The 62,833-nt window shown below is 37.4% G+C and overlaps 1 protein-coding gene and 2 long non-coding RNA genes across 3 annotated transcripts; 1 reads left to right on the forward strand and 2 right to left on the reverse strand.

Moving 5' to 3' along the window:
- Positions 1-6,212: 6,212 nt before the first annotated feature.
- LOC136266915 (uncharacterized) lies at positions 6,213-29,821 on the reverse strand. The gene is made up of 3 exons (XM_066061962.1): positions 29,697-29,821; positions 7,004-11,040; positions 6,213-6,946 (listed from the first exon to the last, which is right to left on the reverse strand). The coding sequence occupies exons 1-3, from the start codon at positions 29,721-29,723 to the stop codon at positions 6,877-6,879; spliced, it is 4,134 nt and encodes a 1,377-aa protein (XP_065918034.1). The 5' UTR covers positions 29,724-29,821; the 3' UTR covers positions 6,213-6,876.
- An 88-nt stretch (positions 29,822-29,909) lies between these two features.
- LOC136267010 (uncharacterized) lies at positions 29,910-35,202 on the forward strand. The gene is made up of 3 exons (XR_010706453.1): positions 29,910-30,023; positions 34,089-34,138; positions 34,194-35,202. It is a non-coding gene; the product is annotated as an uncharacterized lncRNA (long non-coding RNA).
- LOC136267009 (uncharacterized) lies at positions 34,295-37,535 on the reverse strand. Its single transcript, XR_010706452.1, has 3 exons — positions 37,405-37,535; positions 36,627-36,742; positions 34,295-34,398 (listed from the first exon to the last, which is right to left on the reverse strand). It is a non-coding gene; the product is annotated as an uncharacterized lncRNA (long non-coding RNA).
- Positions 37,536-62,833: the final 25,298 nt, after the last annotated feature.

Below are 62,833 nucleotides of genomic sequence, written 5' to 3' on the forward strand. Positions count from 1 at the left end.
TTGGCTAGGATAGGTCTTGGTTTCATTGGGTTGCCTCTGTACCAACCCAATCTGAAGCAATCTCTGATAGATGTCCTGCTAACGTCAGGGTCAATTTTGTTGAAAAGTGCAGTAGTTTCATCCAGATCTTTTTTAATACGCTGTAATCTAGGAAGATTTGTAGTGCATTCAGGTAGCCCATATACTATAACATTGTTTTTCCTGATCATTAAACTTCCTTCGTCATCGTCTCTACAACTCTTCAATATCAATTAAGTCCATTGCTTACAAGTGTATTGTCCGGCCTGTCCTGGAATATGCCTGTCCAGTGTGGCATCTTTACTCCAATACCAATGTCAATCTTTTGGAATCCATTCAACATAGGGCTGCCCGTTGGGCTTTCAATAGTAGGTGGAATCCATTATCATATTGCTGGAGTAAATCTTCTGATGACTGTATGCAAGAGTTACACTGGCCTACCATCAAGCAGCACCACAAGTATTTCTCCATTTGCCATGTACATGATAGTCTGCACCACAGAAGCTCTTTACCTTTTCAGTTACCCGAAACCTCAACTAGATCTCATCCTCTATCGATCCGGCCAATTGTATCTACTATTAATTCATATCACTTCTCTTTTTTTGTAAACAGCCCTTTTCTTTGGAACACCATACCGCATTCCATCCTACAGATTAAGAAGTCAAATCTATTCCGTGTTGCCCTTCGCCGATTTCTATTCAAATAACTTTCTCTTTTTGTCCTGTTGTGTGTTGCTCTGTTTTTAGCTATCTGTCTCGTCTTAGTTATTGTATTTGTGTGCATTTAATGTTACTGTATGTATGTTTAATTGTGGGGAGTACGTTTGCAGGTTTGTCCTTCTGTACGACCCTGTCATTTTGACAAAATTGATAATACATGTAATACTAATACTAATACTGATAATGGAAACATTGAAGCACACTAAACAGCATCACTGATACTGCTGCCCATTTTTATTAAAAATCGTGGAAAATTAAAATACGTGTCACGGAAACAGCAAGGGGAATCACCCTATAATTACCCTACGATTTTGATGTAGACTTGGGTAGGATTGATCACCCAGAGTTGGAGGAGAAATTATAGAAGTTGATTTTTTTATTGCCAACCCTACATTTGACTGCTGCTTCTGGCAACACTTCAATTTGTGGTAATCATCACGTGAGCATTGATTTATTCCCACAATTGATTTCAGTCTGAGCTTGCATGTATAAAACAAACAGAGGGTGGTACCGCTACCTCATGCACATCAAGGCCATACTTGCTTTGACGAAAGTGGCTTGCTCTTTTAGAAGTGCAACCACTTTCGCGGGATACATTTCAATGTACACCGGTGTACATTTAGATGTCTCCCTGTGTTGAGGTATAGGTATACATGGCAAATGTATCCTCTGGAATCCCTTTGATCTGAGGTGTGAAAGTGTTATAGTATAGCAGCGTAGCCCCCAAAATTGGAAATATTGTGCACTTTTTCATAAAACCATGAAACTTTCCACATAAATAGTACTCCTCATGACATGCATTTTTAGATATAGTGCCATCGCTGAATTGACCTTTGGTGACCTTTACGGCCATTTTTGTACAGAAAATAGATCATTTTTGTCTTTAACTCCCTGAGGCAGTAATTGACTTGTTAAAAATGGTACCAAACAAAAGATCTTGCTGATAGAAACAACTTGGTTTTTATTAGAAGTCAATAGGTGATTTCATCACAAAGTTATGATCATTTTTACTAGCTGCAAAATCTGATAAATTTACCTGCCCTTGAGGTGTGAATTACCTGTGGGCAGATAATTATGCATAAATTTATCAAATTTTGCAGCTAATAATACTCATAACTTAAGAATGAATTCACCTATTGACTTCAAATAAAAACCAAATTGTTTTTATCAACAAGATCTTTATTTTGGTACCATGTTTTAACAAGTTAATTACTGCCTCAGGGAGTTAAAGACAAAAATGATCAAATTTTCTGTACAAAAATGGCCATAAAGGTCACCAAAGGTCAAATCAGCGATGGCACTATATCTAAAAATACATGTATTGAGGACTACTGTTTATGTGGAAAGTTCCGTGGTTTTATGAAAAAGTGCACGATTTTTTGGTTGTGCTGCTATACTATTACATAAACTCAATTACATGCCAATAAAAATATCTGATGGAACAATGTTGGATGCTTTGATGAGGAGACATGAAATTTACTTCGACCAACTTGTAATTATGCATTAACTTTAATATGTATGTAGTTAAATTTTCTACTGTATCAGTGTATACCAGCACATAAAATGCTTTTGGTTGTACTGCTGCATATAATTGGGCAATTGTATTAGCATATTGCATACTGGGTGATGCCTTTCACTTAAGAATACAGTTCCATGTATATATAAAGTTACAATGGCAACTGAGATGCATACACTAGATGGCTAGCTTCATACTGTTCAAATACAAGCCAATCTGCAATAAAGAAATTTTTATAACTCATTGGTCCTTAGCCATCTTTTATATAGCTACAATATAATAGAGTGTAAAAAGGATGGCCAAGGATAAGCCAATGATAAATTTCTTAGTTAATGTTTGGCTTTATTTGTACAGACCATAACTAATCATCTAGTGTATGCATCTCAGTTGCCATTGTAACTTAAATATGATAATTGGAACTATTCTGTAATCTGTAAGTGAAAGGCAAATATGTGACCAGGCCTGCAAAAATAGGGCATGCGGGCACAAACTACACCTTTTCACATAACAGTTCATATCTCAGTACCGGAACAGAATATTTGCATTCTGTAACTTGCATCATAAAGCCAACTAAATGCCTACTAATAAGTGAAAATTGTATTTCCATAGCATAATCATAGAAAAAGTTATGAGTGATTAACCTTTGAAAAAGTAGGCAAAAATCATGTGCCCACATGCCCTATTTTCGCAGGTCCAGTCACATATAAGTCATCATAATAGCTGCAACAAATTCCTTTCTTTTGATATCACACCTTTTGAGAACAGCTTTGATGAGCAGTGCTGTTTTCATACAGGTATCATAAAGGTTCAGATCCATCAAGAGCATTGCTGTGCTTTCAGGGCATGTGCATCTCTATCAGCATGCAGGGGGTTACATCTTTCTAAACAAGAATTCTGGGATGCCCTGCATTTGAGTTATCACTGAAAGCTTGAGGACTCACTAAGCCACGCATTTTGTCTGTGGAGCTACATTTTCTGCAGACCACGCATGAGATGATATACAAGCACATGCATGATGGTCTCACTTTCACCACCACACTGAATGATTTTTGAAACATCACTGCTGAGCATCTTTCTAAGGTGCGTCATGATGTGGTGATTGAGCCTCCTTAGCTAGGTACTGGAGAAATATTGAGCCAGGGTCTACCAACTGACAAGATGAAGCTAGGACTTACATTCATGCTAGGGGATTCTGGGAGCAGCGAAAAGGTACCTTTTGGAGTTACTGCCAATCCAGTAACCCATCACTGCATCAACACCATGAACTACAAAAGAAGTGAGAATATGGAAAATTCATTTCTACCAACTTGTGTTTTTAACTACAGAGCTGGAATTGGAAAAGAGGCACTAGTTTTCTATGAGACATCTGGCTGACCTTCTGTACTGCAGATGTGCCGTACTCTGGCCTGGATGATGTACATGGTGTTTTCTCACTACACTGTGCATTCATGATTACTATAGCAGGTCCATCTCACAAATGCTTAGGGTTTAGAGTAGGTGGTGATAATATTATGAGACAGCAGGCACTATGCAAAAGTCTTGTGAGACCTAGCTACGTATACTATCTGGGCACCACAATGTAAGAATGACATACAACTCATTGAAGCTACTCATTGAAGCTACTCATTGAAGCTATCCAGCATAACTTACCCACCCCCAACCTAAACAAAATCTCAAGAGGCCATCGTATAAATTCATTCAACCAGCCACCAGGGATGATTGTTATAAGTATTGAAGTTTCATCATATGAAGTCAAGTACCTAGTTTGGTTTGCTCTTTATACATTTACTGTCATTAATATTCTCCTGAAAACAAGTAAATATTTCACTAAAGCATGAAAAACAAATTTGCTGCAGCTGCCACGGAGGTGGCAGCTGGTTGCTACCGCTGCTGCTGTTCTTGCTGTTGCTGCTAGCTGCTACTTGCTGCTCCTGCTGCTTAGGCTGTTTGCTGCTCCCGCTGCTTAGTGCTGTTTGCGTTGGTGCTTGCTACTGCTGCTTCTGCTTGCTGCTGCTGACCATAAGTACAATGTAGGATTTCAAGTAAGCATTTGCTCACACTGTGATGTTGCTAATCCAAGCATAATTATACATAACTGTCTGGTGCTGAAATATCTTCACAACTGTTTCACACTGCCAACTGATTGTTCCTTACTAAAAACACTCAAAATTCAATCTACAGGTATAGCTATACCGAAATTCGCTTTTATTTTCATGCAAAAATTTTTCGTGATAAGAAATTTCATGTAAAAATATTTTTGTATGATTTAAGTGAATGACTGCTCTATTAGAGTAGTTCGATCTTGTATAAAAACTTTCATGCAAGAAATTTTCGTGCAAATTTTGCATACGAAAATTATTTTACAACGAAACAAAAGCAAATTATGGTATATATAGCTACACATTTGGGACTTAGCTTATTAATGCTTTATTGCAAATGACCTTATAATGTGCTTACCTGTATAGATTACAACATGCTTTTAGTACATTTTACATCTAAAATGCTGCATGTACATATGTAATGACCAAGGTAAGTGATTTTATCCAGACTAGTAAGAATTGCATGGGCACAAAGTATACAGTACTTCATTGCTATTATATAACAAGTCATATATCATTCTCATTAATTATCACTGCACACAATAGATGTCTGCTTGGAATAGATTTCTGCAATCTGGGATTTGCATTACAAAGCCAATAAAAGGTTGACTAGGGATGAAAAATTTTGCCTAATGGCTATATGATATAATTTCATGAATGTCATAGTTAAGTCAGAGAAAAATAATGCCAAGATTTTGAGCCCACGTGCATTCTCTGTTGTTACAACTATATGCCATTGGATGATTGATTCACTACTTCAAAATAAAACCTTCAGATTACACTTTTCACCCAGAATGACACAGTTATAATTACTACCCACTCACTATCAATCACTACTACAGCCAAGCTGATGCAGGAATGTACTTTATACAAGTTGCATGTATTTAATGACCGTTTTGTTATTAGATTTTGCTACATATACTTTAATCTTGTTTAACCACTAGAAAATTAATGGATTTGTCAAGACTTTCATTTGATTGTCTGTAGAAACCAATCAATGATTTTCATACTCAGACGTACTTTTTGATATTTAATCAATAAGATAAATCAGTGTTGATCTTTTCAGTATTAAAAAATGATCAGTTGTTTATAACAATGCTTGGGTATGAGTGAAATTCTGATGTGAATACATTAGTACAATGTCAATTTATTTTGACTTATAAAATTATTGTGCAATCACAAAATTAATTCGGAGAAGAACCACTACATCAAAGCAACCATAACACAGAATGTGATCGATGAAAATTAATGAAACTTGGTATATGATTTTGTCTCATGGTAGAGTGTCCGTGTCATGTTTGAAGAAATTTGGAGGGAATGTGTTAAATTTTCAATATTTAAGTATGGCTAAAAATACTAGAATTTCCTGAGTCAATATCCTAAATTGCTCAATGCTGACAGAGGTCCAGCAGGTGATTTTGAATAGTTCATAATTATGTAGAACATGTTTTAGCATAAAACAAACTATAGATCATATTGCAAGGTTCACCCAAAAAAGCCCTATCTTCTGCCGGACTAAGGTAAGCCAGAAAGTCTCTTCATGCTTATTTAATGAATTTCAGTCAAAATTGTTACCAGATTCAATCTCAGAAGGCTAAACGTATAAATATTCCTCTGTGCGTGTCAGAGGGAAAAGGGGGCTTGCCCCTAGACCACCTAGATAGAGCATACTCTGTACTGTAGTAATTGTAGCAACAATATATAATTACCACCCCCAGATTTTGTAATCCTAGATATTCCCCTGAATGAAGTATATGCACTTTAATATTGAATAACAAATATACCATATTTAAACTACAAATCGAATGTGCTACAAAAAGGTAATATATACACATTTCTCTATTCCACTGAAGCCGTACATCAAAGTAAACAACTGGGAGTATATAGTAGTTTAACCCCAGTACATGGTAGTTAAACCCCAGTACATGGTAGTTAAACCCCAGTACATGGTAGTTAAACCCCAGTACGTGGTAGTTAAACCCCAGTGCATGGTAGTTAAACCCCAGTACGTGGTAGTTAAACCCCAGTACGTGGTAGTTAAACCCCAGTACGTGGTAGTTAAACCCCAGTGCATGGTAGTTAAACCCCAGTACATATATGGAAATTAATTGAAGCCATACACACCATAAAATCTACAAGTCTAGCAAAATTTGAAGCCATACACACTATAAAACTACATGTTCAGCAAAATTTGAAGCCATACCATTACAAAAACTACATATTCAGCAAACAATTAAGCCATACACAACTGACATGCTTAACACATTGTTTATGAACTTGACTACAAAGTGTGGGATAGAAGCTAGTTAAACCCCACCTGCACTCGTAGGATATCTAGTTATCAACACCTAGGCTTTGCCTCGGGTTGATAACAATGATATCCTACTCGTGGATGGTTTAACTATAACTTCTATGTCACTAGTAACTACATATACATGAATATACTATGTAAATAAATGCTTATTCAACGTATGCCAACAGTACATATAGGGCAACACATAAAATGGTGCAATGTTTGTGGTTATCAGCCTATTCCTAACTCTAGCAGAGACTCTTGGAAACTTACCGGACTTGACTCACGCTTTAATGCACCTCTACACAATGTGATACTTAAGATAATTTAATATACACAATAGAATACAGTTTCTTACATGATGGTTGTGGGTGTGCTGTCCCTTAACGTCTGGTCCACTGTAATTTCATATTCATTGCTAGGTATTTCAATGACATCATGACCTCCTTCTGTATATCTTACTTTCTGAATAGTGGACAAACAAAGTGAAATTAACTGTTTAATAAATGGTGTGATCAGGATTGAGAGCATGAATAATGGCAACACCAACAAAGTTAAAGCTACGACAGTCACAACATTGGTAGTGAATCCATTAGCAGCTTCAATGGGTTGTAATGCTGTGACCAAAATCATTACTAGTAGTATTAATCCATCAATTGTGTTCAAAGTTTTGCTGGTGTAAGGTCTAATTGTGAAATGTACTAGTACAATTATTACTAGTACTACAAGTTGTATATATGCCTTAGTAAAAGTATTGGTAACATTTATGTTCACTATGATGAGCAGCACCAGTCGACAGATCATGTAATAAGATGCAAAACAACGATATTTATCTTTATAGCAACCTTGAAACTGGTCAAGCAATGGCTTAAATCTTGTGAAATTTATTTTATGGTTCAGAAATGGTTCCAGCAGGAGCAGTAAGGGAAGTCCTATTGCAACTACTAGTCCACATGCGATGGCTACTAAACCATACACTAAATGACGTCCATTAAAGTACCCAAGATGAGGAGATAGATAGGTAAAGACTTTGTTTACACCTGTAAATGTTAATGGTCTCATTAGTAGCAATGAAGTTGAAGCTATTGAAGTATACGATAGCAGTAACAGAAAACAAATAACATGGATGATTCCTCTACTAACAAATAGTGAGAGTTGCTTAGAAAATCTTGTTGATATGCTGATGAGTAATAAAATCACCAGAACAGCTAATGGGTGTATGTAATGGATGAACTGCTGGTCAATTCCACTTAATCCTTTCACAAAACAGAGCTCTCCCAAAAATTGAGGAGTCAGTCTGGCAAGGCTAGATATAATCGTCACCATCCTATACAGAGTATCAGATGTATGTAAAACTTGCCCCAATAAAATGTCTGCCACACTGTGATAAAATGTTATACTGTAAAAGTTCCAGATTCCAACTTTAAAGTACATTATTGCAAACACCACTACCACAGTAACTATCCAGTATAGAATTGTCATTGTAACAACAAGAGTTGTTTGTCCCACAGCACATTTGTTATTGTTAACACAAATGACGGAATCAAATGACAAACTATAACCATCTACACACTCTCCACAAGCTATTCCCAACCTGTGTTCCCCACATTGATCATCTGGTGATGACGGTAGAGGACAAAATGTAGTAGTACCCTCACAATTCCTCAAATTGCAGTAGTTGACTGGACAAATACCAACGGTAGTTTGTTTGTCAACAACACCAAACCAATAACCACTTCTGATTTTAGCACTACTACCAGAACATTGAATGGTATCACCTCTATCATAGCAAATACACTTTTCAAGATGATTATCATACTGAAATCCAGAATGACAAGGTGATAACTCTATTCTCAAGTTTACTATAATTGGTGTCCATGCATACGCAGTGTCATACAAGGAGTGAAACTGTATTGTAATTGTTGGGGGATTTGTATCTACTATTGGTTCCTTGCCAGTTACTTGAAGGTTGCTGATTCCCTGTGATGACATACAGCTCAACGAGTATATAATATCTCCTTCTATATTATAGATATTATCTCCACTAATTGGCACCACTGAGAATGACACTGCTCCAGCTGGTTTTCCATTGTCATCAACTACACAAGCTGGGACAGCAATATCTTGACCAAGCATTATGCTATTAATAGAGTATGTAGGATATTCTAATATTTTCTTTATAGGAACTATGCCACTACCTTCCAATGTACTATTGTTTACTAAATCAACACCACTTTCTTCCATTTCACTATCATCCGTTACCAGGTATGTAAGAGGGTCTAGTCTTAATTCTACTGGTGAAGTGACTATTTGTTCACCTAACACATGTTTAGTAATATTCAACTCAGATTGAAACACTCCATCACAAGATGACGATACACTGAAGAATACTGAACTTCCTCCTATTACAGCTACATTATCATTGAACTGGATATTTGTACTGTTCATCACTTCTAAAATGTTGTTAACATTTCTGTAGCAGTTATTACTTGGCAATACATTACAGTACATTACTCCTCCATATCTTATTGCTTGATTGTTATTGAAGATGACATCAGATTGTGTAGCAAATGTTAGTTTTGAATTCAGATCAAGATATAGTGCTCCACCATGTTCTGCAGTATTTTTTTCAAACAAGGTAACTCCTTCATCAAATATTAAATTTGAATTCACAAGGTAGAGTGCTGTACCGACATTGTTCGTAAACACACAATCTTTAATTGCCACATTAGTAGTGTACCGTGAATAATTAGAGCTACCATAGTACACAACACTATTGACGTCACTGATGTTATTAAATTTACTATTTTTAATTGTGTAAGAACCTACTATAGGACAGTAAACATTTGATGGATGTGATATATACACACCTGCTCCATGTCCACCTCCTCTGTTGTGTTCAAATATTGTATTGATGAGATGTAATTTGTGCTCGGGTGTGGTGAAAACCTGTATACCACGACTGTGCCTTCTAGAAACATGAACCGCTGATTCACAGGAAATAGATATGGGGTAGGGTGGCTTAGTCATATCAATTGTGGAGCTAGAGCAATAAAATGCACTTCCCTTTGTTAGGATTTGATTGAACTTATATTTCACATTTGAAACAGTAACACTTAGATGATAGTAGTCAGACACCACAACTAGACCATGTCCAGACTGTAACACATTATGCAAAAATTGTAGTTGTTGAAATTTTATTTTAATATAACGATTGACTGAAAGAAATGGACCACCAACATTGCTTGTAAATATCAACTTACTGAAAGAGACAACTGAGAGTTTATCATCAGTACGTATGCGTCTTATCAATTTAGAGTACATGACTGAAACTAGAGCAGACTTTCCATTGTTGTATTGAAACTTTGACCTTTGTAGTTGTATACTCTCAACATTAAAGAACATTATATTTGAAGCAGTGTTGTTATGAAACAAACATGATGATAAATGAAGGTTATAATTATTACTAATTGATACTATACTTCCATCAATGAATGTGTTTGAGTCAAATGTCACATTTGTAAAGATAACATTTGCAAATGAGAAATTCCATGAAGTATGCATAGATATAGACACTAGGTCTCTTCTGTAGTAGAACTCTGGCCCTAGATAATTAGAGCCATTGGCAAAGATTGAGTTAGCAATCCGTAAGCTAAAGTTTGTAGAATTTATAGCTTTCACTTCAAATAGTTGCCCACCAAATCTATTTGGAGCTGTATTCGCAAATATACTATCATTGACACTGACTGTTGACTTAACTTGCTTGGAATATTCAATGAACAGACCTCCAAAGGAAAATTCACCTTGATTGACCCCACCTGAAAAATGAACTTCGTTAATATCAACATTTCCAGATACTTCATACATCTTAATATAAGTTTCTATAAATGCACTCCTCTGGATTGTTATATTAGTGCCAAAATGAAACTGCAAACGAGACCAAGGTATTAAATTATTTCTTCCAAATACTCCTTGCAAATTATAATCTCCACATCTTCTCCAGATGACATTTCTAATCACAATATTGCTACAGTTATTAAGTTTTAAAGTGCCAGTAGAGGTACAGGTAATTTCAGGATTGTTATGACCAATTATTGTGATGTCATGAATGTCTCTCAGTTCAATATTTGATGATAGAGAAATGTTAGGAATTGTTATGTTCACGATGGTGTTACTATGCATTTGACTCAACACATCTTCAAAACATTCACAATGAGGTAAAGACTGTACATGACATACACAAAGACTTGACTGATCTGTGCTATTAAAACTGTTCCACTCATTTGTATCATTGATGACTGTTATCATTTTGGGTGATAAATTAAATGAGTTTCCATTAATGTAATGAATGTGCAAACACATACATATCCACACAACACAAAGGTGGAGCATGTTCTAAAAAAACAAAATGTATTTATATTGATATAATTATGTTGTCATTTTTAATATTTCAATTACACTGTAGTCATGTACATAGTTATGCACACTATACGCATCAACTTAGTGAGCATTACAGTAGATTACAGTACATTGTGATGACTACTCTATTAGAGTATCTCAATCTTTTTATAAAGTTCGAGTAGCTGAAAAGTGATCTGGCCAATTTAGCCAATCTGATAATTATCCCTTTAAAGGTCATCTCTGTTGGTGGTATACTCTGACTGTGTTTGGCAGGACGTATATATAAAAAGCAGTACCATACTCTAGAGCGTTCAGTAGTATAGCCACTGTCTAATTACATTGCCTTGTCTACACTGTGTTTTTGTCATGTATATACTTTTCAAAGGTTCCAGTAAATCATCTTCATGGCACTACATTGAGCCAATTGATCATGCACGTCCAGCAATATCAATCAAAACTGCTTTCAAATTCAGAATTACTGTATCATGGCATGTAAAATAACCTTAAAATTCCATTACAGAGCACCTATTTTTCCAAAAAAATTCTGAAGGAGCATGCCCCCCAGACACCCTGAATTGTGTAACTCAGTTAATGTACACTATAACTATACCCTTACTGACAATGACACATGTTGTATTCAAATCAACTAATCCCATAAATGTATATGTTTACCATTATATGCATGTTAGGCTTGAGCGATTAATCAATTATCACAATAACTGAAATACTTGCAACACAATAATTGTTGATTCTAAAAAATTTAAAGCACCATGATGTATCACACTTTAATTAAAGTGCCTTGCAATCGCATGTATAACTTTCATGACAATATGACACTTTATTCAACACAACATGGTCATGCTTGCCAAGTCTATCATAAGATATGAATCGTTCAATTTGTTAAGCCACCAACAGAATGTGAGATTATTTTGACTTTCTAGGAATCAGATACAGTAAGAAGAAGTGAATTGCAAGCCTTACTGTTTACATTGGAAAAACTACTAATTATGTGGCAGCATCTTAAGGAGTCCCACCTGGTCATATCAGGGAAGCTTAATTTTCTGATGAGAGTTTGCCAAGGTCTGATGCTTCTGAAACTCCTGGAGCTGAGGAGGCTGAGTGTTTTGCATCTCATCAGTTTATTAGTAAGTACAGCTAAGGATTCCTGTAGTGTTCAAGTGTCAACTATACCTCTTACCCATACAGCATAGTTATTTTTAAAAACCACCATTGATTTGGTGTGCTATTTTATTGCAAAATATAAAAATGCATAATTTCATAGCGATGAATGAACATGGTTTTTGTAAACTGTTCTGGGTGCTAGAACCAAGGTATGAGTCCTCATATACAGGTAGGAAGACACCGGCCAGCCATCACATTTGCAAATTGTTTGAATGGGAGAAAGAACGTGTATTGGACTAGCTGGTAAACACTGAAAATTGATTCGTCACTTCAGATTTTGGACATCCTACCAAAATTTATTGCATGGAACAGTTACGTTAATCATGCTGGAGATGTGCTATCCCACATGAGAGTGAATATTGCTGAAGACATTTGGAATGTAATACTTGATCAATGGAATCTCCTGCCTGACCAAGTATATTTGCAGCAACTACTGATATTGCGTCTAATATGCTTCTTACAATGGAATTGGTAGAATGGGTTAGAATATATCACATTTTTCACCTATAGCCTACAGTTGCACTTAAGTTACCAGCAGTTTCCAATGCTTTAACAAGCTATATGTTAAAGGCTAGTGAGCTTTTATCACTTCACAAAATCTATGTGTTGTTAAGACAAAATCTTAAATTGTGAAGAGTGGTGTTTAGAATGAGACATTCCAACTTGGTGGAACTCAGCATACCATATGGTAATATCATTGCGAGAGCCATTAGGAGCCGCTTTGTGTGCTGTTAGAAGGAGATCTAAATAATGCCTATCGACAGTGAATTTGTTGTCCTTGAGCAGCAGTGTTGGGAGTACTGCATTACTTATGTAACGCGTTACGTAATATTATTACTTTTGTGGTATCTAAGTAATATAACGAAATACGCTATAAAAACAGGTAATATAACTCAAGTTACTTTACTTACAGATGTAACTCGTTATCTAAGGAATATAGTTACTGTAACGAATCTAATATTACGTTATATTATTACTACAAGTAACGAAGTTACTAATCTCGTTAGTAATCCACTGAGCAACGCCTAGCCACAACGAAGTAATGAAGCCTACTGAATGAAGCTTATTCACCAGCTTCTTACTTATAACTAAGATTTGCACATTCCAACAATGCAATCACGTCACGTGATAAGGTGGTAGTTTCACACGTGACAGCTTAAGGCTGTGGACACAAAATAATATAATATTTATTATCAAGAGTTAATAATAAGAGAGGAGAGTGTCTAACGCTGTATTGGCCTGTAATAGATGATTGCGCAGAAGTTAAACGGCTTCCTTTCCGTGTAACGTACAGGCTTCTAGTATTTGTTCGTTTCCTTACCGCAATTAGTTTAGCCGCACCGTGATGAATCCTCGAGAATATTCGAAGACTGAACTAAAGACTGAGCTGTATGTACAGGGAACAGTGCTCCTTCAATTGAAGAATGCTCAAAGGTAGGGTAACATGGCGACGCAGTGAAAATTCGAAGCGATACTCCGCCTTTGGTTCAGTGCTTATTGGTTTCTCAGACGCTCTCCCCCAGAGTTATCTTCGAGGTTAACAGCCACACTTCTTTACGCAACAGAGCGATGCTCTTCGTGGTGAACTTGAACATCGAATTGAACGCACGCTCTTGGTCTGGGATAGCCTTTGTGGTTAAATGCGAAAATATACTAGCCAGTCTGTCGTTACGCGGAAAAGAAGCCGTTTAACTTCTGCGCAATCATCTGTTACAGGACTATACGGCGTTAGACACTCTCCTCTCTATATTATTAACTCTTGGTATTATTATTATAGTTACTCTATTTTATGGGTAATATGTAACTGTAATTAAATAGTTCAGTTGCAAGTAATATGTAATATGTAACTAGTTACTTTAAAAAGTAACTTGCCCAACACTGTTGAGCAGCTTATAGAAACTATGAAGCCAGTAACTAAAGCCATAGGAGGTGAAAAGTATTAGGCCATTTTAAATTGTAAGATGATCATTTCATTAGCACTGATCAAGATTCAAGGCTGGTGAAGGCAATGAACACTGCTATGATTAAGTACAAACATGACCTTGGAGTTATTGTTAACACCTTATCTAGTATAGACTCATCAATCACTTCTGCCTCAACCAAAGATCTCTACAGATTAGGGAAATTTAATGAGAATAATAACCGTCCTCGTCCAATTTTGGTCAAATTTCTCAGAAACCTGGTGCTTTCTAGCAAGCGTTCTATAATGTCCTCTGAGATTTCAATAAAACCAGACATGACACTTGATGAACGCAAGACAGAAATGATACTTCTGAAGGAAAGACATAATTAATCAATTAAGGTGTTGAGCGAAAGTATATCAAACTGTGCGGCAACAGTCTCTATGTCAATGTTCTGTACCGCATGCGTATATTGTACCATACGTGTACGGTACATACCTTATGCGTATACCCGTATGGTATATACGTACGCGTATGGTACATACTGTACGCGTACAGTATGGCAATCCATACCGTATAGGTATAATATAAAATTGGCAGTGGATGATGAACCGAAAGTCGGGTCAGAACGAAAGTCGGTTCAATAAGCCAGGCTTGCTATTGAACCGACAGTAAAACTTAGACAAAAAGGGGTCATCAAACGAAAAAAACAACACAAAACATGGCATGATCTGAGATGATAGCTATCTGGATCGGATCAGGTCAAGTGCTGGCGACACGAAATAATTAGTTTGACAATCTGGAAGTCTATTAATGTGTATAGTGCTGTGTTGCTGTTACAGCCCCACGCCTACTTCTTAGTTTGGCTCCGTCAATCCTTTTTAGGCACCTGAAAAAGGGTCTGGTTTGTCTAGCATTAAGGACTAGTGCATGATTACATGGCAAACTACATGGCACTGTACAAAACTCACAATTTTGTCATGCTTCTTCTAAACCATCAAATTTAAACAACCAGCTCCCTATGGATACCATCACCGACCCAAAGTCTTACTTAGCTTCTTCTCAGAAGTCAGCATCGCCCTCAAGTACATCACTTCAATCAAACAATAATCCAGATCTCAGTAAACCTCAAACTAGTTCTCTCAAATACTGTCTATATAAATACTAAATGACAAAACAGTTTTAAGAATAGACTCCTATAAATTTTCCTCTTTCCTTCTACTGTAAAGTTATGGAACTCCCTTAATCAATTTTTGTAATATGATTAATACCCGTACATTATAGTCTTTTGATTTCTGTACAGACAACTAGAGGTGTTATAAAGTGGTCCATCCATTATCCAAACTCATTGGGTGTGTCTGGATAAACGAAGCCCATACATTTATAATTATACTGAGCTCACATATATTTATAATTATACTGAGCTCAGTTAAAATACTCTAATAGAACATACGCTATAGGCAAAATACTCTAATAGAACAGTCACTTCCAAAGTTTGGATAACAAAACATTTGGATAATCGATGGCTGAATATGGAGGGATGACTGTATAGACGGTGTGTACAAGTATTTTAAAAATATTATAGTGAAGTACAGTAGCTAACATGTAAAATCAAGTTTTCATACAAAAAATGAGCACGCTGACACTTTTAGGGAGCAAACATGCTCTCTTTTACTCTCAAGACCTCCAGCAATACTAAATGCTCTCTCACTAGGTATAGATGTGGCTAGCACATAGATACTTTGGCAGGAAAAGTTGACCTTTTCTGCTTCCACCACAAAAGTGGGCTAATCTCACATGCCTTTTAATATCATCTTCTTATCTATTTTTGCTTTTTCAGCAGAATCAGGATTAGAAAATCTGCTGTATACATTTCTGATCAAGTATAATTTTTTAGCTGAGTTACTTCCTTCTGGTCTCTCATCTTCTTGCTTTTCTAAGCCAAATGGTTATCAAGCACTTCTTTTCCAGTTGCTTAGCCTTAAGGTAATTTGAACCAAACATTGAATTGTTGAGAGAAATATTATTGCAGCAAGTTTTGTGATCAGTGTACTGTTGATGAATGTTATGATAAGTTCTAGACAGCTGTCTCGATGTAACCTGATGCGCAAAGTAGATTGAGCCAATAAGAGGTGCATACCAGGAGGTTTGGCTCAAAAACGGAAATTTTATGCCAGCTGCAGGTGATTAGTCCAATTAGCTATAATAAAAGCAATTTTGCATCTGCAATTATTTCAACTTGTTATATTTCATTGGTTAAAGGCTTTACTGTTGCTGTTTTTTTTTCATTTTTGTAGGTTTTGAGACATTTCTGCTTAAAGGAGTCATCACAGACTGTCTATGATGCATATAGTGTATTCATGACAGGTGTACTGGAATATTAGAACTTTAGTACGCATACAGAATTTCTTTAACAACATCATTTTAAAGCTCTGTATTAATTTTAAGGAGTGATTTATAGTTAAAGCCTTGCTGTGCATTACTAGTCAGACCTAGCCAGACCGAGTCCATGCCAAATCAAAGCAATAATCTTACTTAGAATCACGCACATATTTTAACCTCCAATTTTGCCATCATTTTGACTATTGATAGTATACACTATAAGTGCTCACTATGACTTGTTGGAATTGCTCGAGAATAAGCTAAAAGAATCTAGCTAAGAATCCGGGATAATCCAAACATGTCACGAGATATGAATGAATCTATTAGAAACATTAAAATGCCATTGCAGATGGTTGTGTTCCTTTATTGTGAAAATGACGAGTAAAATTTTGCTTCATTTGGTACCATCCTGTTCACCAAGGGTTGTTCTTTCTCATGGTACTTGTGAATCTGAAATTTGCCTTTTGAGTGAAAAGATATGTGAGCACAAAGTGTCAGTACAATAGAAACTATGCAACTTATAGTGAACAAATCAGTGCAGCTGGGTTAAATCTCCACAAACTTCTTGATATGAAGTGGTATTCATGTGTGCCTATAATTTTATTCATGGATACAGTTTATTTACGTTTATTATAGGAAGCACTTATAGCAGCGTTAAACCATCATTATTAAGTCGAGTTTTGATGTTACGCATCTCAATCTAAAATAGGTTGAGCCATTTGTGGTAAGTGATATTCATGAATGACTGTAATTTTATTCATGGCTATAACTTACTCATAATAGTTATTGTGACCGGATCTGCAAAAAGGGGTCTTATAGCTTTCCATATTTCCAAGTTTGAGCTCACCATGTGTTTAACGTATTGTCTTAAAATTACAGTGCTATGTTAGGAGTGTAAAGTGTCCAAATTTCAAAAGTGTACTTTAAATTTCATAAAGTACACTCTCAGCTGGCCAATAGTGCTTCATTGACCACAAAGAGTGCTTTATTACACTGCAAAGAGTGCTTTATTGAACAAACGTACCACTCTGCATGGGCAGTTCAAAGGCACCGCCAGTGCCATAATTTGTATATTGCACTGCTGCAGACCACAGTGAGTGCATTATAACTTATAATGCACTGATTGCGGTTTTGTAGACCACAGCGAGTGCATTATACGTTATAATGCACCGACTGCAGTGCAATATACAGATATTGCACTGGCTGCAGTTTTGTGCAGCATAGCACAAGTGCCGGTGGCGAAGACCACTACGACACCTCGCCTAATAGGTGGAAAGACACTTCACAGATCACTCGAATTCTTTTATAGCCTGACATGTAAAGGTCGATTGTGGGCCATAACGTCACCAATACGTATAATGTTTACAAGCAGCCAATGGCGATCGAAAAAGCCAATGTGGGTGGCCACAACTCTAGTCCACACACATATATATATATAAACGTACTTATACACCTTACTAGTCTGGTGCCATCTTAGCCCAGATTAAACTGTAGTCCACTTCGACAATGACTCAATAAAACAAATATATTCTAAATAATACTAACCTTTACGTTCGATTGTGGTAACCAGTTTTGTCATGCCACCAGATTCGAGTTTAGCCAGTGTGAATAATAAGAATTAGACTAGCATCGTTTAGTAGTTAGGTTTTGTTTACTTAAACTGTCTATTTAGCTGCTTTTTTTCACTTGAGAGAATCACTATGGCGATTAGTCTGGTGCTTAGTCTATATGGCATGCTGAGCACTACATGATGAGAGTCGAACAGCGAATGCAGGTTAGTGATATTACCCATAGCGTACTAGCTTTCAATATCTCAGGTGGCTGCAGTACTGCAGAGGGAACGTCATCGCAACGTCTGGCTTGGTTACCCACAATCGATGTTAGAAACCTGGCCTTTATAAGTGTTACAGCTGCCTTGTGAGACACTCCCCACCTATTAGGTGAGTGGTACATAACAGTTATACAATGTGCACTCGTGCTCTACCTGTATAAACGCACTTGCCTTTGGGCCTAACGGCCCTCAGGCTCGTGCGTTTATATCAGGCAGAGCACTCGTGGCCGTTGCATAACTATACAATAAAGCACTCTTTGCGGTGCAATAAAGTAGTGCTTTATTACACTGCAAAGAGTGCTTTGTGGTGCAATAAAGTACTCTCTGTGGGCAATAAAGCACAGTTGTCCACGTGCTCTAGTGCAGGCTAATAGCCTGCGGGGCTCATGCCAGTACGACTAATCACCCAAGCTGGTGAAGGCTGATAGCATCGCTGCACTGAGTGATCAATCACCCCAGCCAATACGAGTTTTACCACTGGATTGCTTTTATAGACATACCTAAATGCTTCAATGATGGATGGGAGAAGGTAACATTACTGTTACATTTGTTCATGTAAATGGACAAGTCCTGGAGATATCACGGAAATATTTCACCATGTGACTCACAATAGAATCGATTGTGGGTTGCGAGCAAAACCTGCCAAAATACGCGATGAACGTCTACCATGCCAAACTATGGTGAAATACATATGAGTTACTTTGTTAAACCAGTTTGTGTGCGTTCAGGCTGCTAATAGTTCGTGCAACGAGTGTTAATTACGAGTCCTAGTGTATAGTGAAGCTACATGACTAGAAAGTTCCATAAATCATTTAAAGCATAGCCGTGAGTGCTATATGAAAAATAAAGCATCTTAGTTGTGCACCTCGTGCTTTATTTTTCATATAGTACTAGCGGTTATGCTTTAACATATATGTAAAGTTATAGATTACCAAGTACATGCAATTGGAGAGGCTATAAGGCTCCTTTTCACAGATCCGGTCATATTATAGTGAATACCTGGCAGTATAACAATGTTAAACCATCATTATCAAGTTGCATTTTGATGTCTTGTGTCTCTCTACTCACTGTAATAACTCACAATTGAACTTTTCATATTCTCTTGTCGTTGTGCATAATTATGTTTAAACCCTTAGCACAGCAATTCTTTGTCATTCGTATGTTATTTCCAGTGCCCACAATCGAAACACACATATCCCAATATAAATACACTCGTGAAGCATGCCAACAGTTTCCCTTATGTGTAGGTGATTAACCCACGTGGCACATATTAGTTATACCACGGGCACTCGTGCTTTGTCTGATATATACACACTCGGGCCTGCGGCCCTCATGCTAGTGTGTATATAAATCAGACAAAGCGCATACGTATCTATACATAAGAGTATAAAAGATATAGTGGGTTGAAGTTCCCAAGCACTTTTGGTTCACAGCTAGCTATTTCATCTCATAAGATCAAACATAGATAAAAAATTGTTAATCAAAATCAAGACACACAATAGTGTGTCATGCTGCCAAGTACAGCTAATATGGGCATGCAACACACAGGTGTGTATTTTACGGGAACCAAAAAAATGTTATTTTCATGCATCTATATTTGAGCAGAAATTACCAATGTTTGCCATTGAAACTCCCTCGGGTAGGGCACCTCCTACTTCAAATTTGAGATGAGTATAATCACTGAGATGTGTGCTTTTAAGGTTTGTCTTATGTTCATTATTTTTCTCATCTTCTTATTTTGTGCACTTAGATGTAACTTACATGTACTTTTGTCAATGTACTTCAAATCTGGAGGGAAATAAGAGCAAATTAACACACATTTAGAGTCCAATGTTTGTATAGACTGGATAAAGAAAAGAGGAGTCATGAGCAATTTTGAAAAATCGCAAAAGTGATTAAGCCTACATGGCAAACCACTTGAAGGAATTACTTCACAATCAGTCTGTACATGGAGAGCTACCAGACAAACTGCTGAAGGAAATAAGCTGAAAACTCGACTCTAAGTAGATCAGTCACTGTAGAAGAGCCTTTCAGTGATTTAGAAAAAAAAATTGCTTGTATCACATCATAGCATTAACAATTTAGACAGTTAAAACTGCACCAGATGGACCAAATGTTTGGCAGTAGTGGCAGTAGTAGCAGTCATTGTTTCTGTGATTTCATATGATGTAGCATTCCAGCAACTCACCAGGAGCCCCACCTAGCTCGATTTAAATGATCACTTGCAGATCCACATCATCTAACATTCTGTGGGCAGTCTGCAAAACTCTGCACAATGAAATGGTAACCATCATGGATGCAGCATTCCCACATTGAACATAAATAAAAAAAATTCTGAATTTCAAAAATATGTACAGTCCTATTGTCTCCAGTCTGCTCCATGACCCAGGAACCTATCTGTTACACCAACGAACGTGTACAAGATCACTCAGGTTCTCAATACAGAGGGGGTAAAAGGAGGTGATTAAAAAAAACAAAAAACGTTTTGACCTTTGCAGATTCTACAGAGTTTGACAGCTGGCTGGTGCCACTTGAAGTAGACACATTAGATGGGGCAAGGATGTCTATACAGGTAAGTCCCAGAGTAGCGGTAAGCAACTCTGTGACATAATAAAGCTGAACTCTCTATTGCATGGGTGACTTAATGTATCTGAACTGCATGTCTACTGCATGACTTGTAGTACAGCTCCCCGAACTCTCGACATAACAACTATTTGTAGCTGAACTCTTTATAGAGTGACTTGCTTGTAGCTGAACATTGACTTTAAACATAGCTGAGAACTCTACTAGAATGACTGCACTATTAGAGTATTTTGATTGCACACGGTTTACACATAGTTGGTTTTTGCATTGCACTGTAACTGAATGGTTTTTAATCCAGTTTTTCTTCTTTGAAGGTGGTCGTGGTGTTCTCATATATTGTTACCAAACATATGTGTGTTTGTGGTAGTAAAGTTGTACTCACTCTTTGTACATGTCTTGTAGATGTAGTGGCTGCTGTATTCCATGGCACTCTGGAAGTAGCGGGAGCACATAAGAAACGTTTAGCTAATATTGCTAAATTAGGAAATTCAGTTTTGTGCTGACTCCATTGTTTATATGGATCTCCTGTTTGTAGTCAATCACTGGGTCACTGAGATATTTTTCAAGCTCTGAGGTGGCACTAGAATCTGGTGTATCTTCACTGGAATCTGCAATTATTTCAGTAAACACATCTAGAAGAACAGGGTTTTTTAAAGGACAAAGTCTTTTAGGGGCTGTAGAGTCTGGCAGGGGTTGCATGTCAACTGTTACAGAGGTAATTTTTCTTTAGTTACTGCTTTAATTGTGACCCAGTCTGGGAAAACCAGGCTTATCACCTATTTAAAAGTATCGAGAAATGCCGGCTTTAAGTATTTAGTGTGTTGTAGTTCGCCAATGATTGAAGCTATGTGTAGCAAATTTTCACACGTTTTACACCAATTCCTTACCTTCCAGAGCATCCACTGTGCAAGTAGCCAACAACTAAGTTTCCCGCAATTTTAGATAGTTTTTAAACCGTATCAGGCTAGCTGCAAATTGGGTGGGAGGCGGGGGCCCTGGAAGGCAGGAAAGATGGTGTTCAAAATTGAAAAGGAAGGCCAAGAGATGAATTAGGCCATGTTTTGGGCCATTGAGATCTCAAAACTGGCTAAAATGAAAGGAAATTCACAGCAGATGTACTTATTCAACACCACAGAGCTGTACAGCCACATACAGTCATTCCCAGGCTGACCAGAGCTCCATTAAGGCCCCACACCACACGTATGGATCGCCACTGGGCTTGGGAAAAGCAGCCAGCAAAACCAGACCACTCAAGTCTAGCTGATTTTGATTGTGGAATTAGATAGTTTATTCATGTAGCTTTGTGTCCTGGGTGAATCTGCTAACATGAGCGACAAGACCAGTTTTCTCAGACTGGGTCACAATTATATTTCTACCAAACAATTTGTCTTTGAATCGAGGGTCCAACATTGTTGCTAGAGCTAGCTGTTCCTTTTCCTCAATTCCAGCAAAATGGGACTTAAGGTAGTGTAAAATTTGTCCTTTCATAGTGCATACTCCACTATCATCTTCGTTCTTTTCCAAGGTTCTTGTCAAAACATGGATGTAAGGAACAACAATTGAAATACCGGCTAATTTTGCAGCGATGGAACGAGTCACTTCCTCAATAGGACTTAGTATATCCACACACTTTTTAACTAAACCCAATTGATGTGCTGAAAGGTGTTGAATGCTGCCATTCTCTGCAGAATATGAGGCTAAAGCCAATTTTTGCTCTAACACGGATTGATACATGTATAATGTTGAATTCCACCGAGTGGCTACTTCCTGCTTTAATTTGTACTACCAAGACTCTGTTGAATTCTAGTAAGGTTGTGTGAAGCAATTGATGAACAATGGAAGTGGCCAACAATGCTCTTGCAAACTGTAGTTATATCAGCAATAGCCCGCTGTGATAACAAGCCATCTTTTACAACAAGTTGGAAACACAGCCGAAGTGGGGTAAGGATGCATCCTGCATCGCCTTAACCATATTACTTGCATTATTGCTGAGGACTAAGTGTACACGATCATGAGAAATATACCACTTATCCAGCATTGTGCTAATACAGCTGGCAATGTACTCACCAGTATGAGCCATCTCAAGGGATTGAGTGTGTAGAACTGCAGATTGCTTCTCGAATGAATTGTTCATCCAGTGGGCTGTCAGACTTAACAGCGATATGTCATTCACAGAACAACTCCATATGTCTGTAGTGAAGCTAATACTCCCTTCTTCGCTATTAATGAGCTTGCCAATTTCATCCTTCATTCCACGAAATATCTTGGGAATAATGGTGTCAGTGTAATACTTACAACTGGGGAAAGTATATCGTGGTTCTAGCGCATCGAGGACGCGTCTGAAACCTACGTCTTCTACAACAGATAAAGGGTGGCAATCAATAGCTACCATTTCGCCAACCTTCCTTGTAATCCTCTGTGCCTTTGGGTCATTGATGTCCCACAGCTTAGTGCGTACCTCTGCCGCTTCTAGTGAAAGTTGCTGTAATGAGCATTTTCGCGTTTCTTTGGGAGCTAGAGCAACTTTACTTGACTTCTTTTCCAATTATTCTGTATGTAGCTCCACGTGTTTTGATGAAAGGTGATGAACCAGGTTAGTCGGGGTATATCCTTTCATTGAAGAACCGCCCCTCAGGACCTTTGTACTGCAGTCATTACAGACGGTGAACTTAGTGTCGGTGAAATATTCCCAGATAACAGATCTTTTCTTCGCCATGTTGCATGCAACTTGAAAACTAATTAAGATCACATGTTCATATCGGTATCGGTTATTAATATTACATACGATCCGATACCGATACCGATAGACTATAAACTCACTGATATATGGTATAACCGATAGCCAATCTGATTATTGGTGCAACACTATAATGTACATGTAATTGACTCAACAGAATGACTTGTAACATAGCTGATCTCTCTACACTGAACTTTATGTAGCACAATTTGTTTGGCATGAGCTAAACATCAGTGACTTGTAATCATAGAACATTTTTATGCAGTAGATGTTTAAAATAAATCACCCAATCTGCTTAGCTAAAACCAAGCATGTGTATAAAGTATGTGATCGAAATACTCTACTTGTATATAGTACAATCACCCCAAATGGAGCATTCAGTTTACACAACCACAGTTGGTTTAGAAATAAATCCTACTGACGCCATACATCTAAGTAAAAACTAGGAGTATATGGTAGCTGAATGCTAGGAATGAAAGTTAAACCACAGTGGTGAGAATCTTAAAGGTGAAGAACAGCAAGATTTATACATGAAGCTATAATAATTTTTTAAAACTACAAGCACAGCAAAAAGTGAAACCATACACAACTTACTTGTTTATCTAGCTTTATTGTCATTTTTAATGCTCTAAATATGCTCCAAAGTTATATAGCCATTGGAAACACAGGATATGACATCTGTATGTGGGGGTGTAGCTTCCTAAAAATCCTGGGCAATGATGTTGACGCCAATCAATTATAATAATCATAGGATTACCATGTCATTATTAAATGTACTGACACAAACACCATTGGAGCCATTTCTTGGCCACCACTTTTGATTTCACAACTTTTTTCACCCTGCAGCTGGCCTTTACCCTTTTTCTATTAACCTTTTGTGATAGCAAATAAATTTTTGACATGAGATTTACATGAGATGTTGCTTCTACCTACAGGGCTTCATCATTGTATATTACTTCATCTACTTTGGATGTTTTTTCCTTGCTGTGTTAATTTGTAGTTCAACAGTCTCTTGTTACTTTGCAGTGGCAGTGTCAAATAACTTTGCAATTAGTTCTACTGTACCATGTATAATCTACATACATTATTATCATCTAGTTTATACTTTAGCAATGCAAGCTTGTTGTCTGTTAATAGTAGAGCTTCTGCAATATAAGCCAGAGAAGTACATAACTACATACAATGATGTCATATGTCCTGATTGCATTAGTCAATGATGTATGCATAGGTTAGACAGTATGAAATAAAATTCATTGTGTACTTAGACTAATTGTAATGTATATGTCTGGTTCTATATGGCATGAATTACAAGCCAGACAACACAATGGTAGTATACAATAACGCCTCGTAGTTTTAGCATATTTAATCATTTCTCTGTTGTCTATAGCAACTGTTTATACTGAACATAAAGTTCTATTCCACTAGAAACTTGTGAGTATAGGCCTATGTAGAAGGAAATCAAACTCTTTGCAACAAAGCTCACAAAATAATTTTAATTGCTTTTTCAATACAGATTGTGATAGCAATTATATAATTGGCACACGGCATGCATATAGTAAACTATAAGACTTCTTGTTTCAAAAAAATATTCTTTGGTGGTAAATTATTAACCCTTAAACGCGCATAAGCCTATATATAGGCTTTTATGCATGGTTGTAAACAAAGCGCTGTAACTTTTGAAGCGTTTACCATATAGCTTTGTAACTTGTGCCATTCTACTCGTGATATAATAAGCATTAAAATGATACCTAGGGGTTTACCCTACGACCAAAGCATAAGACCAAAAATCACCGTGAACATAATTTTCAACAACTAACCACAAAAAATATATTACATACCATTAGAAAATTATCCATAACTCCTTGACAGTTTGTCCGATTTGCTTCAAACAAGTACTATTCGAATGGCCATTCAATGGTGTATCAGGCCATATATAGCTCACATGACTAAACCCACAATCAAAACTACGATAGAAGCGAAGAATGTGGCGTTGCGATAAAGTGAGACATCAATCTTCTTCACTTTATAACAAGTAAGCCATTGTTGTTACAGTGGTTATTTAGCCTTCCCCAAATGGACCAATGAATAAACTTTCTACTGATATATGGATTTAGGCTAATAGATTTAGGAAAGGCTGTCTTACCTCACCATATAAGTTTGTTCTGTGTAAACACGCATTCCATAAATGTTCTGTGCGCATTCAGGACTAATTCCTTAAAAGTTTCATGCATGTTTAAGGGTTAAATAGCTATTATTTAATTACAAGCACTGTACGTGCCGGACTGGATTTGCAAAGAGGTACCTTTCCACAAATTTTACAACATACCTGCAAACAAAATGGTATAACACTTGACTCCTTACACTGATTAACTTGCTCTTAGTATCAAAATGCAGCCAGATGCTGTAGCTACACTCATGGAAAATTCAGGCAATTATATGCAATGATCAAAAAGTTATGAAACTTCAAAGTTCAAAAACTGGGTCAAATTTTGTGTGTGGAAAAGGTATGTGCAGCATTACAAATAATCTAATCATCACAGAAAATACGGATGATTCCTGTTTAAAAATGTAGAGAAGCCATCACACACTATACCATGAATTGACACTTTGGGTTGTCGAGAAATGGGACACAAAGGAGGACAAAGTAAGTCCATGATGGGTGTATTTTACACACTATGGTATGCCAAAAGGCACCTGTCGGGTTGATGTGACATCGAACAGTGGAAAATCAGGTCCATAGCCTTAGCCATTACTGAGTTACACTTGTCTGAAGGCATTAGTAAGTAGGTCAGTCTGTCACTAACTCAGTCAGTTAATCAGAAGAAAATTCCATTAAATAATAATTTCATAGTAACTTATTGGAAGCATTTTGGATTGTACTGAAGACACTTTTGGGCTCAGTTAACCTAACCAATACTGCCAGGGTGCCATGAAAGTAGGTGATCTTTGCAAAAATGCTATGTTGAAATATTAGCTAAATTTTATGTTATGTGAGTGGTCCATGCTGACTCTTTTGACCTCTTTTGTGATAAACAGTAAATCAACTTGCTGTTTGACCTTATAGTTGTAAACTTCTGTTTGCACATATTTATGTACATATTCTTTGCCTCTGGTTCTTTTGTTCTATAATGGTTCAGTAAAAACTCCACCAGTATTTAAATATGTTACAAGTCCACCTGAGTCCCTAGCCAGAAAAAGCTATGTAATAACAGACTATGAAAAATAGTCACTGATCCATAATCTACTTCATTTCCATGCAAAACAATTATGTGATAAAATTTTGTGTAAAAATATTTTAACTATTTCTTTTACGTGACTGTTCTACAAACTCAATCTCTCACAGCATGCACCGGTAGCTAAAGGATTATCAGCCAAATTCTTGATTGTGTCTTAGTTAATTACAGTATTAAAGGCAGTAACATGTTTAGACTCTGGTAGCTATAGACTGCAAGTATATATTTTAGACAAAACTTTCTGCATAATTTTATGAGATTAACACAAAAGCAAAAAGCAAATTACATTATCTATTAAACTTGATAACAGTAATGGAAATTTCTATTCACACACACGCATGCACGCACTCACACACCCACACATAAGCAAAGTTGACACCAAATTACCAAATTAAATATGGAAGACATTCAAGAGAGGCAATGACAAACAGTGCATAACCAAAGTTGACACTAAATTAAATGTGGAAGACATTCAAGTATACAGTTTGGGGTGTGCCACCACTTAGCTACACTTGAGTGATGCTATATACATCAAAATAGTACAAAGTCACAATCCAAGCGTATACATACATGTTACAGTCTGCATAGTACTTAATTTACAGTAAATGCAATACTACTCTGTTTGCAGTATCATCCAAAGGTGGTATTTTAGCAACCGAATTCATTATTTCACTACATACAGTAAATCGTACTGTACATATACAAATCGTATCATACTGTACAATCTACAGTACAGGCTGTACTATAGATTGTACAGTATGACATTGTACACATCATACTGTTGGTATTTCACATACAAACTATAAGGTCAGTCAAAGTTAATTCACTGTTTATTAATGTGGTCAAAAGAATTTTTTTTCTGATTTTGAAATTGAAACTTGTTTTCCATTTAATCTCTATATGTAACTAACAAAATATCACTTGATATGAATAAGACTTGGTAAAACCTTGCAGGCAGGTAATACATTTTACCAGACAAAATATGCAATAAAGAACAATATGGGAGCAATACCAGACCATAACACTGATTATAAATCTCAATGGTCTTCAAACTGCATGAAGCTAGCTATGAGAGAGCATCTTTTTCTTGGTGGTATGACCAGTGTTTATTCTAGGGCTGTTAGGGGGGGGGACTTTCCCCCCCCTAAAATCTCAAACTCACCCCCTAAATTTGTGAGTGACTACTGCACTATACTTAGGTTTAGCTTGTTTTAAAATGACAAACTAAACCTATCAATAATGCTCTGAGATTCAATATGAGAGTTGTTAATACGTAAAATTTTCCCAGGTTAAAAATTGCAAATGCAAACCTTAAAGTACTCTCAGTATTATAGTGATGGCTATTCGATATCTGAAAGCCCAAGTATAAAATAAGTATGCTTAACTCTTAAAATTGTCCTTAAATTCCATCTCAAAAAGTGTAGATAATTTTGTAAAATTTCTACTTTCAAAATGGCATGCACAGCCATCCCAGCTACCCCCCAGATATAATATCAAAAAGCCTGATGTTAAAGAAAACTTCTTGTTTTACCATAACCATGATAATGCCCTAGTATTTAATTTCAAACACCTTAAATTTTAAATTAATTCTTGGAAGACATCTACATCATTATGTCATCACTGCCATGCACTCATGCATCAAGCTTTACACTGGCTTCACAAAAATCTAAATCAACACTCATGAGCCTTAAATGCAACTATTTCAACTGTTCTTGTGTGAACTTGGACAACTATATAACTGACTTTCACCTGGTCACCGCCTGAATTCCTGATCCCCCCCCCCCCCCCCCCCCCCAAAGGATAAATCCTAGAATATAAACACTGGGTATGACAAACTTGATTTGCAACTTCTGGAGTTGGCATCATGGGAAACAGTGCATGGAAATAGAGTTGATGGCCATGCACAACCAGTCAAATAGTTTCTACTTGTGCAGTGTTGAATTTGCTGCATTTTAGTATCAAAGCAGCTAGCACTACAGTTCTATAGCCTTCATCATCATCATCCTCCCTTTAAGAAGCTATTAATTTAGTTTGCAGCCTTTGCCATAATAATACATCACTCTGTCCAGCTCTTCACAATCATTGCCATTCTCACACATCTCGTCTGAGGCCTCATGCACTTACCTCATATACCTACTTTACAAACCTAGCTGTTTACGCATGCTGCATGGCTAACTGTAATCTTGAATCTTCAGAATGGAAAAGGCTCTCTGAAATACCTTGTATGGTGTTTATGATAGGAACTCTCTATAAGGTATACACCATTGTCTAAATCAGTAGCTTAGATACTTGCAATAAGCATCTTCAAGTATTTAAAAACCATCAGTGAGTACCTTGGCTGCGCCTCAGTAAGTGTAGATGCAAATCCTTGAAGGAACCTATAATGGGTGTCTAAATGCATCTTTGGCGGGTTATCTGAAATAGCGCGCGCCCCTACGATTCGTCTGGTGATAAAATTACAAAGAGCTATACATAACTATGGCTTTTTCTATTGGTAAAACTCCAAACTTTTGCTTTTGAAATCACCTTCATAGTGTTCAAAACCACGTAGTGACTTTTTTTGGTCTTTAACTTGCAGCTAGGCTGTAGTTGAGTAACCATTAGGGAAAGCACATTAGCATACCGTAAATTATCCCGTAATCTATATCACAGTATTATAAACGATATGAAGTAGCTACACCTTGGTAGTTACAGCATGGTACGCCGTGTCTGGCAAGACAAGAAAATCCGCGGCATGTGCCGCGTAGCTACGCCGTGTCTCAAGGTGTAGCTACAAATCACAGGTACAGTCAAATACTTACCGAGATGGGTACACTGCCTCTTATCATTCAGTGGCTGCCGATTTTCAGAGTGGTATTGTCAGACTCGGGTCATCTGACCAGACAATACAGATACTATCAAGTTACACAATTACATGTAGATGATGCAATCGCGTACTTTTGGAAAAGGGTTCACATCGTTTGATGCCCCCTACGTAAAATTACGTAACAACACTGCGCTATAGGCGCTTTTATAAAATAATTATTAAGCACACTGACAGCTTTATCAAACCTCGATTCTGGGGAGAGATGACAGCAGTCAGTGGCCTGTGATGACGTGCTACTAAGGGGTCTGCCAGGATAACAGAGGTGAGTTGTGTTATGCATCAGTATGTATCACATCACCACCAAGATCACCACTGTTTGCCTGGTTATAATGTTTTATGCTACAATGCTATGAACAGAATTCTTAACGTAGACATGGTGATTATTTCCTTCAGTCCAGATATATTTCAACTTGCCTTGGTCAATTATAGTAGAGGGGCAGAGGCTTAGATTGTCCCATGCAGTTGCAGTGGTGTTGGTAGTTGAACTCGAGGGGTCACCAACTCACGAAAAGGGGGTACGGATTTCAAAATCTTGAACAAATTTCTCAAGATATTGAACGAGAGCTGCAAAATCTGATTTTAAATTACAGGTTGGTGTAGAGTGATAAGTTCTGAAATCACCAAAAAAATAGTGGGAGAAAGAAACAGAAGTTCAGCAGGCATGTAAGAGCAAAGCCTCACGAAATTGAGAGGAATTGCGAAACCATATAAAACCAGGAGTAAAGCCTAGGCATAACTATTAAATGAAACCCTACAAAACCAGGAGCAACTCGCAGCTGAAGCCCTATAAACCAGGAAACAAGGCCAATCGTTCAGGGGAAATCCCGTGCGAAACCCCTCAAAACCAGGAGCAACTGTCAAAGGTCTATCTGGTGTGAAATCCCACAAAACCAGGAGCATCTGTATGCTTAAGTTGCTTTTGTAGTTGGTGTGTTGCTAAGTTTATGAAGTTTTAAGTTTGTGTTGCTAAGTTTGTAGTTTGCTAAGTAAATCCGAAGCGGAGCGGAACATCGGATTTCATTCTCACTTTTGTGCAGGAGCAGTTTGCATGGATTCCCCTGGTTTTGTTTGGCTTCTTTCCCACAACTCCTGGTTTTGTTTGGCTTCCACAACTCGCTTAATATAAATCCGAAACGGAGCGGAACATCGGATTTTATTCTTACTTTTGAACAGTTTGCATGGATTCTCTCCTGGTTTGTTGGCTTCTTTCCCACAATTCCTGGTTTTGTTTGGCTTCCACAACTCGCTTAATACAAATCCGAAACTGAGCGGAACATCGGATTTCATTCTTAATTTGATTCTCCTTGTTTTGTATGGCTTCTTTCCCACAGCTCCTGGTTTTGTTTGGCTTCCACAACTCGCTTAATACAAATCCGAGGCGGAGCGGAACATCGGATTTCATTCTTACGTTTGTGCAGGAGCAGTCTGCATGGATTCTCCAGGTTTTGTATGGCTTCTTTCCCACAGCTCCTGGTTTTGTTTGGCTTCCACAACTCGCTTAATACAAATTCGAAACGGAGCGGAACATCGAATTTTATCGATATACTTTTGAACAGTTTGCATGGATTCTCTCCTGGTTTGTGTAGCTTCTTTCCCACAACTCCTGGTTTTGTTTGGCTTCCACAACTCGCTTAATATGAATCCGAAACGGAGCGGAACATCGGATTTCATTCTCTGCTGGTTTTGTCGGCTTCTTTCCCACCACTCCTGGTTTTGTGCGGCTTCCACAACTTGATTATAGAAATCCGAAGCGGAGCGGAACATCGGATTTCATTCTTATTTTTGTGCAGGAGCAGTTGAGTGTAAGCTACGGTACCAGAACGAGTATAGAATAAGAATCACGATAACAACATAAAATTTCGTATTTCAGGCAGGATTTTACTGAAGGTGTACGAGATTTCGATGCAGTTGGTGACCCCTCGGTTGAACTAGACCTACAGAATCCCCCTTCCCCTTAGAATTGCCTGTGAGCATAACTACGTAGCTGATGGATAATACTGTAGTACAATTTCTGAAACAATATTAACTGTAAGTTTACAACAGGAAAATTTTGACAAAAGTAAAATTTGACAAATCGGTTAAATTTTAATTTGTCCAATAAGCACCTCAAAAGTCAGTGTTTAGATATGTTATTTTTTACTTTTCGTCAAATTTTAATTCGTCAAAGCTGATTAATAACATTGTGAAGTCTTCAAATTTTTCTTTCGTCAGTGCTTCCTGTTGTATCTGTAAAATTTTATTAAATATCTGTGTACCTAATCATTTATGCAGCACTGTCTGCCTTGCGTTTGTGACAGTTAGCTATAGTGTGTGGGTCGTGCCATTCTACAGGTGTACGTATGTTATATATTACTCCACCATTACTGAAGCTCAAATCAGCCACTGAAATCAATTTATTGTTATGCACAGTGCTGTATAGGTTGAGTAGCTGTATTGCATGATTAAACACCTTAAATTATTTTTAATATTTCATTCAATTAGTTAATACAGAAATATGGGCTTTGAATTACATTTGCAATCTTTGCTGATAGTACAGTCTCGTGCAAGGTTCTGTACCCTGCCCCATGTTGTGTGTGCAGATAACCTTTGTTATTTTATACAATAAGGTACGAGCAGCTGTTACTTCATAACATAAACACAATGGACTGCTTATGTTGGAACTGGTGGGATACAGGGAATTGGAGGATTCACCCATTCACCATAGGGACCTGCAATATATTAGTACAGACCGTCCCAATATTCAGTGAGATTAAGTAAACCCAAGAGGGTTATCATTTCTGCCATTTGTTATCCAGCGTGTGCAAGTTCAACTCTTGCTTGTGATTAGATATTGAATCACTCCAGTCTAACAGTTAAATTTCAAGTACATTGACTGCAAAATGGTGTTAAACTGCACACAATCAGTAGAGTCTGAGTTAATTAAAAGACAAACCAAGTGAATCGCCTCAGTTGGTAGGCATCAAATCATCCTCCATAATCAGTAGCAAACAAATCAAGGTACAGCAACATGCATGTGTGTACCTTCAAAATACCAGCTATACTGTTACAGTATGTGGTAAATTGAAATTGTTTACAAGAACTTTGTCCTGTACGCTGTCATTGTAAGGCATACCCACAGAATGTGGACCATGTCAACGTGTCCAAGTGTGTAGTAATTTATTTAGCTGGTCTGCACTATATTGAACAGCGACAATTCAGCACGTGCACTATTCTCTTTCCCTATATCAGGACCCTTTCCCCCTTCACTAAAGGCTTGAAATATGCTATTACTATGTAAAGTTGCTCCTGTACAACTGTAACTACTCTATTTATTAGACTGAAATGTTGTTTATAAAATCCACTGCTTTCATATCATGTACAGCACAGCATGTTTTGCACTGCTAGGGACATTAAGTACGTATAGGCTTCAGATGAAGTGATTCAATTCATGTGTGGTAACCCAGGGGTTTAAATCAAAGGTAAAGTGCAGTTGTGATTCTCTGTACAGTGAATATGTATGGGGTTTGTTGGATCAACTACGGAAAGGTTGTGAATAACACTTAATGGTGAAATCGTACTTAGAACAAGTAATGTCCCCTCTGTTGGAGAAGCGACAAGTTCCTGGTGATAACAATCTGACTGAGCGTACAAATGATAATTATGAAATTTCATAGACTCCACATTGTGCCCATATAACTGCTTTAGACTCTATTTCACAATACACTCAGATTACTTACCTCATCCACGGCTGTTTCTGCTGTAGGCTTGGCAAAAGTGGCTGGTTTTCTTGTGATAATACTAGCGCTATGGCAACTATGCGTCTTCACGTGACAAAATAATCGTGCTCGTTAAATCACTGCATGTGAACAATGCATAGCGATTGGACGAACCTAGATTTTGAACATACGTTACATTGTTCCTGCAGGCATGGAGTATATTAGAAAACAAGGTGGAGTATATGAGATTTATTACCCACCCAAAACAGCCTAAATAGAATCTAAGTTGTAGATAATGACACTCTTGAACTGCCTATACTTACATGAACATTATTGTTAGTGTCTGTATTGATTGTGCATTCCCCCTCCCCCCACTGGATGCATCAATAATTACTGGCTGTCCAGTATAATAAATAAATAAAGACATAATGGCTTGGTTCCAAATTCAGAAAAGGAAAAGGAGTACATATAAAATAGTGAAATTGCATGTCGGACCACATAGGACATTTGAAATAAAAGCTTCAGGGTGTTTTAGCAGGTCAAGCATTACTACGAATAAGCCACATTCCATTCATAAATTATTAGAGCTACCATCTGAATGTAATGGAGGTAACATACATGTTCTGTTACAGAAAGAAGTTACAGTTATATCGGATCTACTATAAAGATGTGATAACAAAGGGTTAGTTATTTGTAAATAAAAAGATGTGATATTTAAACAACAATAATATGATCAGTTACAGTATGTGCATAAAACTTGGAACAAAAAGTTATTGAGCGAAGTACCAAAGTCTAGCATCACATTATTGCAAATGCTGCAGCTCTTCAGCAAAAAAGTCACTCTTGATAGGGTTCTATGTACAATATGAGATACTGGCCAATTTCACCTGCGGTGCGAGTAGTCACGACTGACCCACAAGTAGATGATGACATCATTGCTACCTGCATTAGCAAGAACAAACAAAATAATTACTATTGTATTTCATTTTACAGAGTACGTCTAAAAAAACTTTGCAAAATGACATTTGTATTAGGAGAACGGCAGAATTCTACACGAAAAGTCACTACTGTCATCAAAATGAAGAAGCGAACACATACCTAGCTACAGAAAGAAACTCAGTCATTACTGATGTGCATAACATGCGTATGTGGGTAAAACCCGGTGGGTTTTCCCCTGAATCATCTTGGTGCTGGATGGTTCAAAATTTTTACGTTTTGATTTTTTGTTGCTAGCCCTCACTCTCCATTGTTGTATTTAATCTTTCATTATATTCTATTCACTTATGAATGTAAGTTTTCAGGTGGTAGTGCTCCTGGACTTATGTATGGTTATTGTCTTGTTTCTATGGTTACTAAGTATGTTGTTGGTTGTTTGGTAACAATTACAGATAGCCTGCTATAGTTGCTAGTGGTGCAAAACCCAGATGTTATAGATTACAATGGGCAAACAGGGTGTTTGGAGTATGGTGGAGGGGATTTAGACTGTGACTTCAGAATTGCCTGTTTAATTGTAGTGCTAGGCTTATAAAACAAAACACTAGGGGTATCACGTATCACTTACTAAGTCAATGTCAATCTGTGATTGTGGTCAAACTCATAGTCAACAGTCAAGACTACAAAATATCACTACAGTGGGAGATGGAAAGAAGTGTTAAAACTCACAGTTACCTATAAATAAATATTAAAACTTATGAGATAGAAAAACTTAAAATGTTTCAAAGCTCTGTAACAATTTCACTGTGATTTCAATGATGTATCTTTCACAGCTATAGGTCAGCTGGTAGGACAAGATCACATGCACTACAAAGCACTAACAAAAATAACCGTAGTCATACTACCTATTGAAAGTAATAGATCATACAACAGCAATTGTATTGTAATCATTGATGCCTACTGTTACTGTTGACGTGAAAGTCATGAGACAAAGTGGTAGTAAAGAGGGATTTCTAGGGGTCTGGGCATACTTCCCAAGGAAAATTTTGAAACGTAAGTGTGCCAAGATTGAACCTGGAAAATGATTTTAGAGAATGATTGAGATCTGGAAATAATTAGCAAGCTGAAGGGACAAAATAACTATGTATATAATTATGTGCATGAAAGCATTGATTTGATGATTGCATTGATTTTCAGGTTATTTTATTTTATAGTGAACCCTAAGAAAGAAATTAAAACTAGTAAGGTAATTTTTAATCAGAGTAGTAGACCATAAAATAGAAAATTTTTGAAAATGGCTATCTCAAGATGCATCTTTAGATTTTTAGTCAAATCCCTGTGGAAGAGTTAAGAGGTACAATACGCAAGTATACTTTCCTGTGGTAAACCTGGCTATTTTGTCTAAATTTTAGAACTAGCCCAATCACCATTTGCAACTAGCCAAAAGTCATTTACAACTAGCTTTTTGGCCACAACTAGCCCGCCTTTTCAGCCCTTGCCATAATAGCAGCATCTTTCCAATCATGAATCACACCATTGCAAGCAACAAACTAAATAGAGCAAAATATGTATCAAGCCCATTCCTCTACCTTTTGTACAGGGTCTGTTCAGTTCACATGAAATACTTTAAGTACTTGTGCAACATTATTACGAATTCACGTGGTCTTGCCCTACTCCCCTGGTTATTATATAGGTAGCATGTATTAAGAAATTTTAGACTGTTGGAAGCACAGGACTGGTGTGTATTGGTAAATGGATATAATAAACCTAAATAGTTTCAACACTTAAAGTAACAATGAAGGTGTATGGATTTATATCTAGCTGGCTCACATGGCCCAGACAGCAGCTTTCTTGGTTTACTATAGCTAGTTATACTAACTTTTAAAATTGCTCCAATGTGGCCAGGGATGAAAACCTAACAATTAAGCCTAAAACAGCAGACAAAATTCCAGGAAGATGCATTCAAGTCAGGTCAAAAGCTGTAAGCCAAAGGCTAAGGTAAATTTTGTCTTTGATGCAGATCGTCCAATAGTGAGTGCTTGTGTGACACCCCAATGAAACAAACATACACTAGGTCCCTATTAAAAGTTAAAAGATGGTCACCAATAGGTTGAAATATTCCTGAAGTAAATTATCACCATGCTTGTGCTAAGAATTCTATTCATAGCATTTTAAAACAGTACACTCAAGGATAATGGAAGGTAACAGTGGTGATGTGATACATAATGCATACATACCTCTGTTATCCTGGCAGATCAATTAGTCGAACATCATCTTCAGTCATCGCAAGACTGGCTGCTGTCACCTATCCCCAGTATTGAGTTTGATGTGTCTCAGTGCTTTATCGATGCGCCTATAATGTATATAGTGTTGTTACATAGTTGTATGTAGGGGCTCATCAAACAATGTGAAAGTAACAAAAACTGTCACAAAAATTGTAAGATATTATGTGAGTTTCAGACCCTTGGGAAGGAGGCTACAGTATTATCCATTAGCTACATAGTTATGCTATTCTTCTAGTTAAGAATTATTATTACTATTGTTTACTGAGCAGTCAGCCCTGCTGGTGTGCTCAGGAATCACATAAACAAATACATTAGGTACAATAATATGATTGGAGTCTAGCTGTAAATAGATCAGTATCTGCAATTTCAATTGTATCAGTTGGTAGTATGTTCCACTCGTTTATTGTTCTTGAGAAATAGCTGTTTTGGTATGCCGTGGTGGATGAGGTAGGTAAAATATAGTGAAGAATACTTCAACTATGAACACTGCTGCAAAACCATCAGCACCACTGCAACTGCATGGGACAATCTAAGCCTCTGCCCCTACTATAATTGACCAAGGCAGGTTGAAATATATCTGGACTGAAGGAAATTGTTACCATGTCTGTGTTAAGAGTTCTGTTCATAGCATTAATACCGGTATCGTAGCATAAAATATTACAACCAGGCATAAAGTTACAGTGGTGATCTTGGTGGTGATGTGATACATACTGCTGTATACATTACTTACCTATGTTATTCTGGCAGACCCCTTAGTCACAGAACACTGGCTGCTGTCACCTCTCCCCGTTAGATTCTATGTATCGAGCTTGATCTGGTTTGATAAGGCGTGTCCTCATGTAGTGCTTAATAATTATTTTATTAAAGCGCCTCTAACGCAATGTTGTAACGTAATTTGTGACCTGATCTTGGAAAACCTACCTTTTTGGCACATGGGTCAATTTTCTGTTTTATAGCTTAAATATGGTACTAGGTGCTCATCTATCTTGTGTTAAAAATTCAGCTTAATATCTTTAAGCATTCCTGAGATATGGCCGATTTTCTGTCCTGTACATTACAAACTAACTTTTATGGTAATGTATTGAGTTCTGTGGGTGAATAAGGGTGACAAATCACTTTGTTTACTAATAATTCCATTCTTACCATCTAAAATACTTTAAAAGACATTTCTGATAGTTTAATGAAGTATTCTTGGTACTTTTCTGCAATTAAACGCCATGTATCATTGTCTAAGACTAAGTTTTAGCCATTCCAGCACCTGAACAAATCACCCAATTTGTAAGTTACTTGTTGTCCCACGCATGTGAAATTACTACATGGTCTGATATGATCATCCATATCTCCTAGGAAAAAGAAGCTATGGGTGTGAAACTTCACAGCAAAAAGGTTTAATAGTTGCCTTATCAAAATGTGCAAAAAATTAATTTAAAAAATATTGTTGAAATTTTGATTTGAGTTTTCCCAAAAAGTTAGCTTGTGCCCAAAAGTAGGCATTCCAGACTGATCTTAAAATTTTGGAAAAACAGGCTTTTTATATGCTCAATAGATAGAGTATTGATTGCTGATCTCAGAAATATATAGTTTGTTGGGTTGGAATTAGCTACTTTGGCATGCACAGTGCTTAAAAACTGAAAAAAGGTACATTTTTTCTCCAGGGCTCCCCATACATTTTACAGGGGAAAATGGCACAATTGAATCAGGAAGCCATCTAGCAATCTGGACTATCTTGAAACTGCAGTTGCTTCTAGCTGCAAGTTTGTACATGTAATGAGAGTAACTTCAGGTCTTATTGGATCTCAGCGATCTTTGTATGCTTTGTGGTGAGCAAATATGTTTCACCTACTGCACACTTCTCAATACAATGGTGTATGCTCATAGGCAAGTGGCTATCTCAAGTTGGTAAAAACATCAAGTTAACAACTTATAAAGGTAAACAACTAAAGTGGAGGTGCCACAATGATGCAACAATACCTAAGGTGGAGTTGTGGTTTCAATTATGGCATTGTTATGCCGACTTTGAAGTGGTTTATACTTTTGAGCTGATGAAACAACCATCAGAAAATTGCTCTGGAGCTGAAAATCGCTAACCCAAGCGAAGTAACTACGCACTTCAAAGTAACTACCAGTGACTACCTTCCACCCGACCGTACGTTTTTTAAAGTTTTAAAGTATTCTACATACATTACAAGGCTTGAAAAGATTACAAAACAACACAAAACTTACTTATATGTAACGCGCACGATAAAACTAAGATTTTCATGATGATCAGCGTGTGGACAAACCCCACAGCGATTTTCACCCTCATTGGAGCTCGGACGACGGAGCAATCCCAAGTTAAACACGAGTTGTCATTTTGTGCCAGGGTTCTATTGGGGAATATAGGGAGAATTTTTTTATTAAAAAATCTCGGATACTGGAATGCCTACCAAAAAGGTAGGTTTTCCAAGATCCGGTCACATTTTACGTAGGGGGCACAAACGATGTGAAAGTAACGAAACCCTTTTGGAAAAGGCTGTTGCTATTCGTACGGGCACGTACGAATAGCCCACGTGCTATTAGTACGGACACGTACGAATAGCTCACGTGCTATTTGTATGGTCACGTACGAATAGCTATGAAATCACCTTGTGCTATTCGTACGGTAGTCCGTATGAAAGCTATTTATACGATGGTACCGCGTATGAATAGTTTACATGCTATTCGTACGATCAAGTCTAAATGGAAGCCTTCTCTGAAGCACTGTGCCTACCGTTCCTTGGAGCACTCGATCAAGGCTTATGCCGATGATGCTACACTTATCTCTGACTGTTTGGAGACTCACACAAGGGTGCTACAAACAATAGATCAGAGAGCCAAGGATTTAGATCTCTCTTTCAAACCAGTCAAGTGTGTGTCACATTTGTTTGATGGTCGTCATCACATGCAACAGGGAATTCAGTTATCTGGGGGCAGTACAAGATTAATAACTGGGGGCGGCACCATGTTTCTGGGGAAGTCCCTTGAAGTGTCCTTAAGTGCCACCAAGAGGGCTGCTAGTAAGAAAATGTGTGATGTTCTATCTCGTCTCTTGTCCACTACCGATTTATTACCTATTCGAGGAGAGTACAAGTTGTGGCTTTATCGTAACTACATTGTCTCCCTGCTACGTTTCCACCTCTCTGTAGACTCTGTCACTACTGGTGCCATTATTAAAATGGAAAACATTGCCACTCGGCACCTCAAGAAATGGCTAAACCTCCCAAGAAGTGCCACCCGTGCTGTGTTATATTATCCAGGGGTGTGCTGTCCAAGCATCTCTCAGGTTTCTAAGCAGGCGAAATTGAGCCTTTTGTCCTGCATTAGTGCATCTTCTGATGATCAAGTTCAGGAATTGGGTCTGCAATTACATTTGGGAGATGAGTATTTGCAGACACAAAGCTCGGACTACTCCATCCTATCTAAGGCCCGCTCTCAGTTGTCATCCATCCCAATGGCCTGTCACCTTTACTTGCAGTCTAGGAAGCTGGCTGCTGCTGATGAACGCTCACGCTATGATAAACACCTAGACACACTATCTGTCCAATGTAAGCTGAAGGACTCAGTGTCTCTTGAATCTTGTTGTGGTACCTGGAGCAGATTGTTACTGGGATGCAATCCAGACCAGCTTTCCTTAGTATTCTTCGGGCTGCCTCCGATACTCTCCCCACACCGGTTAATCTGCAACGATGGAACATCCAATGGGTATCACTCTTTTCACCCTATTTCATATCCCTATAGAACTTAGACAAAAAACAGTGAACCAAAAAAGGTGAAAAAAATATGCAATCATGAAGGGGGATTGAACCCGGGATCCCAGTGTGATAGTCCAGTGTGCTACCGATTATGTTACCGCTGCTAGCTCCCTTGATTCCCTTCTTTTGTATCTTATAAATGTGACTAACGAAATAAGCTGTATATAGTAAGAAAAACCTAACCCTAAAGGTGAAGAAGAAACCAAAGCTGAACCCTAACCCCAATGCTAATACTACTAGACGCTTCCCCTAAAGTCGACTACTCGTGGCAACTATGATTATGATTATGATTAGATACTGGAAAGACAGCACTCAGTGCTGGTTACATCCAGGAGGGGGGGGGACCCTCAAAACAAAAAGGGGGTTAATTACAACAAATCTAGTCCAAAAATACAATTATTAAACTGTTCTAGTGACTCTGTATCGATGATGTGATTAGGGAGGTTATTCCATTGCTTGATAGTTCCTGGAAAGTAACTCTGTTGGTAAGCAAGTGTTCTAGTTGGAGGAATTATATATCTGTATTGGTGATGCAATCTAGTTGGATATGAAGTAGGCTTGAAATACTCAGGGAGCTGGATAGATGGCAAAGCGTGATGTAATACTCTATATAGTAAGTTCAAACGATCAATACATCTTCTGCTCTGTAGGCTCTTCCAATGCAGTTGATCCAACAGGTAAGTGACACTACTCATTGGATTGTAATCCGATGCTACCCATCTTGCAGCACGACGTTGTACCTTCTCTAAAGTATTAATTAAGTATAGCTGGTGAGGGTCCCAGACACAACTAGCATATTCCAGCAGAGGACGTATTGATGTTAAATAGGCTGTTATCTTAACTTCTTTGGAGCATTTACTTATATTACGTTTAAGAAAGTTGAGACTTTTAGTTGCTTTGCCGCAAAGATGATCGATGTGGTGGGACCAAGACATTGATTGGTGGAGTATGACCCCTAGATATGGATTCTGACTCTTCAGTTCCAGAGCTTTATTGTCAATGCTGTAGGTGGTGAGCATGGGAGTTTTGCTTCTTGAACAACGTAGAAAAACACACTTTTCAACATTTAGTTTCATTTGCCAAGTTTTAGCCCAGTGGAAGACTTTATTTAGATCTTGTTGTAGGATACTATTGTCTTCTTCTGAATCAATAATTCTGTAAATAATACAGTCATCGGCAAAGAGACGAATCGAGGAGTTGATATTTGTAGATATGTCATTGATGTAAAGTAGGAACATTAATGGCCCAAGTACAGTGCCTTGTGGGACACCTGACTTTACTGGAACAAACCTGGAAGTTACATTATTTAGCACTACTCTTTGTTTGCGTTGTGTTAGCCAAGCCTTAATCCATTGATGAAGGTCTCCTTGTATTCCATAGTGTGATAGTTTCTGTAATAATCGTTTATGAGGAACTGAGTCAAAAGCTTTTGAGAAATCTAATAAAATTAGATCTATTTGTTTCTGTTGGTCCATTACCTTTAAGATTTCCTCTGTTAGCATTACTAGTTGGGATTGACATGAGTACTTAGGCCTAAAACCGTGTTGGCAATTATTGAGGATATTATTTTGGTCTACATGATTCATAATTGAGTGAAAAACAATATGTTCCATTACCTTGCAACAGGTAGAGGTAAGAGAAATTGGTCGATAATTATTAGCTGAGTTTCGGTTGCCTTTCTTATGTACAGGGACAACATTTGCTGTTAGCCAGTCAGTTGGAAGATTGTTGGTGGTAAAAGATTGAGTAAAAATTACCTGGAGTATAGGTGCAATTTCAGCTCTGCATAATTTCAGTATTTGCGTAGGAATCCCATCAGGACCTGGAGCCTTGCTAGTATCCAATTGTTGAAGTAAGTTTTCAATTCCTTCGGTTGAAAATATAATGTGGTCACAAATGGGATACGTAGGAATGTCCAGATTTGGAGTTTCGTTATCTTCGTCAGTAAAAAAAGTGTAGAACTGATCATTAAATGCATTAGCAATGTCAACAGAAGAAGTAAGCAGGGAGTCATTACTTTCTAAGGTGGTAACGTTTGGATGGTCTTTCTTTAAGTTCTTGATTAATGACCAAAATCGTTTTCTGTTGTTGCAGTGGGAGTCGTCAAATAGGTATTTACAGTAATTGTTATGAGCTTTATCAACTAAACTGTTAACTTCGTTCCTTAGCTTCCTGTACGCTTTCCAGTCGTTTTCATTTTGTGTAGCCTTAGCTTTGTTGTACAATCTACGCCTTTTAGATATCTTACGTTTAATTTCTCGATTTAGCCATGGAGCTTCTTTGCGATTCTTGACCATTCTTGATGGAACGTGCCTGTTCGTCATTTCAAAAATCATATCTTTGAAATTATTCCAGTTATTTTCAACAGGTCTTTTGTAGGGATCACTCTGGAAGAACAGGTCTTTAAAAGCTCTAACATCTTCTAGCATTGATTCTGTGTTTGCTTTGTGAAAAAGGCAACTACTGGACGCTTCTCCTAAAGTTGACTACTCAGGAAAAAACTTGGATGCATCCCCTAAAGTCGACTACTCGCGGCAACTACTAGACGCATGCCCTAAAGTCGAAGAGAGAGAGCAACAACTACAGGATGTTATTAGCATTGAAATATAATGTGTTCCATTATTTTAGAACATATATAAGGGACATAGGTCTATAATTACTATACCTCCATCACGCATTCCTTTCTTAATACTGGACAATTATTTGCATTGCTTTTTCCAATTTGATGGTAATGATTATGCTAGTTGCTTTATTTGTATCAAGATCAGATAACACTATTTGTCTTATGCTTTCCACTGAGACTGTTATGTCTGACATATCTGGAAAGAGATATTCAGAATTGGAAGGAGCTTCCAAGTTATTATCTTCTTTGGTAAACAGTGATTTAAAATAATAGTTCAAGGCTTCAGCTTTAGTTTTAGGTCAGTACATGCATATGGCTTCCCATCAATCACTACAGTAGAGATTCCTACATTTAGCTCTTATTTACTTATTTCCAAAACTGTCTCTTGCTGTCACCGAATGAGTCATCAAATTGTCTGCTGAAATAATTGTTATGAGCTTCTTTGAGTTTGTAGATTTTTCATTCTGCAATAGCTATATACACTCCATGGTTGTAATTCTTCAAAGTCTGGGGGGGAGGGGGGCAAGCCCCCCAGGAATAATTTCATATTTTCACTACAGAGTAAGCTGCAGCTTTTTAAAAAGAAAAGGTAATGGTGACTGTTCTATTAAGGGAATTTACTATTTTGTTAGAGTAGTTGACTGCTTTATTAGAATATCTTGGTCTTTCCTGACACGTTATTAGTGAAGATGGGGTATGGCCCCCGTTTTCATTGCCTGTTTCAGGGGGGAGGGATCCCCCAAGAAGCTAAAGGTATTTCATTTAATTCAGGCCTGAAATTGTTTATGTAGAGCAGTTTTATGCACAAATATCTATAAAATATACTGCTTTCTAATTAAGTGGACTGCATCGATTAGGAATTAATTGTATACGGATAGCTAGTTAGTCTAAGTGATATCCATACATGGTGTTCCCATAAGGCTATGTGTGCTCATGCATGGACTATAGTATTAGTTTACAAATATCCTAATCGTGGTCCGTTAAAACATGAATTGTGACAGTGGTGAATTCCATTAGCTTGTATAATTTATGACCTATGGCTAATAAAGTGATGATGACTGAGGTATGTTATACTAAGCACTGCTCTGTACAAAAACTTCCATTAGCAGCATCATGCCATTAGCCCTTGACTTTAGCCTACTAAATTATGGGAAACTTTTGTAGATGATTGGATAATTTTCTACCAATGACTGTTCTATTAGAGTATTCGAGTGACTGTTCTATCAGAGTACCTTGATCTCATAATTCAGTGCATGTTATCCCATTAGGGACCTGTGAGAAGGCTTAAAGTCTGCGAATACAGGGAGCCTGAAACATAATTTATATGTAACTAAAACATAAGAAACTATTTATTTATTAAGGCTTTACAGCACAAGTGTTGAAGGTCTGTGTGACATCTGGTCCTACAACCTGGTTAAGTACGTTTGAAAAGTTTTTTACTATTTATTTGTTAAGGCTTTACAGCACAAGTGCTGAAGGTCTGTAGGACACACATGGCCAGCACCGAAGGTCTGACAGCAACATAACAACTTTGAACAGGCTGTAGGACCAGGTGTCCTACAGACCTTCAGCACTTGTGCTGTAATCAAGACACACGGTAGTGTGTCGTGCGGCCCAAGAAGCCGGCGCGTAACACCCGTGAGTATATTGACAGGAAGAAAGAAAACGTCATTTTCGCACCTCCGTAGCTCTGTGGTTCTTTGATGAAACAAGACGATTTTTGCTGTGGACATGCCCCCCAACTGCAGCACTCCACATTCCAAATTTGAGCGAAATCGCTTCGCGCGTTCCCGAGATATGCGACTTCCAAAATTGGCTCAGTTTCTTCGTTTTTTTTTTCTTCTTATTTTTCTTTTTCTTGTCGCACACTTACAAAAACTGCTATAAAACTTGAACGCCATATCCGATTGCCTTGAAATGTAGCACACAGAAGGGGGATATAAAGACGCATCTCAGTGCCAACTTTGGCTGGAATACGATAAACAGGCAAAGAGTTATGAGCGATTATTCACGAAAAATAATACCAATATGTTGTCACGCCTACAGGGTAAACCGCGTATGGGAAGAAGCTGAAAATCGGTGGGTGAATAGGTTAACTATTGAACCTCAAACCTTTTGTGGTTTGCAAGAAATCGAGCTAAAAAACAGGAAGATACAACGAAAAAACCAACAGTGTGTAACAATTACGCAATCGAGATTAGCTAATAAAAAAAAAAAACGACTGCTTGCCACGCCTACCAGATAAAGCGCTTGGGGTAATGCTTTGAAAATCGTTGTACAGATGGAGTAATCATCTTAGAAAGGCTCATCAATGGTGTAGAAGAATCAGACTTAAAGCCACGGAGTTATAACACGAAATCCAACTTGGTGCAGCAAGTGCAAGATCGAGATACTCTAATAGAGCAGTCATCCTAATAGAGCAGTCACCCTGAAGAGAATTCAAGAGATCAGCTAGAAACAAGAAACCTGTATAGAGATCAGCTACACACAAGTCACCCTGTAGAGAGACCAGCTAGAAGAAGTTACCTTGTAGGGAGTTCATGCAACTATGGAAAGGGATAGTTCAGCTAGAAAAAATCACCTTGTAGAGTTCAGCTACAAAGAAACCACCATGTAGAGAGTTCAGCTACAAACAAATCGCCCTGTGGAGAGATCAATAGAAGAAGTTACCTTGCAGAGAGTTCAGCTACAAAGAAACCATCATGTAGAGAGTTCAGCTACAAACAAATCTCCCTGTAGAGAGATTAGCTAGAAGAAGTTACCTTGTAGAGAGTTCAGCTACAAAGAAACCATCATGTAGAGAGTTCAGCTACAAACAAATCTCCCTGTAGAGAGATCAGCTAGAAGAAGTTACTTTGTAGAGAGTTCAGCTTCAAACAAATCACACTGTAGAAAGATCAGCTAGAAGAGGTCACCTTGTAGAGAGTTCAGTTACAAAGAAACCACCATGTAGAGAGCTCAGCTACAAACTAGTAACTTTGTAGAGACATCAGCTAGAAGAAGTTACCTTGTAGAGAGTTCAGCTACAAAGAAACCATTCTTTAAAGAGCTCAGCTGCAAACAAATCACCTGTACAGAATTCAGCTACAAATAAATCACCCTGTAGAAAGATGAGCTAGAAAAAGTTACCTTGTAGAGAGTTCAGTTACAAAGAAACCACCATGTAGAGAATTCAGCTACAAACTAGTGACCCTGTAAAGGCATCAGCTAGAAGAAGTTACCTTGAGAGAGTTCAGCTACAAAGAAACCATTATTTAAAGAGTTCAGCTTCAAACAAATCACCTGTAGAGAGTTCAGCTACAAACAAATCTCCCTGTAGAGAGATCAGCTAGAAGAAGTTACCTTGTAGAGAGTTCAGCTAAAAACCAATCACCCTGTAGAAAGATCAGCTAGAAGAAGTCACCTTGTAGAAAGTTCAGTTACAAAGAAACCACCATGTAGAGAGTTCAGCTACAAACTAGTCACCTTGTAGAGACATCAGCTAGAAGAAGTTACCTTGTAGAGAGTTCAGCTACAAAGAAACCATTCTGTTTAGAGCTCAGCTGCAAACAAATCACCTGTACAGAATTCAGCTACAAACAAATCACCCTGTAGAGAGGTCAGCTAGAAGAAATTACCTTGTACATAGTTCAGCTACAAAGAAACCACCAAGTAGAGAGTTCAGCTGCAAAGAAATCACCCTGTAGAAAATTCTGCCACAAACAAATTGCCCTGTAGAAAGATCAGTTAGAAGAAGTTACCTTTTAGAGAGTTCAGCTACAAAGAAACCATTCTGTAAAGAGCTCAGCTGCAAACAAATCACCTGTACAGAATTCAGCTACAAACAAATCACCCTGTAGAGAGATCAGCTAGAAGAAGTTACCTTGTAGATTGTTCAGCTACAAACAAATCACCCTGTAGAGAGATCAGCTAGAAGAAGTTACCTTGTAGAGAGTTCAGCTACAAAGAAACCACCATATAGAGAGTTCAGCTGCAAAGAAATCACCCTGTATAAGAGCTCAGCTGCAAACAAATCACCTGTACAGAATTCAGCTACAAACAAATCACCCTGTAGAGAGATCAGCTAGAAGAAATTACTTTGTAGAGAGTTCAGCTACAAAGAAACCACCATGTAGAGAGTTCAGCTACAAAGAAACCACCATGTAGAGAGTTCAGCTGCAAAGAAATCACCCTGTATAAAATTCTGCCACAAGCAAATTGCCCTGTAGAAAGATAAGTTAGAAGAAGTTACCTTGTTGATAGTTCAGCTACAAAGAAACCATTCTGTATAGAGCTCAGCTGCAAACAAATCACCTGTACAGAATTCAGCTACAAACAAATCACCCTGTAGAGAGGTCAGCTAGAAGAAATTACCTTGTACATAGTTCAGCTACAAAGAAACCATCATGTAGAGAGTTCAGCTGCAAAGAAATCATCACTGCTAGAAGAAGTTACCTTTTAGATAGTTCAGCTACAGATCAGCTAGAAGAAGTTACCTTTTAGATAGTTCAGCTACAAACAAATCTCCCTGTAGAGAGATCAGCTAGAAGAAATTACCTTGTAGAGAGTTCAGCTACAAAGAAACCATCATGTAGAGAGTTCAGCTGCAAAGAAATGACCACTGCCCAAATTTCAAGGCAATAGCTCTTTCCAATCTGAAGTTATCAATTGTCAAAGTTGGCAAATTGGATGTGTGGAAGGCCCCTTTTCGCAAATCCGGTCACATATGTATTATATGTGACCGGATTTGCGAAAAAGGGTCTTCCACACACATCCAATTCTATGAACTTGAATGACCATACCTTTGTGCTCAAAGATGATACTAACCTGAAATTTTGTTCATGTATTAACCTATGTTGTTACTCATCACTGTCCAAATTTCAAGGCAATACTATTTTCCTATCTGACATTATGAACTGCCAAATTTCGTAAATTGGATGTGTGTGGAAGACCCCTTTTCGCAAATCCGGTCACATATATATAATTTGTACATTTACTGATAAAATACTTAAAGTACATCTACTTCATCTTTTCTTCTTCCTGTAGTAAAGAAAAAAAACATAGGTTAAAAAAGTCCCAAAGCTGGCCATAGGCCGGCTTTGGGGTATACAAATACAAAAAGAAATGAAATCTAATCCAAAACAGCCAAGCTGTAAAAAAGTGTGCGGCCCTCAGAAAGGCTATGGTGAAAAAAGATGTGAAATCCAAGGTGGCGGCCAAGAAATGGCTGTGATGGTAGGTTAATGGTAAAAATTTTAATAATGACAATTCAGGTAATTTTTTTCACCATAGCCTTTCTGAGGGCCGCACACTTTTTTACAGCTTGGCTGTTTTGGATTAGATAAATAAAACAAATAAAAATATGTGCTGTAGCCTTTGGATTACCCTAACCTAACAACAGTAACTAGAGACTTAAACATTGCTTATTATAACCTAGAGTAGCTAACAATAAGGTGAAACAGAAAATGGGACAATGAAAGGGAAAAAAAATCCCTCCTACCCCAGGATTCGAACTGCAGGCCACCCAATGTCTAGTCAGGCACCACACTCAGCCTCCTCCAGCATGGACAGATTTTCTTCCTTTAAACCAAAGTTTTATTTTAATTGGAATCAAGGTGAGGCAAGGATGTAAGAAGGTCACCTACCCTGCACTTGATTTTTAGGATTCAAGAAATCTGTTTAGCAGGTGCAATGCAAGTGGTGTATATTTTAATCATCATGATATCATAGGCAGTATCACATGATCAGTAATTTAAAAAAACAATTAACCTGTGATCATCTGTTTCTATAGTGAACACTCCGTGTGTAGATGGGAACTCAATCGGCTGTATGTATATGCTACAATTGATCCTTTCTAGTCAGGGGTGGATCCATAGTGAATATCCCATACCCCTTCCACACCCACTTTTATTAAACCCTATTCACTATACTTTGACATACTAAATAGCTAGACTAGTGTTTAATCAAAGTCTATATTAGTGCCATTCAAATACTGTTAGCTATAATGTTTTTGGCTAAACATATTGTAGATATTATAGCTACAGCTTTTTAATAGTCACTTCAACAGGTAGACAGCATCGGTCAGAGCTGTTTTTCAGCTGTACCCTAACCAAACAAACATAAATCATAGAACATACATACTCAATTAATTACAAATTAAAGCATGTGCATAATTAAATGTATTATACCACTTTACTTAACAAGGGCATATTTAGGGGGGTTTCCTGGGGTTCCAGAAACCCCCCTTTTGAAATTTTAATTTGAAGGGGCTTGCAGCAGTAACACCAGACTATCTTAGCAATAAATAGAAACAGGGCAGAGCATGAACAGGAAACTTACATATTGATGCCTAAAACTCTTCATAAAGATCTAAATACTCTAATAGAGCAGTCACATGTACTCTAATAGAGCAGTCACATGTACTCTAATAGAATGTTCATAATGTAATACAACATTAAAATTGATATTAAAATAATACAGATGTTAGACTTAACATGCAATTGAACAATAATTTTGTAGCTAAATCTTCAGATTTTCATGTCAAATTGATAATCACTACGAATGCGCACCAGCCATAAAACAATAATTTTAGGTCTTAAATGAAACCAAGAGTAAATAATGGAATTATTTACTCTTGATGAAACCAAACACATTTACAGTGTACTATCCATGAAATCATAAATCTAGTAAAGTTTAAGAATTTTAATGCTCAAAAATGCACCAGTAGCTGGGAACTGCGTCCCTGTACTCCTGCACTTATAACTCATGTTCACTAGGAAACCCTCTTGGAAAAATCCTGGATACGTCACTGCTTAATATGGTGGAAAGGCTGTTCCAAATGACTGTACGATAATTACAGATTTCTAGATATCTTCCCATAGTATAAATATATAGCAGGTACCCAGCATGGCCTGTCACAGACACAGCACTAGCAGTTTAGAGGTGCGTGTAAATATTGTAGAGGGGTGAGTTTTTGACAAAATCTTGTAGATTTGAATAGCATTGTGGAATCTGTGATGCTCAGCTAAGATAAATTTATAAATACTAAGAACTTGCTAAGATAAAATGAGAGCAAACTCTCTCTAGTCTTTTTTGGTGGCCACTATTAGTGGGAATTACAATAGCCCATTATTGGCTAAATATGTGCTTGACATAGCTATATATTATGTTCAACACATTAGTGGTAAGTGATTTGAGGCAATCAATTGAGTACAATTTGCCACAGTGCCTCAGTAAAATATTGCCAAGTTATATGCTTGTCAATGTGCTCCAGATATCATACAGTACAAACTTGCCTCAATGCAACATTATATATTAATGATCATGGTAGGTGCAGTGTTCTACCATGAGTGCGTTGTCAAGATCTGATAATCATACATTTAGGAACACTAGCTCCATATCTTTCAGCTGAAACCCCCTCTGAAAATAGTGCGCGCCCCAAATTTATTGACGAGTCGTCGTGTCAGTGATAAAATCGCCACGTGTGCTATAGAAGGATTGTCTACTGGCGAAAAACTTCATAGTTTAGCCTTGAAATCACTTGTACAGCAGGTTGTGACCTTTTTTTTTTTTTTTTTGGTCTTTGACTTACAGCTAGGCTGAAGTTGAGTAGAATCTGAAACCCCCTCTGAAAATTTCTAGATCCGCCACTGGATTCTATACTTTGTCAAGTTAACACATGCATATAACTGAGTAGAACTAGAGTAGCTAATAAATTTTTCTCTTTAGTACAAGCAAAGTGTGACTGGTGGCCACTGTATTTCTTCTGCATGTATTTTGAAATTGAGAAGGTGTACGTTTACATAGAAGTTTTGTTGCCATAAACAACTAAAGTACACACCAACCCTTTCAACTCCAAACTAATTTCATTAGATGAGCGTAATTAATTTAACCTTCTGTGATACAAAATAAATATTTTAGAACAGTTGCAACGTATATTGGCCATGTTTGCACTTTAGAGGCTTTAGCAATATTTCAGTTACATACTCTGGTTACATGCATTCCACAAAGTACAGTAGCATATAGGACTTCTGCTGTTCATAACCTACACTATTGCCTACCAGAACCAGACACATATCCTATAACTATCCTCCATACTATTACTTTTCCTAATACCATACCTGTTTCACTGCCCGTACAAAAGTCTCAATAGTAGCAGTGAAATTTATCCCGTATTTCACTGACAGCAGTGAAAAAGTTGTAATTGCAATTTCATTGGCTAGAATTTATGTTAACAATGTAGCGCCAATTAGTGTCGACGCGTGTTTAGTACATAGTGACAAATTGCGTACATGGCAACACTAATGCACAGCATGCGTATATGCAGCGAGTATGGTATTAACTGGGAATAGCATGGGTAGCAGTGAAATTTGGGATAAATACCACTCTTGTTGTATTGGAAATGGTAAATTTCACTCGGCTTCGCCTCGTGAAATTTATCCCCATTTCCAATACAACACTCGTGATATTTATCCCAAATTTCACTGCTACCCATGCTATTACTAGTACAAATAACATGAAATACTTCAAGACCATTACCACATTCAATGACATCACATACGTAACAGCAATATATGGAGTATATAGTATTGATACTATAATTTATTCCTAAATCTTTCAAAATGTTTATCGAGGATTAAATCTCAACTGTCCATATCATCTCCAAAGTGTCCACCCACAAAGACTTGAATTGGGAATCATAATTTAAACTGGGAGGCACACCACAACTATACTAGAGCATATAAAATGTTGGGCCAATTGCAGTGTTCTTTTCAGAGAAAGTCAAAAGAACAACTTTATCTATCACTTGTCATATCTCAATTATTGTTTCATTCTGTTTGTTGGAAATTAAAAGAGAGATCAAATAACTTGAATTGCCTTCAACAATGAACAAATACAGAACAGTGACTACAAACTATATAATTATGATTAACAACTCCTAAGATTTTACCATTATTATGCATTTTCTAGATATTATATCTCTGACATACGTAAACTGATATCTTTCACTAAATGATACCTTCAGTATTACAACTACATCAATTTTACATCAGGAAACGTATGCCCCCATACCTGCAAGTAACAAAGTAAAGCACAATAAAAATCCCAATGTGTTAGCATTAGTTTAAACAAATACTACGAATCTGGGAATGCATTAAATACCCTCAATTAACCTTAGAAAGCTATTATATAATTATATTGACACTCCCCCCAACACTTCCCCTGAGATAGACCATATTCTACATGTTGAGTGTGCTTTACACACTGTACACTTTAATAATCAACCAATTACTTTTTTTAGTCTCACCAGTATAACTTTTATTACAAAACCTCTGTTAATACTCAACACCCTAGATCCATCCCTGATTCCTTCCAGTTCATGCAGCTCATGAAACACAGCTGACTATGGCAAGTTACAGTTAGACCAGAAATTAGAAACCATTTTGCTCCTTGCAGTTTTTCAGGTTCCTATGTAGCTATACTATTATTTATCAATTATTAATTCTAGCTATAGGGTTTGACAAGCTGAAAGTCTATATATAATACACTTAGTCTATAGCTATATCATTTCCAAATTCACAGATGTAACACAGTTTAAATCAGGGGCATATATAGCTAGAATTTTTTAACAGGAGTTTACAGGAACACAAATTTACCAGCAGCAGGGGACTGCATGGGGTGTAGCCCTCAGCCACCGAGAGATCTTGAGTACCCCAAAACTCAACATTTCATGGATGAATCATTATGATATTATAGTTAATCATTATTATCTGTACAACCCCCTTGGGGCACAGCTATACATTGTCAAACAGCTAGTAGGCATATACATAAAAAATAGACATGGATCCACTGCATGACATGTACAATTACAAACAATCAAAGTATTATTTTGATTTTCTAACTACAATGATGTGTATTGAGGATGTGATGTGCATGATATAAATACAAGAGGTCTATCTATTCCCATGCATGATTAACAGTTGACCAGGGGCGGATCCAGGGGGGGCTTTGGGGGCTGAAGCCCCCCCCCCCTTCACTTTTAGGCTTTACTTGATCAATATGCTGAGTATTATAAGGAAATTTTGTCTTAGCATAATTATATGATCACTAATAATACAAATACTCATAAAACCACCTTATAAACATCTTTCCAAGGTATTATCAGTGGATTTATGCTAAAGTTTATGTAACAAGGACCCGGATCAGCATTGGAGGTGTACAAGATCAAGACACTCTAATAGAGCAGTCAGCTAACTACTCTAATAGAACATACACTGGAAGCATATAGGTTCTGTTAAGGAATTTTTCCAAATCTGCCTGCACCTATACATACAATGAAGTGCATTGGTCTGTTTAAAAGGCTTCATTCATCTACTTGTGTAGTTAATATGTATGGCAATACTTAATTCACGTACACAATTTCCATTGAAAATGCTCTCAGATTCAATTTTGTATTGTTCAAATTTCAAAATTTTCCACTTTCAATATTATTATTCTAACATACACCTATTCAGTGTTGTGCAATTGTGAGAGGGATGCATCATGTACTTGGTTGTCTATACCTACCCAAACTTTTCCATGCTTTAGATAGCCATATATCATACCTATAATCTAAATAAAATATCTACAGGCAGAAAATATTATGAATTTTATGTGGAAATGTCTCCAAATTGCAGTATTTTAGCATCTATTTTTCAAAAATTTCCTGGGGGGCATGCCCCAGACCCCTAGTTCCAGCATACTTCGCATGCTGGGAAGTGTGCTTTGCACACCTCTACCCAAGAGATTAATACTTTGAGTTAGCCCCCCCCCCTTTTATAAATCCTAGATCCGCCCCTGGTTGACTGCAGTTTTACATTACCCAATTTTATAATGCTACGTATACGTAATGTCTAGCCTAGAAATATTCCTTCTTCCATGAAAATCTTTGAAATTCAGCACTCTATATACACCAGCTCTAACAATACAAAATTTCTTATTACATTAACAAATCTGTCAATAAATGGATATTGATTTGAATACTCTGTTAGAGTATAGCTACATGACTGCTCTGTTAGAGTAAATAGAATAAGTGACTGCTCTGTTAGAGTGTGCATATCTATATATAATCACGATCATTTTAAAGAGGGCTCATATGACTGAGTCATATCCTATCTGCATGTGGTAACTAAGAAATGAATGTGTCAAGTTCCTGCTGAAACCTTAGGAATCTAAATTTCAAAGAGGAGTTCCTTAAACCCTTTGAAACCACCTCCCAATTATACACCCATTCCCTTAGTCTCTACCACATTCACTAAATCCAAGAGATCCGGGTGTGACAACTTCAAGTGTCTGACATGCTCCATTGTAGTTCTAGAATGGTTGAATGTCAGGAGCTCAGCAGGGCTGGTAACCATGATGCATGTATGTACCTCCAAGAATACATCAACACTGAAGTGTCCATGTCTCACATGCCCAATGTGTCTCAATACAGACACCAATGATGACCAGTGGTACCGGTGTCCATATATCAGGACAATTTTTGATGTCCATGTTTAAGAGTCAGATTTCAGTGTAGTGAAAAGGCAATTCAGGGGCTTGGCAACTGGCACTGTTGTAGCTATCTATCTGTACATAGCCAGAGCATGAGTCACACATGAACAACACACTGCAGCATGATAGCTATACAATGTCAATGACTGGCTACTCTTGGAGAAGCAAGAATAGCTAGAAGAACCGGCATGCCCATGCATCCACCACACTTTAACTCTTGCGCTAAGATGTTCTAATAAAATGGTCTAGCTAGCTACACCTACAAAACTAGGAAACAGAACCTCAGTCACAGGCAGTATAAAGACGAATAGAAGAGAAGTGAAAGGCAGCCTACTAGGGGTAAATTACGAACAGTGCCGGGAATCAGCAACGGACTCAGACACCCTCATGACTCAGCAATTACCAGCAGGGAATGCAGGGTGCCCGGAGCTTGATCTGGAGCTAGCCACCGCGCCACTGAATACTCATGATGGAAGACTTAAGACTTTTGGAGAAGTGGGTCCGCACAGCTAGTCGACGCCCACACAAAAGAAAAAAAAACGGTCTGACTCCGCGAGACTAGTCTGGCGCTGCCGCCCCTTCGCAAACAGGAAGGGTCTGGGGACTCTAGCATTGTGTACTTGTGCGAACTTACCGAAAACTGGTGCGTCCAATCAAATCGCTTGCCTGCTCATTTAGTGACGTGGTATCCGTTTTGCCCAACTTGATAGGCGGCAAACTATATGGCTTCTGTTTTTCTTGCCTCGAGTCTTGTCCAGTTAGAACGACTTATCGTGAAGGAATAAGGATGGCATATTAAAAAAGTACAAAGAGTACGTTAAGTAGTCTTGTAAGTTAGAAGCGGTGAGATTTTTTTAGCGTTCCACTGGATATGAATATCGCAATGACTAACGATAATGGAAAACCACGTCTCTCCCACTAATTACATTCCATTCCCACAAGTACACTATGCTAGAGTCTCCAGACCCTTCCTGTTAGCGAAGGGGCGGCCGCTCCAGACTAACGCGAGACTAGGTCACAACTATGCTTACGTCATGTTGCACCTACGATTGCATGATAAGCGCATCTCTTCTAGAAGCACCGCAAAAATTAATAATAATTGAAACTGGAAGTGACGAAAATGGATAGAGAGTGGGATACCGCTTTGTTGACTCTTCCAACTGAAATATTGGTTTACATAATATCGTTTGTGGCACCGCTACGTGAAAGGATAAAAATGCGATATGTTTCACGGAGACTACAAACAGCCTGCGAAGCACCATCACTGTGGAGGGAGTTTGTGTGGCCACATTACCACACCGGTGATGAAAGTTGTGTGAGTAACTTATTGAAGGTGTGTGGACAACACGTGAAACGATTATCTTTTCCTCATCACGTGACGTCAACATCCACATTAGTGAGGGCGTTGACATATTGTAGCAATGCAGTACAACTTAGTCTACCAACGATCAGATTAGACCTAGAGCAGATTAAGGAGGTACTTCATCACATGAGACATCTACGGAGTTTGGCCATTCAATGGGAAAGTAACATCAAACTTGTTCTTGAGCTGATTATAACCTGTAGCCATACAAATCTAAAGGAACTAACAATTAGAGAATCACAAATGATGAGTGCCAACTTGTTAGGGTTTAGCAGAAAGAGTGTGGAATCATGGTTACCTTATTGGATAGCTAACGGATTTGTGCCAAGTAATTTAAATTTTATTCTGGACTGTAATAAAATGCAGGAAGCTTATCTCCTGGATGCATCACTGAGGTCAATGTACAATTCACCAGCTGACAGTTGTGGTCAACTCAGATTATTCAATGGCCTCAAAATGCCAATGGATCTTGCCCCCATGCTACCACTATTTCAAGTAGAGTTTGGTCAAACAGCTATTCTACCATTTGTAAATGCTGATAGTTATAGATTTTCAGGATCAAGTTCATTGTTATTAACAGACACCACTCATCGCAGTAAGGTAATATACAAAGCATCACTACAGCAAACTCAACTGGTTCCTAAAATCTGGTTGAATTGTAGTTTTACTAACTTAGAATTGTTAACCGAATTCAATATCTCATCTTGTGATCTGCACTCCAATCAGTTGGAACAACTAGCCATTGCATGCCCTAACCTTCAGCGACTTAATCTGCAGCAAGGTGGACATTGTTTGAAGAATTTGCAAGGACTACACACTATAGCTCGTTCCTGTCACAACCTACAAGGACTAAACTTGGTGGGAATATCAGCTGAAGATGTAGAAAATCACACACAATTATGGGAAATTTTGAGCAGCATGAAGTTGACTCACCTTGCAGTAGAAGTGTGCATGTTGTTACCATCTGTAAAAGAGAACAAAGCAACACTCGTAAGTTCCTTTGAGAAATGTATTAGTCTGCAAGCATTAGAGTCTTTGGTTCATTGTGAAAGATGTGTGACAACTCTTTTAAACAACGGTTTGTCGATACTGTCTCATTTTCCAGAGCTTATACACTTTCAACATTATGAAGTTAGCCACCATCACTATGCCTCCACTCTGCATGACATAATCACCAATTGTACGCTGCTTAAATACTTGATGTTTAATGAACATTGCAATCATATTGATCCTTATCTCATCCCGGCTTGTAGTTTTAACCTACAACAGTTGTGTGTTTGCTCACCTCATCTTGACATACCAGAAGATTTTATGTCCTCAATGTCGGCACATGGTGGACTAGTAGACGTAGAGTTGTGGGTGAGATCAGTGACCAGTGAAGGTATTATTATACTTATAATGAACTCTCCTAATCTATTGGCATTTCATGCTTCCCTCGGTGAAGATGCAATAGTATTATTAGATGATGAAGTTACTCTTAAAGCTAAAATGTCTGATCACAATTTTTTTAAATTTGGGAGTTATCAAGTCGCAGAATCATCTAGTATCATTGCCCAGGAGTACCGTTGCAAGCCACATGGAGAACTAGTGTCATTTTGGCAGTAATTTGAACCACACCATCATAATTAGATAGTGCAACATGTGGGATCAATAGATGGCATGCTTATGTTATAAAAGCTATTTAGTGTTTTTTTGTAATAGAGTAGAGGCTGGTATTGTGGGACAGGGGGCAATATGGATCACATAGCTTAAAACCAGTTGATCGGGTTAAATCCTGCAGATTTAGGAGTAAAGAGATAGTACCTATTCAGATCATCACAGATAGTGATTATGTCAACCACAAATCTAATTATGGGATGATATAGCTCCTTAACTTTACTACATCACATTGACATACTGTCGATGATTCTCTTTGTGCCACTCACTATGTAGTTAAGAGTACAAAGATGTAAAGTAGGCATATGAAGTCAACTAGTCTTTTTCGATTGTCTACAGTGTCCCTGCTACCTTTTACATATGAAATCTACCATAAATAAATATGAAATAGTCGACTTTCAAGCACAGCATCTCATAATACCCCTATATGTCTCACAATACACACATCAACAGTGTTCCAGAAAAATTATCATAACAGACCACCACAAGGCAGGGTTTTTTTTTTTTTTGAATTTTTAGGTTAATTGTAGTTTATGGGTACACTTTTCCAAAGTAGTAGTGTGAGATACCAGGGTTACACTTTTAGGTAATTTCAATGCTTTGAAGTTAAGTGTCTCATATCTACCACCACTACTCTAATAGTTGCATTTTAATTGAAGAATTATGCTGTGGTTTGTGAAAGCTGTTACGTGTTAAGGGAAACTTTGCAACCATTGTAATTAGTGTACATGTCCAGCCAGATCTAGGGAACCAGCGAGAGGACTTATCTTTATAAATATCATAACAAATGAAGTATTTGATGATTTTGATCCATTCCACTGCATGCATAATGCATGGCCTCTGCATGGCAACATGGGTATATGTAAAGGATGTAGCTACATAAGAGTGACATAATTATAGCTATATTTTAATCATGACTTGGTTTTGTGGTTCAGTTTTAAATGTTCAGTAATAGTTGTTACTGTTAATGGCTATTTCGTATACTGTGCATTTGTCAAGATAAGCATATCCTGCACACTACATTGTGATGATGGATGGCTGCAGGCTCGAGGCTGCCAAGGTCTAGTCATGGATTTTTTCTCCTTTCTCCACCTTTTCAAACATACTTTATGTAACAACTTTAAACAGGTTGTAATAGAACATGTGTTGTATTTCAGGTTGGTTGCAATGGTAGCCACACTTGTACCTACTGTATACCAAATACCCACACAAATTGCCATTAGCCTTATAGCCTGTTTTATCACCTTAAGAGCTGCAATCAGAACATTGCGACTATATAAGCATATATATGATTACTGCATTGATGAACTGGATGTGGAGCACGCTTGCAAAACTGAAAATAAAATTTATGTAGTAATAAATAATAGTATTATAATACTACGTATTTAATTAGTGGCAATTAAACTGCCTGTTCATCACAACACTAGTTAATACAGTTACACTGCTGCCTTCCTACGTACTCTCTGGAAAAAGTAGACTGTACATGCATGTGTCTTAAAATAGTTTACTTTTGTCAAGGATGTGTCAGGATGTTGATTTTTGTGAATGAGTGAGGCCAGATCTGATAGTTGGTAGACATACGTATACACCGTACCTGATACATGCATGCTGTAATGGGTGTAGTAACATCACCATACACGCATACACAATTTGTACTTATTATTATATTGCATATTGAATCAACTGAATAATTATTTTGTGTGAGAAATCATAATGTACATAATTATATAGTTATTGTAATTGTACATGAGGCTCTGACTAGCATATTACAATATCTGAAAGATGTCTCTCAAGGAACTTTTTAAATTTAGACAGAATATAATAATCATATTTTTGATGGATACGGGTTCACTTTTAAAACAAGAAATATTTAAAGCCAGGCTTTCTGAGATATATTTCTGTAGTTTTGTGCATGCATTGTGCTTTGGAAGCAAAGAGTCATAATTATAGAAAAACAATTGAAAATGACACTTTCTGAGGTTAAATTTGACAAACATTTTAATAGGTTAATCTAACAGATCATAACTGTAGTTGTGCAGAAGTAATCTTGTGATAATATAATAGCAATCACCATGTGGAATTTTTATAATTATATAAATATGTAACTTATATGTCTTAAGCCTGTTCTTATTTCACCTAGGTGTCTCTTTGTATCGAGAACAAGAGCAGAATTGCATTATCGTGTATCTTTGTGACTATATAAGTGGTCCGGTGGTCTACAGTAAGCAGTAATACTGCTGGTGAAGGATAGCCTTCTTGATCAGACAGATATAGAATCATGTATTTGCAAAGAGAATCCTGATGCAAGTCTGGGTGGTTGTTATTTGCCTAGATTGCAAATTGTTTGCAGATTAAGTTAAAGTCACTATATAATCTGAGATTTATAAACTACATACTGTATGAACTTTCAAGTCTTTGGTGGGTCAAGACCCTAGATTATAATGGCAGCTGCAGGGTCTATTATCACTGGCCATAGCCGTGTGTAATGGTATAATACATTGTTGCAATTTAGTGGTAGGATTTCAGCACTTTACCATAGTCTTCTACAGTATAAGTAGTGCTGTTGAATAGTTCAGTAGTGGCTAATGTCCTGAACTACTAGCTTCACCTCCTTTGCATGTATACACCAGACGTGTTTATTTGGTGGACCATGCAGTGAGCACCTGCTAGTGGCAAGAAGGCACACCAGTGGTACGTATACTCTCCACACTACTATCAGTTACATAAATTTAAACTATGCTACTTTAGTGTTATTTTCTGATTTCTCCACCCTTGCAAAATAGCTATATACAAACAAACAAAAAACTTATAATACAATAATGATAGCTTCAATTATATTGTCATACAACTGTATAGTGTTGTGCTGTCACATGCATGCTACTACATGTGACCTGTTAGTCTTGTCCAATGAGAGAATCTTGAAATTCGTTATAATTGTATGTGACTTCTGGTGCTGTGTTGACCAACTGGATGTGATTTTCTTCATCTGCTTTCCTAAAATTATTGAAAAACAGCCAAATTTTAATTTTAGTATAGTCAAATGTTGCAATGTTTTTAAAGAAAGTATTACATAGTAATGATATTGTTTTTACCAATACAATGCACACCATCTGGAATATTGCTAATGACACCAAGATGGTGACTATTGCATCTTTTGCATTTGTATTCTGTGAAACTGCAAATATTGTGAGGAGATTTAACAAACTTAGAGCCTCGATTGTATTGTTCATATTGCATTTGTATGGTGATAATTTGTTATGCGTCCATATCATTATTCCAAGAAGTGTGATGCTGATCATTATATTAGTGTTTTGATCCAAAGCTGACAGACCAACAAAAATGGCTCTGAGCAGAAGCTGTAATCCAGTCCAGTAATAAAATGTTATCTTGTAAGGTCCTTGATAAGCATCAAGTAATGGCTTGAAGTGGTTGACACATTTGAAACAGGATAATTTCCTGGTGAATAATAGTATTACATTGAATGGTATCAGTATTAAGAAGAGAATAAGACAGGTGGCAAATAGTATAAAGAATTTAATTCCAAACAGAGTTACATTAGCATCGACAGACCACACTAGGAAAGTGTGGTTACTGGGCAGGTGGATTATCCGAGAATATGAGAACAGCACATTAGATACAGTTAACAATACTTTAGTGTAGGATAGTAAGAATAGAGTAGCAAGTACTGGTAGAGCTCTGCGTGCAGTGAGCCTCTGTATTGTAGCAAAGTATCGACTTGTTACGATGAGTGATATAGCAATGAAGATAAGGTACACTGGAAATAGTAACTGTAGCCACATTTTCGCATAGTCATCCATGCTTTTATAAAAACAAGTCTCAATGCCCAAATCTAAATTAGCTAATAAAATGAGTGTGTATGCTACAGATCTGTTCATAGGAAAGAGGACAGAAGCATTGATACCAATGACATTTGAATAAAACAGAAAAGCATTTATGCTTCCATTGGTGACTGTAAGGTTGAGGATAAACAAACATAATACCAACAAAACTCCAGTTATTCCAATGGAAAATAATATTAATAATATATATGAGTTAGTGCAATGTCTACACCGAGATGAACCAAAGACAGTGCTGAGATCATGTTGACATTGTCCACATAAGAGACCAGACCTGTTAAACTGACACTGTGAGTCAGGAGTGGACAGGTTTAGTTGTGATGAATGAGGTAGACAGTAGTCAAATGGACAGTGCAGGGAGACATGGTAGGAGTGTGAGTCATTGATAGTATGAGCAGATATCCAAGCGTTAGCAGGACGTGGTATAGTTTGATGATCAATATCACAAGTAGTCAGTGAAGGTATATGTAATGAGAGGATGGGATCACATTGGCAAGATCCATCTAAATATAGTTTAAACCCTTTTGGACAAGGAGCCATTACAATAGTGAACATTTCCATCCAGTAGATATTAGAAGTATAGTCTAAAGGCTGTACTTTTAAATAAAGATCACACCATAGACCACTGCCATGCTTTACTGTGTACTCAACTTGATTGCACCTTGTTGTTAATGTGCGAATAGTTGCCTTGTCACTTTTACATGTGAAATTGGAGCCTTCCATATTAGTTATCAATGCTAATTTTGTACGGCGATTGAAAAGTGCAAAGTTAAATGTAACTTTCTGACCTGGATAAATTGGACCCATTTCATCTTTTTGACAGTTGTATGGTTGGTCACTTTTACACAAACAGATGCTTTTATTACTCTCTGGGTACAGTGACTGTTCATAGTGTATGAAGCGTTGGTTCACTTGAAGAGGTCTGGAAGTTACTAAAGCTGAAGTGGAATCCCAACTGCAGTGTAATAAATTGCTGTTTGCTATGTCAACTATAGAGTTGTGATAAAATGTTATGGAGTATTGTAAATGTGTTCCCATTTGAAACCATTTATCTAAATTTCCTCTTTTGCTAGTATACTGAAATGGGCACATCTTGAAATCATTATGGCTTGAAATATAGATTAAAAAATAAAAATTATTTGATGTCAAGTTTACAGTTGTGTTTTCTTGGATATGTATAACCATATTTGATGTAATACCAAAATATGCAAAGTTTTTTGAAATATCATTGTAATTCTCAAATTCTATATAGCTATTCAATGCTTCAATAATACTACCATATTGATTGTAAAGGACAACATTAGAAGATAAAACTGTACTGTATAATTTTAGCTGTGTCCCTTGTATTTGGATTATTGCATTTGTTCTCTGTATATTAT

Source organism: Dysidea avara, chromosome 9, assembly GCF_963678975.1.
Source record: "Dysidea avara chromosome 9, odDysAvar1.4, whole genome shotgun sequence".
Classification (NCBI taxonomy): domain Eukaryota; kingdom Metazoa; phylum Porifera; class Demospongiae; order Dictyoceratida; family Dysideidae; genus Dysidea; species Dysidea avara.

Excerpts from the sequence above, each read along its gene's own strand:
- LOC136266915 (XM_066061962.1), bottom strand. The coding sequence starts at position 29,723 with ATGATAAGAGGCAGTGTACCCATCTCG. Across the intron at positions 11,041-29,696 it reads GAGGCAGTGTACCCATCTCG|AACATGCTCCACCTTTGTGT; the intron begins GTAAGTATTTGA and ends TTGTTTTTTTAG. Across the intron at positions 6,947-7,003 it reads AGCACACCCACAACCATCAT|AGGTGCATTAAAGCGTGAGT; the intron begins GTAAGAAACTGT and ends CACATTGTGTAG.